This window comes from Ahaetulla prasina, chromosome 12, assembly GCF_028640845.1.
Source record: "Ahaetulla prasina isolate Xishuangbanna chromosome 12, ASM2864084v1, whole genome shotgun sequence".
Lineage (NCBI taxonomy): Eukaryota > Metazoa > Chordata > Lepidosauria > Squamata > Colubridae > Ahaetulla > Ahaetulla prasina.
Window position 1 is genome coordinate 20780994 of NC_080550.1, and position 72089 is coordinate 20853082.

General features: G+C 41.5%; 1 protein-coding gene across 2 annotated transcripts; it reads left to right on the top strand.

The window, feature by feature from the left end:
- Window positions 1-11241: 11241 nt before the first annotated feature.
- Window positions 11242-38207, top strand: DYNLRB2 (dynein light chain roadblock-type 2). Of its 2 annotated transcripts, none has more exons than XM_058155591.1 (4): window positions 11242-11368; window positions 32973-33048; window positions 36170-36337; window positions 37933-38207. In XM_058155591.1, the coding sequence occupies exons 1-4, from the start codon at window positions 11258-11260 to the stop codon at window positions 37974-37976; spliced, it is 399 nt and encodes a 132-aa protein (XP_058011574.1). In that variant the 5' UTR covers window positions 11242-11257; the 3' UTR covers window positions 37977-38207. The 2 variants fall into 2 exon arrangements, with proteins under 2 accessions (XP_058011574.1, XP_058011575.1); XM_058155592.1 differs by lacking the exon at window positions 11242-11368 and adding an exon at window positions 29268-29350.
- The last annotated feature ends 33882 nt before the right edge of the window (window positions 38208-72089 follow it).

A 72089-nucleotide genomic window follows, 5' to 3' on the forward strand; every position in this document is an offset into this window, starting at 1 on the left:
TTATAGTTAAGAAAATTAGGTATGTTTAGCCTAACAAAGAGAAGGATTAGGGGGTGGAATGATTGCCGTCTTCCAAAGCAAAGCTGGCTGAGGAACTCTGGGAGTTGAAGTCCACAAGTCTTAAAGGGACCAAGGTTGGAGACCCCTGCCTTAAGGTGCTGCCACAAAGGAGAAGGGGTCAATTTATTCTCTCAAGCACTTGAGGCCAAGACAAGAAGCAATGGATGGAAGCTTGTTAGAAAGAGATGCAGCCTAGAATTAAGGAGAAATTTCCTGATGGTGAGAACAATTCATCAGAAGAACGGCTTGACTCCTAGAGTTGTAAGTGCTCCATCGCTGGAGGTTTCCAAGCATAGACTGGACAGGCATTTGTCAGGATGATATAAAGTCTCATGGCTTGAACGTCCAGGAGGCTGACTTTTTAAATTCATATTATTGTACTTTCCTTGTTTATTTTTATTGTTTCATTGCTTTGCTAGTCTTACGTTTACATTTTTATTATTATTTCCCTTTCACTGTAAAATAAATTTAAGAAATAATAATAGAAGATCTCCAAGATTCCTTCCAGCCCTGTTGTGCCTCGCCCGCCCTCCTCTCCGCAGCCGGGCCCCTCCCATCTCCTGCTATCTGAGTCAGAGTCTGATAATGAAGAGGAACGGCCTGGCATGCCTCCAGCCCCCAGCCCTGGCACCATGCCTGGACAGAATGTCAGGAATGAGCAAACAAATCTCCCTTCTACAGTGTGTGAGCATGAAGCCAGACACGTGCTAGAATTGCCGGCAGCAAATCAGGAGGACGGAAAGTCACAGTGGATGGATCCCCGCTTCCGGAGAATGGAGAGGCGACGTCAGCAAAAGGAAGGGAGGGGCAGGCCTGGATAAGTGCTGAGTCATGGAGCCACACCCCATGGCCTACATAAAAGACCAGCTTGAGTCAAGCAATTTGAGTCAAGCAAAGTCTCATCTGGGTTGCTGAAGTCACACCTTGGATTCCTGCCTGCCCTGAGAACTCTGATAGGAATTTGGCAAAGCTGCAGAGGCTTCGTGGCCACGCTTGATACAGACTTCCCAGACCCGGCCGTCGGAGGGGGAGGGGGACATGACAAGCCCTATGGTTCTACGCAGAGGTGGAATTCATTTATTTTCCCTACCGCTTCGTAAATGTGAGCACACTCGCCACCTTCTGTGCATGCTCAGCCTTCCACGCATGCTCAGCCTTCTGTGCATGCTCGACCTTCTGTGCATGCTCGACCTTCTGTGCATGCTCTTTGCTCGTGCACATACCTCCCATGCATGCGCACAACCTCCAAAACATGGCTAAATAGGATGGCATTATGTCTGGGCAGTGGGCGGGGCCTACCGCACTCGGCGCTACCGGTTCGTCCGAACTGGACAGAACCGGTTGAATCCCACCACTGGTTCTTTCTTTCTTTTTTTAAGAAATAATTTTTAAGAATATGTATCTATGTCCCACCAGTGGTTCTATTATTCTATAATCTTAAGTGGAACTGGAAGGAGCAGAGCATTCATTTCACATTTTAATGCACAACTGATTATTTGCATTTCCTGAATTCACAAGATAAATCAAATTGCAAATTCACATATAGTACCTATGCATTTTGTCAAACCAGTCTTCCTTCAAAACAATATGCATCTTTGGAGCCAAGAGATGTAAAGATCTAATATAGACAACTCAATACATACTTTTAAATAGTAGATCTCAACCTTTTTTTAATCCTTATGTCCAATCAATCCCTTGGTGAAAATATTTAGTCCAAGTTAGAAACAAACATTTGCCAAAGGTATTTTACATGCTTGCACGCATTCAGTTATTATATTTATGGGTTAGCCTACATTTTAAGTACTTAAATATTGTAATGATATGGTTGACAATATTTTTACTGCTATAACTGTAAAATGAAAACAAATAATGTTGTCAGCAAGAAAGATGTGACCAGAATTCACATTTACTGGTAAGAAATCCATGGCTGCATTTCAGCCAAAAGCATTAGCATTTCAGTCAAAAGAAAAATCAAATCTTGCTTTATGTTGGAGTTAAACAGTGCAATCACTATACAACTCTGCCTTAACTTTACATGTTCCTTGAGAAATATGATGATATAAAAATAATGTTAAAAAATAAAAATAGCCTAAATAGCATTATAACTTATAATGCTATTTTGGATATTTTGGATATGATGAGTATTATAGCCAGTAGTACCGCTACATAACAGGGGTGGGTTTCAGCGGGTTCTGACCAGTTTTGGAGAACCGGTAGTGGAAATTTTGAGTAGTTCAGAGAACCGGTAATAGAAATTCTGACTGGCCCCGCCCACATCTGTTCTCTGCCTCCCAATTCCCAGCTGATCGGGAGGAAATGGGGATTTTGCAGTATCTTCCCCTGGAGTGGGGTAGGAATGGAGATTTTACAGTATCCTTCCCCTGCCACGCCCACCAAGCCATGCCACACCCACCAAGCCACATCCACAGAACCGGTGGTAAAAAAATTTGAAACCTACTACTGCTACATAAATGTGGTTATTGGCCATTGTCTTCAGCACCCACCAAGAAGGCACCATAAGGATGCGCTTTTCTCCATTACTAAAATGCTAAACTCAATTAATAAGTTATTTTGTCTGGGTGGGCTCCTGGGGGTTCGGCGGGGTTCGGGTGATCCTCTAGCCAAGATTGCCGGGGTTTGGCAACCCCCCAAATGCCACCCCTGGCTGCCACACCCACCATGGCTATGCCCACCCAGGCAGCAAACCCATTGCTAAAGGATCTGAAGCCCACCCCTGCTGAGCACACTCAAGTCAGGAACCCCTCTTCTGCTCTTCTCTTGCTCAGTGCCATCCATGAATCCCACCCAACATCCTTCTAGGGCAGTGATGGCAAACCTTTGACATTCCCTCATGCCGGCCTGCGTGCCAGAAGTGGCACGCAAAACCATCCCATGAAGTACGCATGGCCCCGCTGGCCTTGGCGCCCACTGGAGCGCTGATACCTGGAAGAGCGGCAGTCCATTATGCATGCATGAGCCGGCACCCAAACACTTGGATACCAGCATGGAAGTGTGTCCGACAAGCAGCTGGCCATCGCGTATGTGTGCAACATCAACCCGGAAGGTCAGGTGCCGGCTGCTCTTCCGGGTTCCGCTGCTCCCACGCATGCGACAGCCAGCTGACCGACACACGTGTGATCACAGGAACATGGAATAGGAGAGCCAGTGAGGCCGGGCATTCTTTGTGGGATGGTTTTGCATGCCGCTACCAGCACGTGTGCCATAGGTTCACTGACACTGTTCTAGGGACATGTGTATCTTCAATGAAGAAGTGTTATGCTGGGGAAACTTTTTTGCCAGAAGGGCCAGCCACATGGTGGAAGTGCACCTGCAGAAGCGGGAGGAGGAATACTTTTTTGGCAACCAAAGTTTTCCCAGAAAGAAATCCAGATTAAGAGATTTACACAATTTTGAGCTGGATGAGAAAGTAGAGAAGAGTTTCAGGGTAGCCACACTCCAGAATCTCTCAGGATATATCTAGTAGGTTAGAACAGAGATCCACAACTCCTGGTCCCTGGACTGGCACCAGGCCATGGCATGCCAGAAACCATGCTTCGCAAACAAGCGAAGCCCCATTCATGGGATGCAGGCAGTGTGCAAAACCACTCTGCCTCCGGTCCACGGAAAAAAACTTTCTACACAGAACTGGTCCCTGATGCCCAAGGTTGGAGGCCGCTGGATTAGAAGGTTATATCTTTAGTTTGGCAAGATTCTGTCCTTTAAAAGTAAAGGTTCCCCTCACATATATGTGCTAGTCGTTCCCAACTCTAGGGGGCGGTGCTCATCTCCGTTTCAAAGCCGAAGAGCCAGCGTTGTCCAAAGACGTCTCTGTGGTCATGTGGCCAGCATGACTCAACGCCAAAGGCGCACAGAACGCTGTAACCTTCCCACCAAGGTGGTCCTTATTTTTCTACTTGCATTTTTACCTGCTTTCAAACTGCTAGGTTGGCAGAAGCTGGGACAAGTAACAGGAGCTCACCCCATTAGGCAGCACTAAGGATTCGAACCGCTGAACTGCCGACCTTTCAATCGACAAGCTTAGCCACTGAGTCATCATGTCCATAGCTCTGTCCTTTAGGGATAAGCGAATAAAAGATTGAGCCTGATTGAATCTCACTGTCTGGTCTACAGCCTTCAGCATGGGTTCCATTCTGAGTAATAAGAGTAATAAGACTTCTGTCTTGAGCAGGCGGTTGGACTAGAAGACCTCTGAGGTCCCTTGTAGCCCTATGAGCCTATAATTCTAAAAGCATGAGTTTATGGGAATTGGGGGGGGAATGTTGTGACTCGTCCTCCCTCCTCTCCTCAGCCGGGCCCCTCCCGTCTCCAACCAGGCCTTTTATCAGACTCCGAGTCTGATAATGAAGATGAATGGCCTGTCATGACTCCAGCCCCCGGTCCTGGCCCCATGCCCGGAGAGGATTCAAGGACTGAAAGGAGAAGTCCGATAAACCTCACTCATACAGCGTGTGTTCCTTTGGCTCAGCCTTCAGAGCAGGAAGCCAGCCAGGTGGTGGAATTACCCGGGCCTATTCCCTCTGACCCCTCCCTTTCCCAGATGCTGACAGCAGATCCAGCTGAAGACAATTCAGTGTAGGAGGACCCTCGCTTCCGGAGATCTGAGAGGCGATGCCAGCAGAAGGAGGGGTGGGGCAGGCCTGAATAAATGCTGAGTCATGGAGCCACACCCCACAGCCTATATAAAGGACCTGCTTTTGGCATTCCAATCTTGAGTCAAGCAAAGTCTTATCTAGTTTGCTGATATCGGACCCTATCGCTGAAGTCACAACTTGGACTTCTGCCTGCCCTGATAAACCTCGAAGGAGCTTGGCAAACTGCAGAGGCTTCGTTGCCAAGTTTTTTACAGACTTCCTTGACTCGTTTGTCGGAGTGGGGGTGGGACACGATAGGGAGTGTCCCAAGCTTATTGTCATCTTCCCTCTCTTCTTTCCACAGTGAGTCACACAAACATCCAGTGAAAGAACAACATGGACCAGAGAAGTCAGTGCAATGCAATACAGATGGTACTTGACATATAACCACAACTGAGTCCAGAATTTCCACTGAAAAGTAAGTAGGTTGTTAAGTGAGTTTTGCTCCCAATTACCACCTTTTTTCTGCCACGGTTGTTCAGAAATTCATTGAAGTTGTTAAGCAACCCACATAATTATTAAGCAAACGTGGCTTCCCCCATTGACTTTGTTTGTCAGAAACCAGCAGGGATGATAACCAATGGTTTATCACATGATGCCCAATCAGTGGTGAAATGTAAAATTTGTTACTACCCGTTCTGTGGGTGTGGCTTGTGGGGGGCGGGTCATGTGACTGGGTGGGCATGGCCAACTTTTTTTTTTTTTACTTTTAAAAGCATTTTTTCTACAACCTCTTCGGCCAAAGAGGTTGTAGAAAAAATGCTTTTAAAAGGATCCTCTGACGATCCCAGCTGAGTTGCCTGATCGTTAGAGGCTTTTGTTTTCTTTTAAAAGCATTTTTTTTTTTTGCCTTTAAAAGAAAAAAAAGCCTCTCATTATCAGGCAACTCAGCTGGGATCGTCAGAACCTTTTAAAAGCATTTTTTTACAACCTCTTCGGCCAAAGAGGTTATAGAAAAAATGCTTTTAGAAGCCTCTGATGATCCCAGCTGAGCCGCGTGATCATCAGAGGCTTTTTTTTTTTTACTTTTAAAAGCATTTTTTCGGCTGAATGAGTTGGGGAGGGGGGGCAGGGATTTTTGCTACCGGTTCTCCAAACCACCCACTGCCATAGCTACCGGATCAGGCGATCCGGTCCAAACCGGAAGCATTTCACCCCTGCCCCCAATGATGCTGCATCCATCATAAATACATGCTGATCGTCAAGCACTAAACTTTGATCAGAGGACCATGGGGATACTGCAACAGCCATGAGTGCGAGGATCAATTGTAAGTCACTTTTTTCAATACTGTTGTAACTTGAAATGGTCGCAAAATTAATGGTTTTAAGGCAAGGACTACCTGTATCAGCCTCAAGGAGCAACCAGGGCTTCCATCTTCAGTCATACAATACCTCTGAGGAAGACAAACTGCCAAGAGGAACCAAGTTGACAGTGCAAGATCTGCTACAACTGAGCAAGTAGGAACACCATCTACATGTCCATTGTGCAGACAATCTAGTTCTACCTCCTTCTTAAAAAAATGTTACCGATGAACTACAGCCTAGCTGCCATTTTGCAAATGAGTAAGGTAGATACAGAAAGTTTTATATGCATACCAAGGTCTAATTAACATCATAGATCTGAAATACCTGCTATTATGGGGCCATCATCATCGTCTTTTAACAACCCCATAATCCCTTGCGGGATGGAGTCTGGGCAGCTGAACAGAGCCAGCAGAGTATTTTAATGGCCAGATGCCCTTCCTGCCGCCAATGCGGAGTTTTGTTCAGCAGATATATTCTCAGTGTGCCCAGAGAGAGAAATATCTGCCTCTACCTAGGATCGAACTCACAGCCTCCTGATTCTGAGGTGAGAGCTCCACCTCTAGGCCACTGTACCACTCAGTTTATTATGAGGCTATCATGACTACAGATAATCAGGATGAGCTGTATATGAAACAGAAGCACAAACAAAACACAGGTAAAACATATTAGGAACGCATTAAGAGAAATATCCATCCAGCACAAATTCACAAGCAAATATTCTTAAAAATGCAAGTTGATGCAAATTAATGCAAAACGTGCAAAATTGATTTTGTTTTCTTGGGGGGAAATGAGGAATGCAAAGAAGATAACAAAGTTAATAAATTAATAAAGCTAATAAATTAGTTAATAAATTAGAATTATTCTTCTCCCCAACCCACCTGCAACAAATTTCTTAAAATCTTCGAGATGCAAAGACCCAGTTCTAATGAACAGGTCAGGTTGATTTCCAAGCAACATTAGAAGAGCTAAATCAGCCCATATCGACAGCTTTACAACAGAAGGCACTCTTTAATAAAAGGAGGGAAAACTCATTTAATGCAAACTATGAAAAAAAAAAGAGGAATATGTTAGCCTCTAGAGTTCAAAGATAGAAGAAAAACTGGTACGAGAGAAGAGGCAAATGGGATGGAAGGTATGAAGATGTGTTTGATTTCTCTTAGACCGGTGCAAAAACAAGCTATAGAGATGGATGCAAATGAATTCTTCACAGTTGCTTCTTCAAAACCAAGGGGCAATCATGCGAGCCCCTGCGAGATCCAGGATGTGCCAATTTACATTTCAGAAAATGTGGCAAAAACATACAGCAAAGAAAGCCACATTGCATAAATCCTTCCACAGAAAACAAACTGACAGTTTGGACTAGTTCCTCTTCACGGTCAGGCCAGCATAAATCAAAGGCAACAGGCAATGAAATTATTAGAAGCTGTAAGGCAACAAAAGGAGAGAGAGAGAGAGAGAGTTCAAAATGAAGGATGTTGAAGAGTAAAGAGAGACGTTTCCATGAAGTAAATAACCTGTAGGAATAGGGGATTCTTAGCGTTTTCATAAAAGGGACACGGTGGCTCAGGGGCTAGGACGTTGAGCTTGTCGATTGAAAGGTCGGCAGCTCAGCGGTTCGAATCCCTAGTGCTGCCGTGTAACGGGGTTACTTGTCCCAGCTTCTGCCAACCTAGCAGTTTCAAAAGCACGTAAAAATGCAAGTAGAAAAAATAGGGACCACCTTTGATGGGAAGGTAACAGCGTTCCGTGCGCCTTTGGCATTGAGTCATGCCGACCACATGACCACGGAGACATCTTTGGACAGCGCTGGCTCTTCGGCTTTGAAACGGAGATGAGCACCGCCCCCTAGAGTCGGCAACGACTAGTACATATGTGCGAGGGGAACCTTTATCTTTACTAGTGTTTTCATTCAGCAAGCAAACTTCATCAGGGAGCAGCTGGAAGTGGGAATAGATGCTTTTGGTTTAGCAATAGCAACAGCACTTACACTTATATACTGCTTTACAGTGCTTTACAAGCCCCTCTAAGCGGTTTACAGAGTCAGCAAATTGCCCCCAACAATATGGGTCCTCATTTTACCGAACTTGGAAGGACGGAAGGCTGAGTCAACCTTGAGCCTGGTGAGATTCGAACTGCCAAATTACTGCACTCTAACCACTGCGCCACCCTGGCTCATAAGAACAGTTATAAAGGATTTTCATAAGAAGCAGATGCTTTCCTGAACGGTGGGATCACGCATCTAATTATGTGGATGCCAACCAGGGGTGAAATTATCCCGGTTCGGACCGGATCGCCCGATCCGGTAGTGATGGCGGCGGGTGGTTCAGAGAACCAGTAGCAAAAATCCCTGCCCCCACTCCGCCGCACATGCCCAGCTGAGCCGTGTGATCATTAGAGAGTTGGGTTTTTTTTTTACTTTTAAAAGCATTTTTTCTTTGGCTAAAAAAATGCTTTTAAAAGTAAAAAAAAAGCCTCCAATGATCGCGCAGTTCAGCTGGGATCATCAGAATCCTTTCAAAGTATTTTTTCTACAACCTCTTCAGCTGAAGAGGTTGCAGAAAAAATGCTTTTAAAAGGTTCTGACAATCAGGCAACTCAGCTGGGATCGTCAGAAACCTTTAAAAGCATTTTTTCTACAACCTCCTCGGCCAAAGAGGTTATAGAAAAAATGCTTTTAAAAGTTAAAAAAAAGTTGGCCACACCCACAGAACCGGTAGTAACAAATTTTACATTTCACCACTGATGCCAACCATACATGAAAGTCCTCTCCACCTCAAAAGTGGATGAATGTGATTCATTCTGAATGGGAGACAACAGTATTTTTTCATCATGCAGGAGAAATTTTGATATTCTCCTAAACAGAAAAGGCAGCAAAAAGCATTTTTGTGTTGCTCTCAAAGAGCTACATTTACGTGTTCACTTACTCTTCCTCAACGCAAATTTATCAATACATTGTTAGGCCATTTGAACAGATTTTTAAAAAATCTATTTTCTAACTGGTATAAAAATATGAAATATTTTGAACAATCGGGGAAAAAAAAACCCACTATGTGAAGAACGCGGAGACTCAGCTTCAGCTAAGAAAGCTCATTGGATGATTTTAAGTCAATCATTTAGCCCAGGGGTCTACAAACTTGGCTCTTTTAAGACTTGTGGACTTCAACTCCCAGAGTCCCTCAGCCAGCAAAGCTGGCTGAGGAACTCTGGGAGTTGATGTCCACAAGTCTTAAAAGACCCAAGTTTGCAGACCTCTGATTTAGCCAGTCACTGAACACTTTTGAACTCTTCCCCAAAAGCTGATTTCAAAGCTATTATAATTATAATTTATTATTTTTGTAGGGCTAATACAGTAATCTCTCTTATGCGTTTGCACGGCCATTTTAATTTAGAGACTGTATTCTGAAACTAGAACTATCATCCTACAACTGTCTTAATTGGGGGGGGGGGAATACAATATCCAGACATTAACATTGTCAGATGATGTTTTTGAAGCATCGACATCTCCAGAAGATCTTAACCAAGCACCTAGAATAGTGGTTCTCAGCCAGTGGGTCGCGACCCCATTGGGGGTCGAATGACGATTTGCCAGGGGTCGCCTAAGACCATTGGAAATATGGGAAGTTTAAATAATAATAAATAAGTATACTTGCAAGTTGAAGAATCGCGCTCCAATGGTTGACTCCACAAGCCAGCTGCAGGCTCTTCAAATCGCTAGCCGAATTCGGCTTCAGGCGCGATGAATTAAAAAAGAGAGAAATCTTTGCTCTGATGTCTCCCTCTCAAGCCAGCTGCAATCACTCCCAATCGCTAGCCTAATCTGGCTTCAGGCGCGATAAACTTAATAGGGGAGGAGTCTCTGCTTTAATGCCTCCGTCCTCAAGGCAATCGCAAGCAGTTCAGATCGCTAGCCAATACGGCTTCAGGCGCGATAAATTAAAAAAAAACAGTTTGCTGCTTTTTCCCCCCTTCTGTGGCTGCTGAGGCGCACTTGGTTGGGGTCGCCACATCGTGGGGAATTGTATTAAAGGGGTCACAGCACTATAAAGGTTGAGAACTACTGACCTAGAAGGAGGACTTTCTCTGCGTTACACCCAGACTACAGAATGCGATCCTTTGCAACTCATGTTTGTCCCCGTCTCTTTTCTCCTGGAGGGGAACTTTTCATGCAAATCTCTCTAGCCAAATTTTGACATTTTAATAATTTCAGTTTGCATCTCCACGTTCTTTTTAAATCTGGTATTCCTGTACTTGCAGTGTTGTTTCTATTCATCATCAGAGTCCAGTTGAAGAATAATATAAAGTATAGTGAATAAATAGTAACTCCTCTTTAAGGAGTTGTCCATAGGCACAACATTGACACTCCTGCATTCTCTGAAACACCTTTATCCCTTTCATTTAGATGTCAGTCTCCATCTCTGTCTCCTCCTCCTCCTCTTCCTCTTCCTCCTCCTCCTCTTCTTCCTCCTCTTCCTCCTCCTCCTCTTCCTCTTCCTCCTCCTCTTCCTTCTCCTCTTCCTCCCCTCCTCTTTGTCTGCTTCCTCCTCCTCTTCCTCCTCCTCTTCCTCCTCCTCCTCTTCATCTGCTTCCTCTTCCACAAGGGTGAGCACACACAAAGGAAAATTCTACCGCCTTGAATATAAAATGAATTAATAAGCGCTCCCTCCCTGCTCCTTTTCTAATTATCCAGTCCCAATTTAAGTAACCAAAAATTCAAAGATATACAGAATTAAGAGAAGGAATAAATATACGCTGAAGTTAACAGCCTTCTGTAATCAGAACTGTTTAGAGCAGCTTTGTTTAGTACTAAATAAATTCATTAAAGTGCAGTTACTAGTATAATAAATGTAGAACTCACTAATTACAACACTCCATTTTAAATGCAACTCAAGGGTCTCAAGCGGCCTTTAAAATGGTATAAAACCCCAGCCAATTCAAATTTAATTAAAACTATCCATGTAATTTAGTTTAAGTTTACCACCAAAGCAGGGGGACCAAGGCACAAAGTAACACTCCACTAACTCTGGTTCAAATCATTTATTACGATGACAGCCTTAAAACATTTTGTTCTTTGCAAACGGGCTGTGTTACATGTCAACCTAAAAGAGGTGCCTGCTGGAGCAAACAAAAACTCCTCTTAAAGTTGTGTCCTTTCTCCCACAGGGCCAGCTAGGTGTGAAGCGTTCTAGGAGAACCTGGAGGCATTGACTGTTCTTCTGCTGTTGCTCCCAAATAGAACGAGGATGCAATTCCTGGAGTCTCAAACTGTAATGGAACGTTGTCTGGATTCCCAGGAGGGAGGGGCTCTATTCCAGAGGATCGAGAGACATCAGAGCTTGTGTGGGAGAAAGAAGGTGAGGACAGCTCCTCCCTAATCATTCCCGGGGTATGTTTTACGGTGCAAGGAATCTGCCTTAGTTTGCCAAGATTTCTGTCTATAGGTAAGAACCAATAAAGGAAACTGCTTTGAACTGAGTTTGAATTGACAGTCAGTTTGGTCTACTGCAGGAGTCAGCAACCTGTGGCTCTGGAGCCGCATGTGGCTCTGGAGCCGCATGTGGCTCTTTCACCTCTCTGCTGTGGCTCCCTGTCACTCAAAATATGCGTCACAACCGCCAATGTGCGACACACGCCAGCATGCAATTTGTTGAGCTTTCTAACCAACCATGGATAAATCTAAGAAAAGAAAAGCTTCAGAAGAATATAGAACATTTAATTCAACTACATATGCTAGTTTTGTGGCCGCTTAAGAAATAGTCAGGCACGGGAAGGGTTTTGTGGCTCCCGGTGGCTTTTTTTTCTGTGGGAAACAAGTCCAAATGGCTCTTTGAATGTTTAAGGTTGTAGACCCCTGGTCTAGTGGTTAAGGCACCGGGCTGGAAAGCAAGAGACTATGAGTTCAAGTCTTAGTTTAGCCATATGAAAAGTCAGTGGATTGATTTTTGGCCAACATCAGGAGACTGCGAGTACTAATACCACCTTAGCCATGAAAGGCCAGTGGATGACGGGCTAGTGTTTCACTCTAACTACACAAACACACAAAATCTCACAAAGCTGTATGTAGCATTTTGTGTGTGTGTGTGTGTGTCAGTTGTGTTGTGTGTATATAAAGTGTGAAAGTTGGTTTTTGGGCTTTTTGTGGCTGTGTGAGGTTCCTGCTTGTTGCAGGGGCCATTTTGGTTGAGGTGCAGCTGCTTTTACATTGTGTGTGAGTCAGTTGTGTTGTGTTGTGTTGTGTGTGTGTAAAGTGTGAAAGTTGGTTTTGGGGCTTATTGTGGCTGTGTGAGGTTCCTGCTTGTTGCAGGGACCATTTTGGGTGAGGTGCAGCTGCTTTTACATTGTGTGTGAGTCAGTTGTGTTGTGTTGTGTTGTGTGTGTGTAAGTTGGGTTTTGGTACCTCTTATCGTTTTGTGTATTTTGTTTATTATTTTTATTATTTATTGTTATTGGCCACGCCCATCCGGTCACCTGACCACCAAGCCATGCCCACCAATTAAGCCACTCCCACAGAACCGCTAGGGAAAACTTTTAGATTTCACCCCTGGACCAGTCCCCCAATCTCTCAGCTCAACTCACCTGATAGAGTGGTTGTCATGGGGAAAATAGGAGGAGGAAGGTGTGTTGGATACGTTAACTGCCTTGAGTTATTTATAAAAATAAAAGCGGCATACAAATAAATTAATTTTAAAAATAAACTCAATGTGCCCTTCTTGGTTTTTGGAGCCTGGCCCAGACTTTCTCAAAAAAAAATGACCAATATACTGTAATTTTAATATTGAACATAACCGAAAGGGAAATCATAGATGGGGAGCAACCACGTGAACTCTACCAGATTAATTTATATAAATGATATGGTTTGGATCGTGACTTGCAAATCTTTTGGCGTGTTGCTACTCGTATCCAACTCCATGCAAGAAGGGAGGAGAGAAAATGGAAGTGCGTCTGCTTTGCTTGCAAAAGACCTCAAGTTGCATCTGCGACATTTCCAGGCAGATTTGGAAAACCTTGGAAAGCTTCAGCAAAATGGTTTTATATTCCTTAATCAAGAGCTCAGATCCAAAAGTTCTGAGAAGGAGCTTAATTAGATGAAGCTAAGAATGGGCCTCTGGTGGCTCAGCAGACTAAGTCTGTCTGTTATTAACACAGCTGCTTGCAATTACTGCAAGTTCAAGTCCCACCAGGCCCAAGGTTGACTCAGCCTTCCATCCTTTATAAGGTAGGTAAAATGAGGACCCAGATTGTTGGGGGCAATAAGTTGACTTTATATATAATATACAAATGGATGAAGACTATTGCTTAACACATTGTAAGCCGCCCTGAATCTTCGGAGAAGGGCGGGGTATAAATTAAAAAAAAAAAATCATCAGAGTCTTTTTTTTTTCCCCATTGAGGCCAACTAGACACCTTTAGGAAATAATCATACCTAAAAAACAATTTCCCACATTTTTCTTAACTAGGCACCCCATGCTTACTAGAAACTAAACTATATAGTTAATTCAAAATCAAGTGAGGTACTTAAACCACTCTATAAAGCTTCAGTAAGACCACACTTAGAATTCTGCATCCAGTTTTGGTCACCACACTATAAAAAAAGATGTTGAGACTCTAGAAAGAGTGCAGAGAAGAGCAACCAAGATGATTAGGGGACTAGAGGCTAAAACATACGATGAACGGTTACAGGAACTGGGTATGTGTAGTGTAATGAAAAGAAGGACCAGGGGAGACATGATAGCAGTGTTCCAATACTTGAGGGGCTGCCACAGAGAGGAGGGGGGTCAACCTGTTTTCCAAAGCACCTGAAGGCCAGACAAGGAATAATGGATGGAAATTGACCAAGGAGAGAGTCAACCTGGAAATAAGGAGGAATTTTCTGACAGGGAGAACAATCAACCGATGGAAAAGAAGTTGCCTTCGGAAGTTGTGAGAGCTTCATCCCTGGAAGCTTTCAAGAAGATACTGGACTGCCATCTGTCAGAAATGGTGTAGGGTTTCCTGCTTGGGCGAGGTGGGGGGACTAGATGATCTACAAGGTCCCTTCCAACTCTGTTAATCTGCAATCTCTGGAATCCTCACTAACATGTAATTTCTTTCTGATGCCTAAACTAAAGAAGTTTGGGGATGAGGGTGAGTAAAGAAAGAAGGTTGAATACCAATGTTGAATAACACAACATGCCAAACCAAACCAACCCCTTTGCGAGTCCATTCAGGGGACTTTTTTTCCCTTTTTTATAAATTTTATTCATAAATTCTTTTTTGAAAAACAGTGCATTGTCAGGGTGTACCATTTATAAATTTAAAAAGATCAAAAAAGAAGAGTGGTTTTAAACATTGACATACAAGTTAATAACAATAATATTGATATAATAACAATAGTAATAATATAACCAAAAAGTTTTTAGCTAAGTTTCTTCTTACAATATTAAAATACTGTAATTATTTACCTTCTTTTTTTATAATTATTTATAATGCAGAAGTGAACCACAGAAAAGGCTCCATAGAACGCTTGGGCAGACAAGACAAAATAAAAAGTTTGCAGATATAAAGGGGTCTCCAAGTTGACTAGGGTGGTCTACAAGGAACCAACCATCATATCTCAGCTTCTTCACTTTAGCCATTTTAGTGCCTGCACCAGAAAAAAAAACCCAGTATACTGTCAAGTAAAACTTGTAGCAAAGCTATTTTTGCACGTGCGAATGGATATATACACATGCAAAATGATTGCCACAAATAGAAGCACTCTCCATAGTTAGTTACCCAAATGGGATAACAGTTTTGATGTCAAATTGTCTTCAACTTTTATGTTGCTATTTTTCCTTTCACAACAGCTGCTGGTAGGAAGATGATGGTAGAAAGAAAAAGAAAGGCGCGTTTTGCTTTTGCGCTCATGTAGATGAGGTGAGAACAGATGATTCCTAAATGAAGGGCTTAAAATTATAAGAAGAGAGTCTGTTGGCAATAATCAGAATAATTCATCTTGGCATAATAACGATAACAGTGCAGCTGGCTGGAAACATAATAAAACAAAAACGAACAGAATCAGAAACATTTGGAACAAAATAAAAATAAAGCTAGCACTTTCCTGATGTTACCTTGGGGAAAAAAAAAAACCAAAAACCGAACCACTTAATTCAATCCTCAAGTTTTATACAAGATCGGGATTTATGGACTAATTCAACTGAGGACAAATTCTGAAAGAGGAGGATAGAGGAACTTGGAGAAATAGCAATAGCACTTAGACTTCTACACCGCTTCACAGGGCTTTACAGCCCTTTCTAAGCAGTTTACAGAGTCAGTGTATTGCCCCCCAGCAATCTGGGTCCTCATTTTACCCACCTCGGAAGGATGGAAGGCTGAGTCAACCTTGAGCCTGGTGAGATTCGATTTGCCAAACTGCTGGCAGCCGGTGATCAGCAGAAGTAGCCTGCAGTACTGCACTCTAACCACTGCACCACGGCAACTCAGAAATGAGGGATCCTTGCTGATCTCAGAGTCTGGCTGTTTTCTTGAAGACCTTTCATTCCCCAAACTAGGTAACATCATCAGGGCTTGCTTTATTTTGTTCCAAATTCTTCTAATTCTGTTCTTCTGTTCAACTAGAAGAGAGCACCAAGGATCCTTCATTTCAATCCTGAGCTACAAATATTCTTGGAGAAAATTCTTGGATTTGAAATTTAGTTATAGTATGCCTATTAAGAGCTACAGCTTCAGGTAGGAACAAGCAATTCTAGGTTTTAGAAGACTCCTAGGCAGGATACTAAAATTGGACTGAAATGTGTCCTCCGATTTTCAGCAGGGACCAATCAACTCCAGTTTGTTCAATAGATTACAGATAAGGAGGTTTACCTACCACGTGAACCAACATTTGTCTTCCTAACTACCCCATAAGACTATAGAAAGGATGAAGGGATTCTGTGATAGAAGGGATTCTGTGATATTTTGGGAGTCAACACAGAGTCAACACGTGCAGGACTAGCCTAACTGCATTTTAATTATAGTTTTTAAATTTTATTTATTTATTTATTTATTTATTTATTGTTTATATTTATATACCGCCCTATCTCCCAAAGGACTCAGGGCGGTTTACAGGCATTTAAAAAGACAAAAAATACAATAAATACAATTCTAAAAACAATTAAAAAACTTATTCAAAAGCCTTAATTAAAAATATAAAAATTAAAACCCAAGATAAAACCCACAAACTAAAATTGTTGTGTCTTGCCCGCCCTCAGAGCAGCCGGGGCCTTCTTACCTGCTCCCGCACACTGAGGAATGTATGCCTCCCGGTCCCAGTCCTGGCTCCATGCCCACACAAACTGCAGAAGGAGAATCTCCCTGCCCCAGCCCTGACTCCATGCCCAGGCAAACGGAGCAGCTAGACCCCTCCCCCTCCTCCACAGCAGGTGAGCCTGAGGAGGGTTTACTCCCAAGAACAGCTGATTGGTGTGACCCTCGCATCAGAAGATTGGAGAGGCGGAGGCTACAGAGGGAAGGGAGGGGCAGGCCTTAATGAGTGCTGAGTCATGGTGCCACACCCCATGGCCTATATAAAGGAGCTACTTTCTGGCAGTCTCTGAGTCAGGCAAAAAGTCAAACTTATCTTGCTGAAGTCACTTACTGGTCTCCTGCCTGCTCTGAGGACTTTGCTAGGACTTTGGGCAGAGCTGCAGAGGCACGCCTGATTCGGATTTCCCGGACCCAGCCGTCAGCGGAGGAGTGGGACACGACAAAAATCTAACTCAGTCCTGCGCAGTTAAATAGATATGTTTTAAGCTCGCGGCGGAAGGTCCGAAGGTCCGAAAGCTGACGAAGTCCTGGGGGCAGTTCATTCCAGAGGGTGGGAGCCCCCACAGAGAAGGCCCTTCCCCTGGGCGTCGCCAGACGACATTGCCTCGCTGACGGCACCCTGAGGAGTCCCTCTCTGTGAGAGCGCACGGGTCGGTGAGAGGTATTCGGTAGCAGCAGGCGGTCCCGTAGATAACCCGGCCCTATGCCATGGAGCGCTTTAAAGGTGGTCACCAAAACCTTGAAGCGCACCCGGAAGGCCACAGGCAGCCAGTGCAGTCTGCGGAGGATGGGTGTTATACGGGAGCCACGAGGGGCTCCATCTATCACCCGCGCAGCGGCATTCTGGAGTAACTGGAGCCTCCGGATGCCCTTCAAGGAGCCCCATGTAGAGCATTGCAGTAATCCAGGCGAGGCGTCACGAGTGCGTGGGTGACCGTGCATAGGGCATCCCGGTCCAGAAAGGCGCAACTGGCGTACCAGGCGAACCTGGTAGAACGCTCTCCTGGAGACGGCCGTCAAATGATCTTCTAGAGACAGCCGTTCATCCAGGAGGACGCCTAAGTTGCGAACCCTCTCCATCGGGGCCACTGACTCGCCACCGATGGTCAGCCGCGGATTTAGCTGACTGTACCGGGATGCCGGCATCCACAGCCACTCTGTCTTGGCGGGATTGAGCTTGAGCCTGTTTCTCCCCATCCAGACCCGTACGGCCTCCAGACACCGGGACAGCACTTCGATAGCTTCGTTGGGGTGGTCCGGTGTAGAAAAGTACAGCTGGGTGTCATCCGCATACAGCTGGTACTTCACACCGAAACCACTGATGATCTCACCCAGCGGCTTCATGTAGATGTTAAACATCTACATGTTTAACATGTAAATTTACATGTAAACATGTAAACCCTTTAAATTTTAAAGGGTTTTATGTCGGTCTTGAGTAAATTGGCCAATTAAATATTCGTTTTAAATGTGTTTTAAATTTGTTATTTATATTATGTGTACGCTTATGTTTTTAATACGGCTGTAAACCGCCCTGAGTCCTTCGGGAGAAGGGCGGTATAGAAATTGGATTATAAAAAATAAAATAAAATAAACACTCCCAGAATTCCCCTCTGCTTTCTAGTCTCAAAACTTCTAAAAGGTACCAGTTGAAGGAAACTCGTGAGAAATAGAAAGATCAGAACAAAAGTATGGAGAAAGCTCCTCGCACAGTTATACCAAAGTAATGTCCATGCATGTAAGCATAAAGAAGCAAGTTTCCACTTACACTTTTGGCTGTTAAAGAGTTAAATTAGGTAATGTAAGCCAAGAAGCATACTGCTGGGTAATACCCACACCAAATCTTCTAGGAGCTCCATCACCTTTAACATTCAGGACTCAGGAAGAGCAACTGCTGTGTGTGCATTATGGATCACCAAGTTATTGACAATTGTACCCAGGAATCCATTTGAAATTCCACAAGGAAACTCATGAATCATGCTCAAGAAGAGAGTTTGGGAAAACAGGCACCCTTATTTACATTTCCGTTACTTAGGCTCCTACAAGCAATGAACATTTCCTCGGCTTTTATTTACACCCAGGCCTAATGAAAGCATCTCACCAGCTCTGAAGCTAGCAGGAGCAGTTGTTGCGGGGGGGTTTTTTTTATTTCCCCTCCCCTGTTCCTCCCACCAAAAAGCAACAGAGCAGTAGGGTTCCCCGTTCTTCTCAGATGTCAAAACTAGTATGTTATTTATTAACTTGCTTTTCCTGAGCAGCACTCTTGGAGTGGCAGATCCATCAAAGGAATGTTATTCTGACATTGTGTCCAGAGATTTCTGCGTAGATTTAGCACCGTCTGTCCTTTGCAGCCTCTGGGCTGCTGAGAGATTGAACTGAATAATGCATTTGGTTAGCAAGCTGTCAGAGAGGCAGAGAAGGTAACTAAAGCATTTAGAGGTTCACTAAGTTACAATGCCACATGAAGGAGAAATTCGACTGGTGAGGCTAGGCTGGGTCGCTTAATGCATTGCTCCATTCAGCGCAGCAGTCGTCAAATTTTTTATTTATTTTGCAGAGGAACAAAACTTCTGAGGACCTGTAAGACATATTTGTCAGCACAGAACTATTTCACACTGAACAAGTAGCTTTATGAAATGAACATCCTACATCAGGAGTGTCCAAACTTGGCAACTTTAAGACTTTGCTGGCTGAGGAATTCTGGGAGTTGAAGTCCACAAGTCTTAAAGTTGCCAAGTTTGGACACCCCTGCTCTACATAGAAGAGACTAGCTCGGAGTAGAATTGTAGGATCCTGTCGTGTCCCACTCCTCCTCTGACGGCCGAGTCGGGGAAGTCCGTATCAAGCGTGCCTCTGCAGCTCTGCCAAACTCCTATCAGAGTCCTCAGGGCAGGCAGGAATCCAAGGTGTGACTTCAGCAATCCAGATTAGACTTTGCCTGACTCAGAGAATGCCAGAAAGCAGATCCTTTATATAGGCCATGGGGTGTGGCTCCATGACTCAGCACTTATCCAGGCCAGCCCCTCCCTTCCTTTTGCTGACGTCGCCTCTCCCTTCTCCGGAAGCGTGGATCTATCCATTGCATCGTTTCGTCTCCAGCTGTTGGTAATCCCAGCTCGTGGCTGGCTTCAGGCACACATGCTATCGGAGGGAGGTTTGTTTGTTAGGTTTGTCCGGGCATGGTGCCAGGGCTGGGGGCTGGAGGCATGCCAGGACATTCTTCTGTACTATCAGCGTCCGGCAGGAGATAAGAGAGGCCTGGCTGCGGCGGGGGGAGCGAGCGAGGCACAACAGATCCCTAGTGTTCTGTGAGCTTGGTTGTGTTCTTGCAACATTTCATTATCCAAATAGATAACATCATCAGCGCACTGTGCCTAGCTGGGCAATGAAACATCTGAATTACTCCTTAATTATGTGGAAATGCAATGTCATTTTTGAAACCACGACGTTATAATCCAGAATTACAAAATTAGTTCACTTGATTCTGTAATATTTATTTAGCCCACTTTAATAAACTGTGGTATGGTGGGCATATAGTTTCGGCAAGACATACATTATGGATTAATGTGATTTATTCAATAAACCATGGTTTAAATAATAAACTTTGTAGGAACCTTTGGTCCTAGCATGAGTAAGATACTTAAAATGTTTGTTTAAAATGACTAAGAAAACTGTATTATTGCTTATATCTCTATAGTGTCTCTTGACAAACTTCTTACCAATTCTATTATATCAGTAAACAACAACAAAACTTGCTGTTCAGATTACAAAAACCAAGAAAACACATTGGATTGCTTCAAAGCATATCTCTTTATTGTTTCTCACCTAGAGACAGAAATCTTGCCAAACTAAAATAAACTAAAGGAGCCCTGGTGGCGCAGTAGTTAGAATGCAGTATTGCAGGCAAACTCTGCCTATAGTCTGGAGTTTGATCCTGACTGGCTCCAGGTTGACTCAGCCTTCCATTCTTCCAAAGATGATAAAATGAGGACCCAGATTGTTGGGGGCAAGATGCTGACTGTAAACCGCTTAGACAGGGCTGTAAAGCACTGTGAAGTGATATATAAGTCTAAATGCTATTGCAACTGCTAAGGCTAAACTACTCTGAAAACTTCTATGGAGAACTGAGAATTTCTATGGAGGAGTTGCCTTAACTTCTCTTCCTCCCAACCAAACTATCTAAACATTTCTGTCTCTAGCTCCTCTGGTATGCAACCCAGCCTTCCTGGGAATCCAGATTACATTTGCCTAATTGCCTCTTGGTCCAAAAAAACCCCCAAAACCCAGAAGGTATGCCTGTACTTGAACACTGGAAATCCTCTTTGATTTTGCACCTGGTCCCTCCTTTTCCTAAAGTCTCTGACTTATCCCAGCTGTGCACCAGATGCCACTAATTCAAGAATCTGTATAAGCCAACAGCATTAGAACAGCTTAGCTCAGGGGATGGATGCATCATGTGCAGGCCACGCCCACCCCAGCTCCACGAATGGGGAAAATGTCACGAAACGTCACGTGACGGCAACATGATACCGCAAGTTTGGCACCAGTGGCTTAGCTCATATAGAATAGAATAGAGCTGGAAGGGACCTTGGAGGTCTTCTAGTCCAGCCCACTGCTCAAGATTGTATAGGACAACCTATACAATCTCAGACAAGTGACTGTCCAGTCTCTTCTTAAAAACCTCCAGTGATGGAGTTCCCATGATTTCTGGAGGCAAGCTGTTCCACTGGTTAATTGTCCTCACTGTTAGGAAGTTTCTCCTTAATTCCAGGTTGCTTCTCTCTTTAGTTAGTTTCCAACCATTATTTCTTGTCCTGCCTTCTGGAGAATAATTTGCTTTGGAGAATAATTTGATTCTCTCTTCTTTGTGGCAGCCCCTCAAATACTGGAATGCTGCTCTCATGTCTCTCTTGGTCCTTCTCTTTACTGGACTAGCCATGCCCAGTTCCTGTAACCATTCATCATATGGTTTAGTTCCCAGGACTTTGATCACCTTAGTCGCCCTTCTCTGATTTTTTTTTCCAAAGAAAAAAGTTTTATCTAGACCTATCTTCTGTATCTTTTTTCATCATCTCTTCAATAAATGTTTGCTTATTAGCGGACAGATCTAATCCACTCCTCTAATCACAACAAAATACCTTATGCCACCAGACTTGAAATCCTGGGTTTAGAAAATTTAGAATTTAGGCCTTTGACAAGATCTGAGCTTAACTCATAGAATCATCTGTTACAACGTCCTTCCTGTTGAAGACTACTTCAGCTTCAATCACAATACATGAGCACACAATAGATTTAAGCTTAATGTGAACCGCTCCAACCTTGACTGCAGAAAATATGACTTCAGAAACAGAGTTGTTAATGCCTGGAATGCAGTACCAGACTCTGTGGTCTCTTCCCAAAATCCCTAAAGCTTTAACCAGAAACTATCTAACTATTGACCTCACCCCATTCCTAAGAGGTCTGTAAGGGGCGTGCATAAGAGCACCAGCGTGCCTATCGTTCCTGTCCTAATGTTCCCTTTGATTGTATCCAATTTCATATAGTTATTACATACTTATGATTATATATATGCTTATATATCGTATAGTTATTTCATGCTTATGCTTATATATAATGTTGTGACAATTAAAAATAAATTTAAAATAAAATAAAGATCAACTGATATGAATTTCTTGCATCTCTTTGAATGTTTTCCATCTAGTTATTACATCATCAGAGCAATAAGAAGCTACTGAAAGCACAAAAGTGTGTGTGTGTGTGTGTGTGTTTGTATGTAGGTCTTTGGTTATTCGGGTTTTCTCCCACGTAAAATTGGAAGTGTCTTGGCAATGTTTCGACGAAGTCTCATTCATCATCTTCAGGCTGGTGTTATCAGCTTCGTGCTTCTGGGAGCAATATATATATATATATTTCTGCCTGAGGTGAATGGAGCTTGGCATCTTACTATCAGGCAACTTAGTATTCCCAAGTCATGGAGGATTATCTACTCCAGTGTTGCAATATAGCCATACGGATTCCATCTGAGAGATCGCCTATGTGCTAGATTAGCGTGGGATTCTCCCAGCTAGTTGAATCACATAGATAGAAACTTCTTTGATGTTAAAGTCACATCAGAGGAGCAGGATATTTACCTCTATGGTGTGAAGATGCATTTACAGTTTTACATCCCTTTTCCTTTACTTGATAAGATCTTCCTCACAAAGATCTAAGGAATCCCTTTATGTGAAGATCAATTGGTATGCAAGGTTAGGATGTCACAGGATGTATTGCTATGTTTTGCTACATGATCGATATACAAGATTTTGTTTGATGTATTGCTTTCTGATAGACTCTCTTTGATGTATGTGCCTTCTGATGTTATTGTCTTCTATGCAAATGCTTTCCTGTAAGAATCCTAATAAAAGGAGAGGCTTAGATTTTGTTCTGCGCTCTCATCCCAACGAAAACTTTGCTTCTGGCTCATTTGCTTCATGAGAGACCACCGCACTCCAGGAATGGTGTGGAGAAGTTTCCTAACTTTGTTCATAAAGCATGTCTAATGGTCAGTCTCTAGACTACTGTTCCTTCGAAAGATGGGTGCTCTTCAGCTTCCTCACTGGGGAATCCTGGAAATTGTAGTTCCCCCGCCTTTCTGTTGCCTCAGTTAAGAAAAACTGTTCTAAAGGAAAGCCATATCCTACTTAATGCATTATATGGACTATTGGGGGCAAATGCCAGAGATCATCATAGTGGTTCAAAATTGGGAAAGGAGTCCGGCAAGGTTATATACTATCGCCCTGCCTATTTAAAATATATGCAGAGTACATCATGAGAAAGGCGGGGCTAGATGAATCAAAAATTGGAATTAAGATTGCCGGGAGAAATATCAACAATCTCAGATATGCAGATGATACCACTCTAATGGCAGAAAGTGAAGAGGAACTAAAGTGCCTTCTGATGCAGGTGAAGGAGGAGAGTGCAAAAGTTGGCTTGAAACTTAACATTAAGAAAACTAAGATCATGGCATCCAGCCCTCTCAATTCTTGGCAGATAGATGGGGAAGAAATGGAGGCAGTGACAGATTTTATTTTCCCGGGCTCCAAAATCACCACAGATGGGGACTGCAGCCAAGAAATTAAAAGTTTGCTCCTGGAGAGGAAAGCTGTGACAAATCTAGACAGCATACTAAAAAGCAGAGACATCACCCTGCCAACAAAAGTGTGTATAGTCAAGACCATGGTTTTCCCAGTTGCAATGTATGGCTGTGAAAGTTGGACCATAAGGAAGGCTGAGCCCAAAGAATTGAGGCTTTTGAACTCCGGTGCTGGAGAAGACTCCTGCGAGTTCCTTGGACTGCAAGGCGATCCAACCGGTCAATCCTAGAGGAGATCAACCCTGACTGCTCTTTAGAAGGCCAGATCCTGAAGAGGAAACTCAAATACTTTGGCCACCTAATGAGAAGGAAGGACTCACTGGAGAAGAGCATAATGCTGGGAAAGATTGAGGGCAAAAGAAGAAGGGGACGACAGAAAACGAGGTGGCTGGATGGAGTCACTGAAGTAGTCGGTGTGAGCTTAAATGGATTCCGGGGGATGGTAGAGGACAGGAAGGGCTGGAGGAACTTTGTCCATGGGGTCGCGATGGGTTGGACACGACTTCACAACTAACAACCACAAATCCCTTGCAGGGTAGAGTCTGGGCAACTGAATGGAGCCGAGTGTTTACTGGCTGGGCCTAGATGCCCTTCCTGTCCCCAATGTAGAGTAATCTCATCATGCCTACATAGAGAAATATCTGCCTCTACCTAGGGTCGAATGTGCCTCCTGATTGTGAGGCAAAACCCACCTTCAGAGATAACTCCAGGATATTCTACCTTTAAAATATGTGTTCTACTACCAAGCTACAAGTCTCTCCCTACAGTTGAGGCAAAAAAATGGTTTCAAAGCCCCTGTATATTGGGGGGGGGGGCAGAGAGGAGTCGATCTTAGATGAGAAACTGTTGTATTCAAACTTTCCTTAAACTGAGACTGAAAAGTTAGCAGAATATGAAATATTTATTTCCTGCAAACTGCTCCGTAAGCTTATTGCTCTGATGGAATGAAAAGAAGGCTGTGCCATTTCCAAGCAAGCTGAAGTTATTATCAATTTGCCCCCGATATAAAGGAGTGATTTCCAGAGACTTACATCTGCTCTCTATAGAAAAAGAAAACGGTAAAATTCCTGGAGGCACTCGCAGCCTGCATTTAATCAAAACCCCCAGCTATGGCTTGAATCGTCTTAGCCGGACTTGAGTGGCCTGCAGAAGGTGTGTTTGAGGAAGTCATCCAGGATCCAACAAAGAATTGGACTGGACTAACATTTATCGTCAAAGTAAATCCATCCTTGTGCAAAGCATAATTATTTTTTAAGCCTTATTGCTAATTAACTCTACAAGCTCTATTTCATCTTGGTCAACTGTGATTGTGAACCCAAGCTATATTCGAAAGCATGTTAGTTTTCTTGCACCAGGATCCAAGGGGAACATGGAATCAAGTTACTCTTTCAAGCAAAAAAAAAAAAAAATGTGTTTAGCTCCATATAACATAATGGTAGCACCATCTAGAGGATGGTTGCAATCCTGCAACTCAAAGCAATCTCTTTAACGGGGCATTTTTTAATTAAGGAAACAAGCCTCGAAATTTTGTTTCCATCTTTTTGTTGTTTGATGTTATCTTCTGGAGCCAATTGGAAATGAGCAACATAATGACATAGCAAATGGATAACTAGTATTGTTATTGAGAACAACGTAGCATTCTTGCAAAAGAAAACTACAAACTCAGTAAAATCTTGTTGTTTGTTTTGAGGGCGAGGAGCTTCAATTTTGGACCTGATGGTTACCGACAGAAAATAATTCTCTCTGCAAAGTGGGATTCCAGCTCAAAGCTTCCTCCATCCCTGTTCCTGCTATAAATCAGGAGAACCTGGAGGACTATAAGTTCCTGATTCATTTGTTTGATCTGATTGCTCACCAAGAGCGACATGTTTCCTTTTTCTGCTGTAAATGTAAATGGCACAAGCCCAGTCAATCAGAATAGAGTAGGAAGGGACCTTGGGGTTTTTTTTAGTCCAACCCCATGTTCAAGCAGGAGACCCTATATCAGGGGTCTGCAAACTTGGCTCTTTTAAGACTTGTGGACTTCAACTCCCAGAGTTCCTCAGCCAGCTTTGCTCAAGTCTTAGTCTTAAGCGAAGACTAAGACTCCACAAGTCTTAAAGACTAAGACTTAGTCTTAGTCTTTAAGACTTGTGTACTTTGCTCAAGTCCACAAGTCTTAAAAGAGCCAAGTTTGCAGACCCCTGCCCTATACCATTTCAGACTGTCCAGTCTCTTAAAAACTTCCAATGATGGAGCATCCGTAACTTCTGCAGGCAAGCTGTTCCACTGGTTCATTGTTCTCACCATTAGGAAGTTTCTCCTTAATTCCAGGTTGCTTCTCTCCCTGATTAGTTTCATAACATAGCATAGCATAGCATAGCATAGCATAGCATAGCATAGCATAGCATAGCATAGCATAGCATAGCATAGCATAGCATAGCATAGCATAGCATAGCATAGCATAGCATAGCATAACATAACATAACATAACATAACACAATAACAGAGTTGGAAGGGACCTTGGAGGTCTTCTAGTCCAACCCCCTGCCCAGGCAGGAAACCCTACAACATCTCAGTCAGATGGCTATCCAACATTTTCTTAAAAATTTCCAATGTTGGAGCATTCACAACTTCTGCAGGCAAATTGTTCCACTTATTGATTGTTCTAACTGTCAGGAAATTTCTCCTTAGTTCTAAGTTGCTTCTCTCCTTGATTAGTTTCCACCCATTGCTTCTTGTTCTATCCTCAGGTGCTTTGGAGAATAGTTTGACTCCCTCTTCTTTGTGGCAACCCCTGAGATATTGGAACACTGCTATCATGTCTCCCCTAGTCCTTCTTTTCATTAAACTAGACAGACCCAGTTCCTGCAACCGTTCTTTATATGTTTTAGCCTCCAGTCCCCTAATCATCTTTGTTGCTCTTCTCTGCACTCTTACTAGAGTCTCAACATCTTTTTTACATCGTGGCAACCAAAACTGAATGCAATATTCCAAGTGTGGCTTTACCAAGGCATTATAAAGTGGTATTAACACTTCACGTGATCTTGATTCTAACCCTCTGTTTATGCAGCCCAGAACTGTGTTGGCTTTTTTGGCAGCTGCTGCACACTGCTGGCTCATATCTAAATGGTTGTCCACTAGTTTCCATCCATTATTTCTTGTCCTGCCCTCTGGTGCTTTAGAAAATAAATTGACTCCCTCTTCGTGGCAGCCCCTAAAATACTGTAATACTGCTATCATGTTGTTCTGGCCTAGGCTTCCCCAACAGCACGAAGCTGAGTCCTTGTCCCCATAAACCCCTTTTATTTAATTTACAGTGAATTCCTCTCCAGCAAAGTCTTTCCTCTCCATAGTCTTTCAAGATAGTTCACAATTATCGACCTTTTATCAGGCTTGGAGAGTGGCCAGGCCGATATCTTTCAGATGCCGCAATACTTGGCAAGAATGCAGGAATGAACTAATTGTCTCCTGCAAACTCCACTCCCCTTTCGCTCCTCTTTTATTCCCTATGGGAGGGGCCATTCATCATCCACCTGTGGCCTTACTCCCAAGTTGACCCTTGTTCGTTAGCTGTTCCTGTCGTCTGGCAACTCTGTGCATGCGCACACTGGGAACAGGCTCCAGCTTAATGGTGACTAGAATATATGGCGACTATAATCATTGAGAAACCCTCAGATTAAATACAGGTCTGAGTTATATAAATATAACTTTGCTGCTTTAAATAATGAAATGGGCAGTATAAATTTAATAAGTAATAAACAATACAATGTCAGTCTTCAATTCATGCTATATAAACAACATTGCAAGAAAACAATGTAATATATTAAGATTTACAGCAGAATAAAAATATTTTAAAACTTTATTATTATTCTGCCTAATGATAAGGCCAGGTCTTACGAAGTCTATAACAGCAGCTCCTTTGCTAAACAGAAGGGAGCTGGCCAACTTTTTCCATCCTCCTGACCTGAACTGCTGAAAATCTTTTAATATTTCAGGTGAACCCAGCATGATCTACAAGCTTCCTGCTGTGGGATTCCCCACCCCTCCCCAAAAAAAGTCACAGCATAAGGCGCAACCAGGTAACGTTATAACATCCTGACTTAATAATTCATGCAATACTGGCTTGCCAAGGGATTGCCATTCTCGTTTGCTTGCTGCTTGGGCCTCTTGTGGCTCAACAGGCTAATGCAGTCTGTTATTAACACAGCTGCCTGCAATTACAATTACTGCAGGTTCAAGCCCCACCAGGCCCAAGGTTGACTCAGCCTTCCATCCTTTATAAGGTAGGTAAAATGAGGACCCAGATTGTTGGGGGCAATAAGTTGACTTTGTATATAATATACAAATGGATGAGACTATTGCCTTACACAATGTAAGCCGCCCTGAGTCTTCGGAGAAGGGCGGGATATAAATTCAAATTTTAAAAAAAACAGTTCTCCTTTTAATTTCCTGAACTTCTACTGCTAAAGGCATTTTAAATAATTTTAGTTGTGATATTTTTTCAGAAGGCAGAAGGGGTGGGATGGAGTATCTATGTTCCATGGTTTTTCATGGGGGCGGTGGGTTTATTTTTATTTTATTTATTTATTTTGTCAATCATATATAAGATAACAGATAAAAGCATAAACATAATTTGGATACATGAAAAGAGTTAAGTAAAAAGATATATTAGGACAGGGACGGTAGGCATGCAGGTGCACTTATACACGCCCCTTACAGACCTCTTAGGAAGGGGGTGAGGTCAACAGTAGACAGTTTAAACTTAAAGTTTTGGGGGTTTGGGGAAGAAACTACAGAGTCAGGTAGTGCATTCCAGGCATTGACCATTCTGTTACTGAAGTCATATTTTCTGCAGTCGAGTTTGGAGCGGTTTACCTTGAGTTTGTATCTATTATTTGCTCGTGTATTGTTGTGGTTGAAGCTGAAGTAGTCATTGACAGGTAGGACATTGTGGTAAATAATTTTATGTACTTTGCTTAGGTCAGACTGAAGTCGGCGTAATTCTAAGCCCAAAATTCTGGTGGCATTAAGGTATTTTATTGTGGGTAGAAGAGTGGAGGACTCTTCTCATGTCTCATATCTCTTCTCAATAGCTGGGAATTCTGGGAGGTTTTTTGTTTGTTTGTTTGTTTGTTTGTTTGTTTGTTTGTTGGAGTACATATTAGATAATAATATAAGCATGAATTGAATACATAAAATGAATACAATTAAAAGGGAACATTAGGACAGGGACGGTAGACACGCGGGTGCACTTATGGTCTTTTAAGGTATTTTATTGCCGGTAGAGGAGTGGAGGATACTTCTCCTGACATATCTGGGAATTCTGGGAGGTTTTTTTTTAATTTATTTTAGTTTATTTAGTTTGCCAAATACCTACGAGAAAACAGGTAAACAGTATAAACACAGACACGAACATAGGAAAAAGTTCTTAAAAGATTGAAAGATGGCGCTCTTAATTTGATGGGGAGGTGGTCTCTCCTCTCATTTTAACCCCCCAGAATAACCACCCTGAAGAAACGGGAACTTTGAATAGGGACCCGACCCAACCTTCTGCCAAGCATTTAAACCAGGGGTCTCCAACCTTGGCAACTTTAAGCCTGAAGGACTTCAACTCCCAGAATTCCCTAGCCAGCAAAATCTGCCTGGGGAATTCTGGGAGTTGAAGTCCGCCAGGCTTAAAGTTACCAAGGTTGGAGACCCCTGATTTAAACCAATTTCCTATCCTGGTTCTAGCTAGAACTCTCCCCACAACTCCTTCATTGCAGCTTGGCTAAGACAGCCAGACGCCGGTGGCCACGTGACCGAGGAGCGCAAAAAAAAAAAACCCGACGCGCCACTCCACCTAAGCCCCGCCTCTTCTCGCAATCACACTTCCGCTTCCGGTCGGAGCTCCATAGCAACCGAGGCCTAGCCTGTGGACGCCGCTCGATTGGGAGTCATGGTAAAACGGAGGGACGGGGTTTGGTGGGGTTTGGGAACGGTGGGGCAGGGGAGTCTTGTGAGCGAGTCCGGCTGGAACCCCGGTGGGTGGGAGAGAAAGGAGGACGAGAGCCATGGCGGGCCGGGCGTGGGTGGGAGAAATATTATCCTGCCCAGCTTGGACTGGCTGGGAATTCTGGGTGGGGTAGTCCGGCGAGGTCCCCCCATGGATAGAGCCGTAGGTGGCTTTCAAGGTTAATTGAAGTGGCTTAGAAGAGGGGTTTCCAACCTTGGCAACTTTAAAAAACCCTAAGAAAATCCGGTTGCCTTTTGAAAAAAAGCACCTTCTAAGCCAGGGGTCCCCAACCTTGGCAACTTTAAGCCTGGAGGACTTCAACTCCCAGAATCCCCCAGCCAGCAAAGCTGCTGGGGGATTCTGGGAGTTGAAGTCCACCAGGCTTAAAGTTGCCAAGGTTGGGGACCCCTGGCTTAGAAGGTGCTTTTTTTCAAAAGGCAACCGGATTTTCTTAGGGTTTTTTTTTTCCTTGAAGATGTTTCACTTCTCACCCAAGAGGCTTCTTTGGTTCTGACTGAATGAATGGTGGGGAATGGCAGGATTTGTATTCTTGGCAGTCTGAATTAGCACACTGAAGGTGTGAGGAACCAGATGACTGCAAAGAATATAAAATGCTTCCATTCCCCCCACCAGTCATTCAGTCAGAACCGAGGAAGCTTCTTGGGTGAAAATAGAATAGAATTTTTTTTTATTGGCCAAGTGTGATTGGACACACAAGGAATTTGTCTTTGGTGCATACGGTCTCAGTGTACATAAAAGAAACAATACCTTCATCAAGGAATAGAATAGAATAGAATAGAATAGAATAGAATAGAATAGAATAGAATAGAATAGAATAGAATAGAATTCTTTATTGGCCAGGTGTGATTGGACACACAAGGAATTTGTCTTTGGTGCATACGGTCTCAGTGTACATAAAAGAAACGATACCTTCATCAAGGAATAGAATAGAATAGAATAGAATAGAATAGAATAGAATAGAATAGAATAGAATAGAATTCTTTATTGGCCAGGTGTGATTGGACACACAAGGAATTTGTCTTAGGTGCATATGCTCTCAGTGTACATAAAAGAAATGATAACATTCATCAGGTATGGGATAGAATAGAATAGAATAGAATAATATGTAGACTAGACTAGACTAGACTAGACTAGACTAGACTAGACTAGACTAGAATAGAATAGAATAGAATAGAATAGAATAGAATAGAATTTTTTATTGGCCAAGTATGATTGGACACACAAGGAATTTGTCTTAGGTGCATATGCTCTCAGTGTACATAAAAGAAAAGATACGTTCATCAAGAATTCTAAGGTACAACACTCAATGATAGTCATAGGCTACAAATAAGCAATCAGGAAACATTATCAATATAAATCGTAAGGATACAAGCAACAAAGTTACAGTCATACAGTCATAAGTGGGAGGAGATGGGTGATGGGAACGATGAGAAGATTAATAGTAGTGTAGATTTAGTGAATAGTTTGACAGTGTTGAGGGAATTATTTGTTTAGCAGAGTGATGGCATTCAAGAAAAAACTGTCCTTGTGTCTAGTTGTTCTGGTGTGCAGTGCTCTATAGCATTGTTTTGAGGGTTGGAATTGAAACAGTTTATGTCCAGGATGTGAGGGCTCTTTAGATATTTTCACAGCCCTCTTTTTGACTTTTGCAGCATAAAAGTCCTCAATGGAATGCAGGTTGGTAGCCATTGTTTTTTGTAAGAAAAGGTGGAGTGGAAAAAGGGTCGCAGGAATCTCCTTAGGTTTTAGGTAAAGTGAAAGTAAGGAAGGGGAAAGATCCTGTTCCTATAATATTACATGCCAAGAAAATATTATAGGACATCAAAGGAGTTTCCAAGCCTTTCAAGAGCAAGTGTGCAGAGAAGGGAAAGACCATGCAATTCAAGAGCAAGAGTTATTATCTAACAACTAAAGCTACGGATCTTCTGCCCATGTAAACCCCATTGATCTCAGCTGAATTAACTTTATTTTTTTTAAAAAAGCATTTAGAGGTTATTTGCCACACTTATGAAGATGCTTTACATACTCCAGAACAAAGATAAAGTAATGAGTCTATTGAGATACAGGTAAACGGAGAAGTTGCTAAATGGCATTATGATAGAATGCTCAGATCATATTAAGATGCAGATCCTGGACTTGTCTGGACTTGACAGTATGGATTCAAAAGGTTGAGGGCTTTAACAAAGTATTTTGCTGGTTTTTACATAGTATTTTCTCCCATAATGTAATGGGAGAAATGGGAAAACCAGGAAGAGTATGTAAACAAACAAGCCAAAATACTTGCACTGTCATTAAGGAATTCCCTCTGAAAGCAACCGTCAGGTTCCTTCTCTATCCATCTTTAAATGAGTTCCAGAACTCTTTTCTATACCATAAAGTTCTGTTTTTAATGACTTGCTGATTTTAATGTTTTTGTTCTTTGATTTTGGACATTACTTAGTAAAATAAATATATAACATTTTTAAAAGAAGGAAAGGGGGCACCTTCCAGTTTTAGCCATAGAACATGTAAAGGTTTTACATTTATTAGCCCTGGATAATATTAGCCCTGAATGCTCCAACACTGGAAATTTTTAAGAAAATGTTTGATAGCCGTTTGTCTGAAATGGTGTAGTTTCCTGCCTGGGCAGGGGGTTGGACTAGAAAACCTCCAAAGTCCCTTCCAATTCTGTTATTATTTACGTTACGTTATGTTACGTTATGGATTTGTTTGATATATATCATTTGGTATTCATTTTTACATAAAATTATACATTCAGAGAAGCCGGCCCTTCTGTGGCCCTATGTCAGGGGTCTCTAACCGTGGCAACTTTAAGCCTGGCGGACTTCAACTCCTAGAATTCCCCAGCCAGGAATTCTGGGAGTTGAAGTCCGCCAGGCTTAAAGTTGCCGACGTTGGAGATCCCTGCCCCATGTTGAATAGTTTGAAATAAGTTGAATTATTTGTTTGCAGTCTCTTATAACATGTGTCTATGTGCAGTGTAGATTTTTACAGCTAGCTGTTCATGAAACAGTCTGGGTATAAAGGAAGCTGTTTTAGCTCAGATAAAACAGAGCAGTAGTTTAATTGGATTTTGAGGAACTGGATCACTGGTAGTTTAACTGTGACCACTGCTTCCTTTGAAAGGGAAGCGTCAAAAGAAAGAGCCGGTTGCCGGCAGGAAAACCACAGAGGATAATGCAGTAGGCAATTCATCTCGTTTTTTTTACAACATGGAGAGAAGTCACTAACAGACTCCAGCCAACCATGACTGCTCAGCATGTGGCCTTTAACATGGCACAACTCTCCCTCTTGCTTCCGAGTTGGTTCATTCATGAAGAAGAGCACCTCTTCTTCAAAATGCTGTGATTGTGCAGGTGTTCGTCCATAATGGAACCAAAATGGAAACCATTTGCTCACCGGGATTTCTTTGCTAGTGCTCTGTGACTGCCTATATTGTGGAGATAAGAGTCCAAAGTCAGACAAGAGGTAGTATGTTAAAAAATGTATTAGCTGAGGCCTTACAGCCTAGTTTTCAGGTTTCATACTTATGTTTGTTTCTTTACAGGCAGAGGTAGAGGAAACGCTGAAAAGGATTCAGGCCCACAAAGGAGTTATTGGAACTATCGTCGTAAATGCAGAAGGTAAATATCTACCGTACATGCACACACACTATTGTTATTTTTGTGAAAAACATAATGGAACCATACTAAGCTAAACTAGCATGTGCTGATTGTGGCTCAAGTGGATGCAGTTAACCATGGGTTACCGCTTTTGATAATTAGCCTGCATTTATACAGCATAGATCAAGAGTGGACAGCTATTTTTAGACCGAAGCCCTTGTTTAGTCTTGCAGAAGCCGCCTTCTGAAAAGTTGGTAAGAACTAAGCAACGCATCCTCTATTGAAATTAATCAGCACAGCAGGCATACAATTGACTTGGTTCCCCACAATGATTTTCTTTTCCTCACCAATAGCAGTTATTGAACTAATTAACTTAAGACCCTACCTAATGAATGTAGATTTCTCCATAGGTTAAGTTGGTAACCAGTAAAGCACATCAAAAGCATTGTTATTTTAAGCTAAAAGAACACACACGATTACGAGAACATTTGCATTCATACTATAGTGAGGAGATGGCAGATGGCCTTGAATTTATTGTGTTGCTTTTAATGATTGCAGAACATTTTACAATTTTGTTCTGTTGGATCTGCCAGTAATGGTCAATCCTCGTTCAAAAATGGTTAGATGGAAATATGACTAGACTTTCCCAAAAGTTTTCTTGTGGGCAAAGGTCAAATTGGCTTAATATTTGTGTTATAATCTTCTTTTTCAAATGCACAAAAAGCCTACCTCCTTCCAATAAAAAAAATTACAAAGCAGGGTTTTTGTAATGTAGCCCATCATTGTTGCCTGCCTTCAAATAATGTTACTCTATTACAGGGATCTCCAACCTTGGCAACTTTAAGCCTAGAGGACTTCAACTTCCAGAATTCCCCAGCCAGCAAAGCTTAAAGTTGCCAGGCTTAAAGTTGCCAAGGTTGGAGATCACTGCTCTATTATTTCTTCCAAAGTTCTGAAACCCCAAAATATTTTGCTAGAGAATCCCTCCGTAGCATAGACTGGCTCAAAGCTTTGGAGAGTAGTCATGCACAGGAAATGGAGAATATATAGACCCCCATAGCAGCCGGTGACTTCACTCCTCAACCAGGTCTTCTTGATTTGCAGTTATTGTATCCACTCATTCACCTTTCCGCAAACATTTAATGGTAATCCCTTAAAAAAATACCTTGAAAAGTAAAACAAATCCCCAAGGAAATCAGTTAACAAGTGGGATCTTAGACTGAAGGTATATCAGGTTAATTGTAGCAAGGATGTGGTCTGTTGTATCTGGCATATGTGCATGTTTAAATTGACACCTTGCCCAGACCGATGCTGCCTTTCACACTGCCACAAAACTAAGAGGTTTTCCTTCCTTGCATCTGATATTAAACAAACCTGGGGCAGAAGTTCATGAACTTTTTTCCTTTAACCTTAATAGGCTGGTGGTAATTTGGTGCCAAAATTGTCAAGCTTCTTGCATCAAATCCAAGATCATAAAGGAGGGCACTAGATATAATTCCCTCCTTCCAACAGAAGTATCAACACTCCCATTCATTTGGCAAAGCTGGGCTTTCACTCCGATTAACATCCCAGGGCGATAGCCAAAGCTTCTGTCCTTTTCAGGACTGCCTCTGGCATAAAACAGAGATTGTAAGGAAGATTCCTCCCCTACCGCAGCAATTAGTTTCATCTGCTCCTGGCAATGTATCGGAAAGATAAGCTCCCAAGTCATGACCTGCTTGACAGGGTAATTCTATAAAAATAAACTTATGGATGTCAGTGTTGCTCAACCTTTTAAATATGTAGAGATTGAATTGCACCTTAATTTCATTAATATCACATGGAATTTAATAAGTGACTTCAAACACCTGATTTTTTTAAATTTCTTGATGTGCAGTAATTGCCAACCTGTCTTATGGAATCTTGTCTATTGAAAAGCCATCTCAGTATTTGTCGTATATTGCCTTGGCGAGACCACACTCACAATACTGTGCCCAGATTTAGTCACCATTATGCAAAAAAGATATTGAGATTCTAGAAAGAGTGCAAAGAAGAGCTGAGAAAATGAAGGGAACTGGAGCTAAAGCATACGATGATCAGTTGGAGGAATTGGAAATGTCTAGTCTAACAAAAGAAAGAAAGGGATGTGGTGGCTCAGTGGCTGAGATGCTGAGCTTGTCGATCGAAAGTTCAGCGGTTCGAATCCCTAGTGCCGCATAACGGGGTGAGCTCCCATTACTTGTCTCAGCTTCTGCCAACCTAGCAGTTCGAAAGCAGGTAAAAAAGGCAAGTAAAAAAATAGGGACCACCTTTGGTGGGAAGGTAACAGTGTTCCGTGCGCCTTTGGCGTTTAGTCATACTGGCCACATGACCACGGAGACGTCTTCGGACAGCACTGGCTCTTAGGCTTTGAAACGTAGATGAGCATCGCCCCCTAGAGTCAGGAATGAGTAGCACATACGTATGAGGGGAACCTTTAGTCTAACAAAGTGAGGGACTAGAGTGACGCAGCCATCTTTCAATATTTGAGGGCTACCACAGATCCTCTCCTGAGGATCCACCTATTCTCCAAAGCACCCGAGAGCAGAACCATTAATTTCACTGGAGATTTTTAAAAAGAGATTAGACAGCCATTTGTCCAGAATTATAAATGGTCTTCTGCTTCATCAGGGGGGTTGGACTAGAACAGGAGTCTCCCAATGTTGGCAACTTTAAGCCTGGAGGACTTCAACTCCCAGAATTCAGCAGCTAGCTGTTGCCAACATTGGAGACCCCTGGACTAAAAGACCTTCAAGGTCCCTTCCAACTATAGTATTCTCTATGACTCCAGAAGCTGTCAAATGTTTCAGACCCAGAAATTTGTGCTGTCAACCTCTAATTTAGTATTTATTGGAATCCTCTCTGCATACCAGAGGATGGGCTGTTCTCAGTGTAGGCATAGCTGGATTTTTTTTTCCACCCAGAGCAGCGGTCTGCAAACTTGGCTCTTTTAAGACTTGTGGACTTCAACTCCCAGTTTCAATTTCAATTTCCCAGTTGAAATCCACAAGTCTTAAAAGAGCCAAGTTTGCAGACTCCTGACCCAGGGTACTGATAACATTGAAAAGTTTGGTTTTATGGCTCCAAATCATTTGAAAGCCATTTCTAACATTCCTTTTCTCAGGGATCCCAATCCGAACAACGCTCGACAACTCCACCACAGTTCAGTATGCTGGCCTTCTTCATCAGCTAACCATGAAAGCAAAGAGCACAGTCCGAGACATTGATCCCCAGAACGATCTCACCTTTCTCAGGATTAGATCAAAGAAACATGAAATTATGGTTGCCCCAGGTAATAACTTTTGTCTTTTGCCTGCCGTTGCTTTGATGGCTGGTAATGTTCTTTAAATTTCTGGAGGCCTGCCACAAAATGTCTGTTTCATCATACATTATTTAAGGGGGGATCGCTTTAAGGATAAGCTGCCTGATGCCTGGGCTTTCAAGTGTTGACATATCAAGGCAGGAAAGTCTTATTTTATCTGTCAGGATTGTGGCAGCATCTGAATCCAGCTGGTACGCTATACTGAACGAGAGGAAGAACTGATCTAAGGCAGCTTCTCATGTAATGGGAATAATTGTTCCAAAATGGATTTGCCCATTTAACAGACAGTTGCAATAATTGACCATTATTGCAACAGTTTACATTTGGAAGATAGTTTAACACAGTGATGGTTAACCTTTTTGTCGTTGCGTGCCGAAAGCACATGCATACACGACAGCGCATGTATGTGCGTGCCGGCACCCATAATGCAATGCGTGCATGATGCTCTCACACCCCCGCATATGTGCGATCGACCCCCCCATGCTCCCGCGCCCCTGTGCATGCGTAGGAGACCCTCCTCTGCTCCCCTGCCCCCATGCATTTGCACACGACCCTCCCATGCCCCTGTTCTGTCCTCCCTCGCCTCCGTCCAAATGATGGCTTAATTAGCCATCACTATCAGCTCTGGCAGAAGAATAGCCAGCGTCTGCCAAGAGCCTCCGTTATCTTCCACGACGCTGGTGAGTCACCTAGAAACAAACTTCAGCTCTTAATCAGTGGATTTGCCTGTTACAAAGAGACACAGCAGCTCTGGCTGCCTTTTATATCCTGTGGGATGTGACTCCATGACTCAGCACTTCCTAGGCCTGCCCCACCCTTGCTTCTGTTGTTCCCTGCTCTCCTGCCTACGAAACCAAGCCTGATTGCCGTCAGCTGGGTCTGCAGGTGTGGCCTGGTGGGGGGAAGAGTCAGGGGATGGAGGTCTCGTTATCTCTTTCACCTGGTCTGTTTCTGGCTCCTGGAGCTGAGCCAGGCAAGCCGGTGCTCCTGAGGTAAGTCCTGACGGCCCTTTCCCCTCACTGTCCAAGTCACTTTCTGGCAGCAGGGCTGGCTCGGGGAGCGCAGACACAACAGCCCCGTTTTGGGCCCAGCAGCCTCCTGGGACCAAAAATGGGCCATGTGGGGCACCGCAACCTCCCATGCCCTGTTTTGTGCATAGCAGGCCTCCCTTCATGTGCGGCGGAAACCCGAAAATCAGCTGGCCGGTGGGAAGTGTGCACACATGCACAGTGGAGCTGAGCTAGGTCAGTGGCTCCCATGCCTGCCGAGAGGGCTCTGTGTGCCATCTGTGGCACACGTGCCATAAGTTTGCCATCACGTGTTTAACATGTTAAGCAGATTTTTTTTTCTTGGGCTTCTTTGGTTTATACATCATAATGGTATTGAACTATTACAATTATGTTACTGTATTGAAAATTGAAGTTTTACTTCCCGTGGTGGGGAAACTGGAATAAGCAGTGGCCTTGTTTGTGTCAACCATAATAAATTATGAAAAGGAATATTAGAAATCAAATGTGGAATAAAAATGGCTGTATTTCATCATTTTATATTTCCTCCTCCCACAGATAAGGAGTATCTTCTTATTGTTATCCAGAATCCATGTGAATAGATCTACTACATCAGTCTAAGGGAGCAATGCTACAATTTTTGAAGTGTCCAGTCTAGCCTCTACTAAATTAATGTCATAACATTCCACTAAGAAATTTGTCTCAAATGTTAAACTGTGGAATCAGGAAAGGTCTTTGTCTCATTGTACGATCTCATTGTATTTGCCTTTTGATTATGAAAATGTATTCCTAACTCCTTAAAAAAATAAATAAACCCAAATGTTTAAAACGTGTTAATTTGAATGTGTCTATGTGCAATATTCAAAACACACATCTAAAACTAGAACTATCACTCAAAAATAATAAGGAAGTTAGAATTAAGGAATGGTGGCAATTCATCGGAAGATAAAATACATTTAAATATCTTTCAGTTTAACAAATATTCAGGTCCAAATGAAATGTATTTAGAATAAGTGATTTCAGTAGCATATTAGGCTCCATTGAGGGGAAAAAAGAACATTTTAGTTTTTTCTGATTGAACTCATTAAAAGCTACATTTGGCAGCCGCTAAAACTAATGTTGCCATTTTTTTTATTCAATTTGCTTAAAGCATATTTATATGACTGTAAACATAGTAACTCAGAGTAACTTCTAAACAATTCTTAAACATATGGAAAAGGAATTGTGAAAGAATGGGGGAAATCTAGCTGAAAGTAACTTCAGTTATTTTTTGTTCACTGAACTGTTTCATGTGTCAGTGTTAAATACGGTACTTAATGGATGATACTGAAATATTGATATTCCATAATGAAATCTCATTGGAACTAGCAAACCTGACCATAATCCCATTACACTGGATTTAGGGAAGTAGTCGTCTAGTTGTAGACAACAACATTCAGGTTGTATACTCTCTGAGGTTGATGAGAATGCAGAATATTAATTTTTGAGATACTGAAATAGGAAGCACTAAAACTGGGCATAATAAAAGTTTGAGTGACAGAACGTGATCACATACTCAGTAGCAATGATATAATGAGGAAACAGCTGATTAGCTTGTGCTGTCAAGAATTCTTTGTATAGGATAATTCTAAAATTTAAAGTTAAACTAAGTATTGACATAGAGGCCCTCTGTTTAATTGAATGAATGAAATTATTGCTTCAGTGCATGGTAACCTGTATGATAAACTCAATTCAATATAACAAAGTGTTCATGTTCAGTTTCTAGCATATTCTTCCATTTGAACAAAACAAGTATTGCTATCAAGAACTTTGGATTAGATACTAAGATGATGTTTTTGACTACACAAGAATTTCAAAACTGCCTGGAACTGTAAAATAGCTGCATCCTCCAGTATCAGACTGCCCTCTGCAGCTTCTGTCCAATCCCAGGAAAGACCCTACTGCTTTGAAGAGTTTCTAATTCAGGGGTGTCAAACTCAAGGCCCGGGGACCAGATCCAGCCTGCGGGTGCTTGGATCTGGCCTGCAGGGCCACCCTGGAAACTAAAGGACTGGCCCGCAGTGCCCCTGCCAGCAAAAATGATTTTGCTGGCAGAGGGTTGCAGGCAAAACTGGAGCTTAGAAAACGGAGTTCAGGAGCCTGGTTTCGCTGGCAGCGCACTCGAGCCACCATAAGTGCCTCCGACACAAGTGACGTTGAGCTGGCCATGCCCCCCCCCCCCCGGCCCCGAGGTCAAACACAATCCTGATGCTGCCCTCTATGAAATCGAGTTTGACACCCCTGTTCTAATTCATGCCCTGAAGCATCTTCCCATAATCAAATCTGAAGTGCAGCACGGGACTAACACTTTACGAACACTCAAGCTAGAAGTTGTATATTGAAAGATAAGATTAAATAGGCAGACAATTGAACTGGAACTTATCAAATCTACCCATTAGCCCTTTATCAGGAAGGCGCTAAATTCATTTTCTAGCTGCCTTTCTAGAACAGTTGATTTGGGACCCAATTTTGTAGAGATAAAAGTGGTATGATATAGTGCCAGGGAGACTTGCATAACATTCGGCTACAAAACTCTTACTATTGACATATTTAAGACTAGCACATGAAGGATTAGCTTATCATCTAATTACCTAAAGCCTTAAATGCAACACCAGTGACAGAAAATAGTGGCTGGAAGGATTCAATTAAAATAGCATAATTGAATATAAAGTTGATAGGTTATAAGGTTGATGTTTCTGTTCCAATTTGAAGACACGCAACAGCACATTGACCATAAACTATTTGTACACCAATGGAAATAGAATGTGCATGAACCTAGAGCATTTGGGAAATAGTCCGAGAGATACCCTTCTCTTGGGTTCCAAATGTCCCTCAAAACATGGCTCTTATTATTTTGAACATAATAGATTAGTGGGATTCAACCAAAAATATGTCTAATCCAAAAAACCTTTTCTGACAATGGTCAAGCAAATAAGAAGCTGATGAATTTTGCAACACTGCTATAGAACATACCATCCATGTTCCTTTCCTAAAAAAGCTCTACAGAGAATCATTAAAATTGCCCACAATACTATCGGGCTCCAGCTACCAGCCCTGGACGACATCTTCGCATCTCACTGTTTGAGGAAGTCGCATAACGTTCTCAGAGACTCTTCCCTTCCTGTCAATGACTTCTTCAGTTTCAATAACAATAACACAAGAGCTACCAACAGATTTAAACTCAATGTCAACCACTCCAGTTTAGATTGCAGAAAACACGATTTCTGTAACAGAATTATATATGCTTGGAATGCATTACCTGACTCTGTGGTCTCTTCTCATAACCCCAAAAGCTTTACTCAAAATCTATCCACGGTTGACCTCACCACATTCCTAAGAGGACTCTAAGGGGCGTGCATAAGAGCACAAACGTGCCTACCGTTCCTGTCCTATTGTTTCTTCCCCTATATATATATATATGTTTATATTACCTTGTTTCTCCTCATATATATGTTTATATATTATATAATCCTTTATGTAATGCTTGTGTATATTGTTACAACAAATAAATAAATAAATAAAAATAAAAATAAATAAATAAATAAATAAAATAAAATAAAATAAAATAAAATAAATAAATCCTGCTTACAATCTTTTTGGACCGTTGCCTTCTGGCAGAAGATACAGAACAATTAAAACTCAGACCACACGTTTTCTGAAGAGTTTTTATCCCAGAGCTACAATTGCACTCAACCATGAACTAAAGGGCCACCATCAGTGAGCTGTTGGACAGCATTACTTGGTCTGTTGTGTGGATGTTTGGGTGGTTTTAGGGGTGGGGAACTTGTGGTGGGTTGGGGAGGTGTTTGGGGTTTGTTACGTGTGTTGGACCTGGTCTTTGGGTGTTAAGTGAATTTATTTGTATGGGTATACTGTGTATATACGTACAATGATAATAAAGTTATTAAATTATTAAATTGACTGGTAAAAAGGTACTATTTCTTCCAATGATAAGCTTATTTTTGCATTTTAAGGACACTACATCATCTTGTGTTAATAAAAAAGTGCAAGATTCATAGCAAAGTTCAGAGAAATACAAGCAGACAACAGATGAGGTAGACTCGTGGAATCAGCTAAATTACTGAACTGTCTTTGGAAGAGGAACACCTATGAATTGATGTTGGAGCTAGGTTAAAATGGCAAGTATTTGCATGTAGTCACCTGGATCTAAGCCCAACAGAGTGGCACTTTCCAACTCATTAATTAAGCCTGAATGCACTTGTGAAGATGTAGGAGGACAAAAACATTATCTCTGTCTACAACACACTACAATAAGAATCACTCAATGAAGTTCACTTCCCTATGTAAGGTATAAGGTGATGGAGTACCAGTATGTATTATGTGCTTTACATCAGCTGCCCCCAACCCTTCTGACGCCAGGAACCAGGGAGTAGGAGGCAGGCGCAACCTAAATTCCCACATATGTTCAGTTTACAGTAGGGTTTGCTTGCCCAACTCCAGCTGTGCAGCCAGGTTCCTAATAGGGCATGGACTGGTATTGGTACACACCCCAGGGGTTGGAGAGCCCTGCTTCATAGGAAGGAAAATTACAAAACCGGTTGTCAGTTAATAATGTTAAACCTGAGTAGTTGACTTCAGTATATGATAAACCTAAAATCTTGATTTAAGTAATATGCTATTTCCCAACAACCACAAAGTGGTTAACATCTTAAAATAATGTTTGTGCTACAAAGACACAGTGAAACACAAGCTACCCTGTCCCAAGCTGGTTTCATTTAGCATATTGTGTAAATCCGATAATACGTCCAGAAACATTTATCTGTTGGACAAAAAGTATTCCCAATTGCTCTATTTTCCAGATTCCACATCCTAATCTCACAATTTAATTGGTCTCTCTGCCAGTTAATCAGAGAAACTGAAAAAACTTTTTAGGAGTAAAGGCAGAAACACTGCTCAATGCATACAAATACACACCACTGCTTAAGTCCAGATACTTTGGAGAAACATTTCTAAAATAATGCAAATTATTTGAAATAATCAGAAAATCAACCAGTTTCTTTTTTCACACTTGCAAGCTGATACCGAAACAATCACTTTTCTTGCAGCTTCACTGGGATTTGTTTACTATTTAAAATGGATTTGCAAACATTACAGCAGGAATCTCATCACACTTCTAAATTGGAATGGGATGGTGAGATGTCCAAGTTTCATGAAGACCTTTGGTTTTGTTATTGTTATTATTACTTTATTGTTAGACTGTTTGGGAAACTTACCCCACAGTTGAGGTGCTTTCTCCAACTCTGCCACTAAAATACAATTACTGTCCGCAGTCTATGAACCATAGAGTGAATTTAAGCAGATTTTACCCAATATGTACTGAACTGATGCTGGTGGCAAAAGTTTAGTATACTGAAAAGTAAGGTCTGCCTGAAAGTTGCGTACCCCACCATCCCTTTCCACTTACTTAGAAAACTGGAGACTCCCATCTTACTCAACAGCCTGCCAGCCCCCAATACAGATGGGAAAAAACAAAACAATTACCTGCTCCAAGTTACAGTACATCAGGCAACCGAAGCTCAATATGGCTTAACGTGACGTGCTTGAATGAGTCATGGAAACCACCATGTTCCTTTCTCCAGAATCTGTTGCACTACCCAGTCAAGTAAAGCCTGGTGAAGCTGGGTTCTGGAAACATTAAAAAGAAAAATAGCCAAGTAACTCATTCAAATCTAAGAACTTTTAGCCACAAACATTCTCTGGAATGCATCCTCCCAAAATTTGTCAGATAATCTGAAGAAATTAGTGGTTTAATTCTGACAATTTCAGCACTAGACGCAACTAGTTTGAACAGCGTTTGCACAAATGTGTTCAAGATCAAGCAAATGCACTTCTACAACTTACCTACTACAGTTTGTATTAAACTTGGTTAAGGGTTTTTTTTTCCCCTTTGTGGTTCAACTTTTTGTGCGATCCCAACTTGTTGGGTTAGTTCAGGGTATTCTGAAAACCCAGGGAATGAGTTAATAAACAATAAATAGGTCAATATTTTGATTGATTGTAGGCAAGATGTGTTCTGCCTTCAGCTTAAAAAGGTAAAGGTAAAGGTTCCCCTCGCACATACGTGCTAGTCGTTCCCGACTCTAGGGGGCGGTGCTCATCTCCGTTACAAAGCCGAAGAGCCAGCGCTGTCAGAAGACGTCTCTGTGGTCATGTGGCCGGCATGACTCAACGCCAAAGGTGCACAGAACGCTGTTACCTTCCCACCAAAGGTGGTCCCTATTTTTCTACTTGCATTTTTTACGTGCTTTCGAAACTGCTAGGTTGGCAGAAGCTGGGACAAGTAACGGGAGCTCACCCCATTGCACGGCAGCACTAGGGATTCGAACCTCTGAGCTGCCGACCTTTCGATCAACAAGCTCAACGTCCTAGCCCCTGAGCCACCTTAATAAGCTTAATATACCTTTAAAAAAAGAATTAAGCCCCCAAATCTGTATATATTTTTTTGTTAAATCCTTTTTGCCCTAATCACCCACAAAAATTGTTTTAAAAAACCTTATAGTACTAATAAAGATCACTAGCACTAGCATTACCACTAACACTGATGATGTTATCTAGTTTGGGAATGAAATGCCTGCAAGAAAACAACCCAGCTCAGAGAGCACCAAGGGCCTCCCTTAAATCATGGTTTCTTTCAACTATGCTACACAGTTTGTCTGAATTAGAATCTAGCTATTGCTATAGCCAAAGCGGTGATTCACCGATGTTGCAATCAAAATAAGCACAAAGCCCAGTTTTGAATAGCACATTCTCATATGCAATGCTGTATGCAATACACAACAAACTTGTAGTCAACTCCCATACCCATTCCTGAATAGAGATGTTTAAATATTGCCTTTCTAAACAATTATTTGGGCTGCTTTGAGGAATTTCTCCCTTTTCCCAGCGCTCTTTCAGGAAATGCATATTAATGTGCTTCACTTCATTAATAACATTAATAGAGGGGAGACAGTTTTTTGTACGATTCCTCAGAGACAAGCTTGGGATATGTAAAATGACCAAAAAAGGCTGAATCAGCAAATGCACAAAAGCGAACGCCATCTAATAAATAAAAGACTTGTGTTGTTGTTAAATATAGGGGAAAAGGACAAATATGAATCCCAAGTGAAAGAAATTGTTAATATTCTAGCATGCAGGAAATCCAAGCGAATAGCTAGGGATGCATTATGCATGAGATAAAAGTCCTTGAACGGTGATTCAGAGTTCCCATGACTACAATATAATGCTAACTAATGCCTGGAGTCTGAGAACATCGCCAAGGGCTCCCTCTGAGGTCTTTGAAGCCCTCTCATAAGAGAAGAACCGCACAAAGATGTCACTACAGGGTGTAAAACAAGTACCAGTGGGGCGCATAATTCAACTGTAGGGGCCCACTTTGCTACCCAAGATACGTTATCTCCCCAAGTCGTGCCCAAGGATACTGCAAAGTACCAAACTTCAAGCAGGCGAGTTATTATTCACCAGCAATCTTTGTTGATATGTTGCAAAGAATGGTTGGGATCATGCCAGGGGTGGGCTTCAAAAATTTTAGCAAGGGGTTCTCTGCCTGGTTGCTGGGTGGGCGTGGCCTAGATGGCCTCCTGCACCATGGCAGGGGGGTGTTCTTGCCCTCCCCAGAGACTTCCCTTGAGCCTCCGGGAAGGTAAAAACAGCCTCCCCAGGCTCCGGAGGCCCTCTGGGGGCCCGCTTCCGGTCTTCCCAAATTCTGGTAGGCCCATTTTTCGCCCTCCACGAGCCTCCAACATGCCCTGCACTTACCTGCATCCAAAACGGGCCTCGTGGGGACTTCTGGGAGGGGAGGGATGGGGTGGGATTTGCGATTTTCCAAACTGCACAGAATCTTAGCTAGAGGTTCTCCCGAATCCCTGCAGACCCCTAATAGCCCATCCCTGGATCATGCAGTGCAACAGAGGTGCACAATATTTTCCTGTCTTGAGGATCATGCTTAGCTTTAAAGCCATGGCTAGCTTTCCCCAAAATGGCACGTGGAGTAAATCACTTTGACTTGATTTGCTACTAACTCTACTTTAAGTATCAAATTCAGTGGTGGGTTGCTACCAGTTCACTCTTGGTCGGTCGAACTGATAGCAGCGGCAGCAAGAGGCTCTGCCCACCTGCCTGCGCATGCACAGAAGCGTTGCACGCGCCCACGAGCGAACCAGTAGCGGCCAAAATTGAAACCCACTACTGATCAAATTGAATGAATGGAGCTGCTGTCCTGTTAATTCAATCTCTTTCCATTTTTATCAGGAGATGGGAGACTGTGGGTGAGTTCACATCCCACTGTAGCCTTATGAAAGCCAGCTGGTTGACTTTGGACCAGTCACTCTTTCACAGCCCAACCCATCAGGCAAGGCTGTTGTTGTGGGAAAAATAGGAAGAGGAAGGTGTGTTGGGTATGTTCACTGACTTATTTGTAAAAATAATAAAAAGGATAGAAATTTTTAAAAGTCACAATATTAATAAATAGTGACAATCTGACTTTTCTTAAGGCTATTTTAAGAATTTTGAGGGCATGAGAAACATTTGGTCTTCAGATCACACATCACCCAGTAACAGGAAACTGAAGTTTTAAATCATTCACCATACTTTTCATAAAAAGAAAGACCATACCAACTTCAGTAAATAATCCCATCTTGAAGGATTAGAAAGAAATGGTCCTCAATTCTAAAATGTTCTTACTTCAGAAGTAAAATGCTACTCCTGAAAGAGACTTCTACTTATCAGCCACCATCTTACCCTATCTTATATCCTGACTAGGTGGCTCAATGGTTAAGAGACTGAGCTTGTCAATCAGAAAAGTCAGCTGTTCGAATCCCTAGTACATGTCTCCTGAGTGAGCAGGGGGTTGGACTAGATGACCTCCAAGGTCTCTTCCAATTGTTACTGTTATATCTGATGAATTTCAGAAGATGATTTCTATCAGGAAAATTGCTCCGCTAATTTTTTTCCCAATGGCTTGGAATATCTGTAGTTGATCACGGACTATATTCTAACTAAGTTATAAGTCAGACAAGGCCTTTGAGTCATAGTAGGGAGAAAGGAAATGAAATTCTTGATAATGTCATCTCACAGCCATTTCATGTTTATAGCCTGAATCAATAACACAAGACTTGAAAAAAGAAAAGAAAATGAATAGAAAACCCTATCGAAAAGCACATTCCTCCAAATTTTATTATATGTGGGAATTAATTTTATTTTAAGCAATAAAGGAACAAAAATCAGATGTGGCAGCGAGCTGACAGACCAAGCAATCTACTGAATAAAAATCATCTCTAAATTTTAAAAATGCAGATTTCTCAATGGAATATTTTAACTGTTCTCCCTAGATTTTAGTTTTCTACAGAGAGTTTTAGGGAGGGAGAGATCAATTTACAAATCACATTGAGACATGCTTTGGCTAACCATTGTTGACTAAATTAGATGAGTTCACATAAAATGCCAAACCCTAAACACTGATACGAAGCCGCAAGTATTAATTCACACATGGTAAGCCACAAGTAAACTGTGTGAACCCACTCTGATCTTCAGCAGTTGTTCTAAAGAAACACCAATTCTTGAATATCCTTTCCAGCTGTTTAACAAAGGGATAAAAACTGCTGAAAAAAAATTCATGGTTGTTTAAAAAGACACAACTACAGTAGTGGAATTGTGGAAACCTTTTGGGAAAAGTGTATTTTTGAGGTTTGATGGCTAATAACACCACTTTTTTTTGGAGTTTCAAGATAATCATATTCCACTGCTGGAATGGCCTGGGAATAGTTCAGACCTTAACTCAATTGAAAATCTATGAAGCCGACTAAAGAAACTTGTTAGTCAGAAGTGACCCAGCAATAAAACCCAGTTAATAGAAGCAATCCTTCAATCTTGGCTTCACATTATAAGAGCTGCAGAACTGAAAGACTTGGTTCACTCCATGGGAAGATGTTGTAAGGCCGTAATTCATGCTAAAGGTTAACTGACGTGATAATTTTTGTATATCTCATTTTTTCTACGTGTTTCACTTTTCTTCTTTATACTGAATTCATAAAAGTTATTGCATTAAATTCTTGATTAAATTATCTTTCCACTGATATATAATTTTATAGTACTACTCCAAAAAAAAGTGGTTTTAGAAAATACACTTTTCTAGGTTTCCACAACTTTGGCCACTACTGTATATTGTCAGGATGTCTTAATTAGCTTATTTGCTTTTCCCCAATTTGATATCTTCTATAAATCATAGGTTGCAACTGGCATAATAATACTCAGCCAACATAGACTTGTGCTAAGTTTGGAACATACTGTCTACTGTATCTGGAGCAAATGAGAAGATTGTGTCCTGTTTAAGCTGAATCCATTGTTATAACTCTTTCAAACTCTTAATACCTGATCCTATTGATGCCAAGATGTTAATCCTGACCTTACTTTGAAAAGCAACTGCTTAAGCAATTACTTCTTCAGCATTCTGCTCCTTTTGCTTATTCTTTCTATTCTATTCAGCAAACTTTCCCCCATGGAAAGCAGCATAGTTGCCTACCTCTGACTCACACAAGAGTTTGGAAACAGACAGTGTAAATTGACCCTAATCCTATGTTATGTTCTTGCGGTATATTGTTAGGCCAAAAATATGCAGTATTAAGCAAAGTCAGCACAATTCCGGCTTGAGGAAAAATAGCAAACCTTGGCCTGTTCAACAGTCCTTTTGAAATGGACATTGTTCCACCTGGATGTGGAAATTGCTGCACAATTCATCATTTAGCAACGTAATCCATTTACAACTACTTAAAATAAACAGATGTAATACAGTAAATCATTTTTCTCTCTATGCATATATAAACGCTCACCCAAATATATTTACAGAGCAGGTGCAATTATGTGCATTACGGTAGACACAACTGGAGATGTTTAGACATGTCTGCGCCCATTGATGTGGGTGTATATACACACATCTCCGTATATATTAATTTTCACGATGCCGATCTTTATATTATCAAATAACAGTGTCTACCTTCGAGACAAAAATATCCAACCTGCACCTGTGCTCAGGGTCATTTCGAGATGGGCAGCCCTGTTAAATAAATACATAAAATAAAATCACTTTCCCCACTTTATCGCTTACATATTGTTTAGAGGTTCCCATTTATAAATGCACAGGAGCAGGGGTGGGCTTCAAAAATTTTAGCAAGAGGGCGTGGCCATGGTGGACGTGGCCTAGTTGGCCTCCTGCACCACGGTGGGGGGGGGGTTGCCTCCGGGAGGGCGAAAACAGCCTCCCCAGGCTCCGGAGACCCTCTGGAGGCCGGAAACAGGCCTGTTTCCGGGCTTCCCGAACTTCTGGTAGGCCCATTTTTCATCCTCTCTGAGCCTCCATGTGTGCCCTGCACTTACCTGCATCCAAAACGGGCCACATGGGAACTCCTGGCAGGAATGGGGTAGACCGAGTGTCGGTCTGACATAATTAAGGGGGGAGGGGAGATTAATGCTTTGAATTCAACAGGAATGTTTGAGCGCGAACTCTCAACGGACATTGCATTCCTGATTTGATTGACAGCAAGAGACCTGCGGAAGAAGATTACCACGGGGCCCCGAGAAGGAGCTGGCATTGGACCAGACCTGATGACCTCTTGGGAAGAGGAGGGAGTAACAGCGGGGGTTTGGAATGTTAGCCATATTTTGTCTCAGATTCAACTTTATACTGCTGCAATCAAGATGTATCTAGTAAAAGTACTTTTCTTTATTTGCAAATGAAGTCAAGGTGTATTCTTTCCTAGATATAATCAGAGGCAGCCTGACAGCCAGTCAGGAATGGAATTTTGGAGTTCTCTGAACTGCACAGAAACTTAGCTAGAGGTTCTCCCCCGAACCCCTGTGAACCCCCAGCAGCCAACCACTGTACAAAAGTCCAGACGACTCCATGTGGCACATACAATCAATCAATCAATCAGAGTAGAGCTGAAAGTCTTCTATTCAACCCTCTACTCAAGCAGACTTTTTTTTTTTGCATTTATATCCCGCCCTTCTCCGAAGACTCAGAGCAGCTTACACTATGTTAGCAATAGTCTTCATTCTATTTGTATATTTATATACAAAGTCAACTTATTGCCCCCAACAATCTGGGTCCTCAATTTTACCTACCTTATAAAGGATGGAAGGCTGAGTCAACCTTGGGCCTGCCTGCAATTACTTGGGCAGTAATTGCAGGCAGCTGCTGTTAATAACAGACTGCATTAGCAGTCTGAGCCACAGAGGCCCGTGGCTTGAACTACACATCAGTAGTTCTTGAATGTTTTACACTGAGCATCAAGGTCTGGTGAAGCTGGAGCTGCATTTAGGAAAATCTTTGTATTGCTCTGCCCCCAGCTCGGCAGGGTTAGGTCACTCTTTTGAATTTGGAAGCAATAGAAGGATTTAAGGCTTTAGTCCAAGCTGTTCTACTTGAGACAGAAATTAAAGACTATTCGAAGACCCTGAATACATCATAGCTTCAAACAGCAAAGAATTAATTGTCAATTATTTCATTTTCAAATGATGCACTGATTACAAATATCAATCTTTTATAAATCTTGCCTCTGTTCTTTTTGGAAAGAAGGCAGTTGATAAAGAAAAAAAAAAGTGTGCCAAAGTTTTCATTTATTCAAATGACAACGTAAAAGTTGGAGCTGATTCTTATCAACCACAAAGATTTTCTGCAAGATAATCTATCTTAACCCAATCCTTCAGATCCTCCAACTATGGACTCTTTGCTGTAACTGAATTTGCCTGCCTTGATGCTAATCTTCTCCTTCTTGTCTTTCTTTCCACCTAAACCTCTCTGGTGTTCGTCTGCGGAGATTCTCCGTCACCAGGGTCATTATTGCCTCAAAAGTGCTTTTTCAAGAGGCAACTGGGCTTTCTTTGTTTTTACTTGAAGACGTTTCCTTTGGTGTTCCTTTAGCAATTTTTTTGCTCAGTTGTGCTAGCAAAGTTTCTTCTGTCTAAAATGGCTGCTTCCATAGAGTGTGCTGGAAAGTTAAAATGCTGTGATATTATCTTGTCCTTGAGTCAAAATTGCATCCGATAACTCTTTGGTGCAAAGTTTAGCCTGTATGTCCCATAGAGTCCAGTGGCGCATTATTGGCAGATGGTAGCCATGTATCAACATTAGAGAAAATATCTGTGTGAAGGTGCCTTCAATTCACTAATTCACAGTTTTTGGAATCTGTAATGGTTCTGTTAATTAATGTCAATTAATCTTAGGAGCGTAGGGGTCAGGTAAAGGTTGGGCATCAGAAGGTAAATGTTCAGAAAGCATTTCTGGCTCAGTCATGAAGATGTTGACATATTGTGGAGCCATACACGTAGACACACCTTCGTAGCAAGGTATACTGTATTGACATAAGTAATGATTTCTTGATGGCTTAGAATCCACCTTTGGAAGTGGAAGGTTGGTATTAGTGTATAATACCCCAGTAAATAAAATGGTATGGTTAGGGAGATTGACTATGGATTTTAATCTTTTTATGGAGTGGGTTGTGTTTTTTTTTTATGAGAGTGAGAGTGGCATATAATTTGAGTACAGCATCCATAAAATCTGGTAATCCAGCTCTAATGGTTCCAGTGCTTCAGACAATTTGCCTTCTTTGTGTATTTAAGGAAGTAGAAATTGCCTATTTGATGCCCACTTTGTTTCCATGTAGATAGCCTTATTGTCTTCAGGAAATTATCTCATCAGTCTATGTTGACTTTCCTGGCACCTTTTGTTGGATTGAAAGAAAGAAGTATTGCTAACTAGGGCATACAAAACCTTTGCCAGCCCAATTCTCGAATACAGCTCATCTGCCTGGAATCCACACTATATATCGGATATTAATACGATTGAGCGAGTCCAGTGGTATTTCATGAGAAGAGTAGTCCATTCCTCTACTCACAATAGAATTCCCTATGCCGTCAGACTTGAAATTTTGGGCTTGGACAATCTGGAATTGAGCCACCTGCGGTATGGTCTAAGCACAGTACACAAAATTATCTGCTACAATGACTTACCTGTCAATGACTTCTTCAGCTTCAACTTCAATAATACACGGGCAAACAATTGTACAAACTCAAGGTAAATCGCTCCAAACTCGATTGCAGAAAATACGACTTCAGCGACAGAGTGGTCAAGGCCTGGAATGCTCTACCTGAGTCTGTTGTTACATCTTCAAACCTCCACAGCTTCAACATTAAACTGTCTACCGTGGGCCTCACCCCATTCCTAAGAGGTTCGTAAAGTGTGCGTGTGTAAGCGCACAGCGTGCCTACTGATCCTGTCTTACTGTCCCCATTTATTTGTATTCATTTATTTTGTTCATATCCATGTTTACATTTATATCTGCTATCTTGTACATGTTTGACAAACTAATTAGAAAGCATTTTACCAAGGCACAGGGTGAAATCTACTTACCTTCCGTACCAGTCCAGAAGTGCACATGCTCACTTCGCTCACTTGCACACATCACATGCGCACACAGACCTGTGCATGCGCAAAACCTTCTGCACATGCGCAAAATTTTCTGTGCATGCACAGAAAGTAAAAAACACATTACTTCCTGGTTAAAACCAGGAAGTAATGATACCTGGGCGGGTTAAAACCAGGAAGTAATGATACCTGGGCGGGTGGGCAGAGCTTTGCTCCGCCATCACTACCGGATCGCCGAACTATGGGCCACAATTGCTACCAGATCGTGCGATCCGATCCGGGAGTATTTCACCCCTGCCAAGGCAGCCTTCAGCAGCGCCATCTTGGATAAGTGTTTGACAAACTAATAAATACAAAGACAAAGACAAAGTTGGAATGAAGAATTGGAAAGAAGACTTCTCAGCTTTCTTGACATAAGCAACATTCGTAATGACAAAAAATCTTCTTTGCCCGATTGATTGTGATGGCGTTGCTCCTCTTGAGGTCTTGGATCACATTTCACTCTGTGATCCAAGATCAAGGTAACAGAATACAAACACCAAGACTTTGTACTAACAAATCACTTCAAGAACAACCTCCAAAGAAATACTAAAGGCACCTAGAGCTCTCTAAAAGCAAGCAGGACAACAAAAGTTTTTTTTTTACTCTTAAAAGAGAAATATCAGAATTGTATTTAACAAATTTTGTAAAGCTGGTGACAACTTAGAAGTTTGCCGCCTTCGACATGACCTGAGTTTAACTCATAAAATCATCTGTTACAATGTCCTTCCTGTTGAAGACTACTTCAGCAGTCTTCGTGTATTGTTGTGTATCACAACAATACACGAGCACACAATAGATTTAAGCTTAATGTGAACCACTCCAATCTTGATTGCAGAAAATATGACTTCAGTAACAGAGTTGTTAATACTTGGAACACACTACCTGACTCTGTGGTCTCTTCCCAAAATCCCCAAAGCTTTAACCAAAAACTGTCTACTATTGACCTCACCCTGTTTCTAAGAGGTCTGTAAGGGGCGTGCATAAGAGCACAAGCATGCCTACCGTTCCTGTCCTATTGTTTCCTTTCATTATATCCAATTAATATAGTTATTACATACTCATGCTTATATATATGCTTATATATTGTATACTTATTTCATGCTTATGCTTATATATACTGTGTGACAAAATAAATAAATAAAATAAATAAATAAATAAATAACTTAAACCCACTTTCTTTCTTGTTAAGCCTGAGCAACTCCCTGAATAGTAATAGCCTATAGCTGATAGCACATTTGGACATAATTTAAATTCAGACGCCACAAAGCAGCACTTAATATGTTCCACAAGGTCACTCTGATCCTTGTTCTTTGACCAAAAGGGCAGATTTCACAATTGCTCTTTGTACTCAAGACAAAAACAATTACCTCAGCCATATTAATGAAACCACCAGAGGCAAAGTAAACCAACCACAGTATATTTAGCTAATCAGTTAAAGAGTTTCTAATTTCAGGGGAGGATTTTCAGCTTTTGTTCCAATTATTATATTTACATGTAGAAAAGTTTTATCCCAAGGGTAGTGAGCCAGTTTCTGATGCTTTGGATAATCCAACATTTATTTATTTATTTATTTGTTTTGCTCTTCAGATGATTATGTCACTTCAAGTGATGGAGACATTTCCCTCATGGAGAAATCCACTTCTATTGACTTATTCTAGCACATATTTGAAAAGGATTCCTTCTCCGTGAAATAATCTATTGCAGGGGTCTCCAACCTTGGTCCCTTTAAGACTTGTGGACTTCAACTCCCAGAGTCCCTCAGCCAGCAAAGCTGGCTGAGGAACTCTGGGAGTTGAAGTCCGCAAGTCTTAAAGGACCAAGGTTGGAGACCCCGATCTATTGAGAAAGGCAGTATAGAATGCAGAGATTGCCATTTTTGGAATAAGAGCAAGCTGCAGAGTAAAATGCAAAAAGTAAGAGAATTAAACTTTTCTTTCTTTGTTTGACTACTAAAGATAGATATGTTTTGTATATGGGGAGGAGCAAGGATTTTTCTTTCAAAACAGTCAGTTTCTAGGTTAAATGCCATGGAGTTTCCCCAGTTAGGACTCAGAAAATCAGTGGAACAGAATGAGTTTTTGGGGGAAAAAATGCTTCATGTACAGGTTGAGTTTAATCAGCAGTCTAGATTACAATGTGATTGACTTGTTTCTGGCTTAAGTGTGGTGCATGGAATTGTGGTTAGCTTATGGGTTCTTTGTGTCACAACATGTACCTTGTGACATTTCAGTCAATCCCATGGATTGGCAGGTTGTAAAACCAGTTTGTGAAGACTAAGCCAAGCAGGTAAATTTCTGCACTTTTTCTGCTCGCGGTCCTCAACGCTTCAGAAGTAGCCCACAGTTACCTTTACTCAGTGGTGGGATTCAACCAGTTCGCACCACCTCGGGAGAACCGGTTGTTAACTTTCTGAGCAGTTTGGCAAACTGGTTGTTGGAAGAAATCATTAGGGCAGAGAACTGGTTGTTAAATTACTTGAATTCCACCACTGCCTTTACTACTGCCAGCTCTGGGATCAAGGAGTGAAAGTCACTGCCCCACCTCAATCTGCACCAGTTCCTATGGCAACAAAAATCTACTGACCCTTCACCCCTTATAAAAGAAAGAAGACAGCCAAGCAACTCCATTGTTTGTATATGCTGTTTCTCTTGCCAAAGAGAAGAAATGTCAATTTCAATCCTATTAGCTTTGCCTACACTTATACGGAAGAATTGCAAAAGCAAGTCAACGTTCTTTTTTCAACATTCACAGAGCAGCTGAAGCTCAAAATTCACAGAAAGGCTAAAGCAAGCATTCCATCCAATAGTTGACCTTCAAACTTTGTACAGCTCAAGTGTTTAAGACAGTGGTGAAATCCAACATTTTTCCCTACAAGTTCCGTGGGCGTGGCTTGGTGGGTGTGGCTTGGTGGCAATGGTGAAATTCAATTTTTTTTACTACTGGTTCTGTGGGCGTGGCTTGGTGGGCGTGGTAGGGGAAGGATACTGCAAAATCCCCATTCCCTCCCCACTCCTGGGGGAAGGATATTGCAAAATCTCCATTCCTACCCCAGTCAGTCTGAGGCCAGCCAGTCAAAATTTCCACTACCAGTTCTCTGAACTACTCAAAATTTCTGCTACCAATCCTCCAGAACCTGTCAGAACCTGCTGGATTTCACCCCTGGTTTAAGGTTGAAACCAGATCCTCTTGCAGTGTTGATGAGGAGGCCAAAGTAAATTATCTCTCAACTGCCCATGTGGGATCTCAAGAATTGATTCAGAACCAGCAGCACAGAAATGTCCAGAGGCATAACTTTGAGTCTACTTGATCAAATATCGTGAAGACCTGTAATGTCTCATCAGTGCTTTGGGAAGATTGCCTTGGCAAAAAATCAGAGAGGTTTAGCAAATCCATTTTGCCAGAATGGGCACACAATCCTCTCTTTAGGTTAACAAGGAAGAACAGTATTCTGTAAAATCAATCTACTACAACTTGGACATTTCAAATATATTGAGCAGGGAGTTGGATTAGAAGACCTCCAAGGTCTCTTCTGTTAGTCTGTTATTTTGGGACAGAATTTCTCATAATTCCTAACTACTATCTGAACCTATCTGAAAGATTTTATGTCAGAAGACACTGCTATGAAGCTTTGTATTGGACTGAAAAAGTTGGATGGAGATTTTACCAAAGAAATAAAGGTTCCGTGGACAAATGTATGGGAAAAAAATAATACTTGGAGCAGATCATGAGTGCAGTAAACCAATCTTGCATTCTGAATTCCTGTTCAGTCCTTTCCCAGGGCAAAGTTTCCTCTTAGTTACCCCAAGCAGAGACAATGCATACAAAAGAGAGGAAGTGAAAAAATTTCAGTGATAGAACAAGAGAAAAAGTTTCATTTCTCCCTGGAAGCCAGAATAGGAAAAACAGGTTCAGTTTTTCCCCATTTTTCCAGTCTATTTTTATTCTGGTTTGAGAATATGATTATATCTGAACTTGACGTAGCCTTCAGAATTTGACCAACCCACCTCTTTAACCTCTCCGTCTGCTATTCCTGAGTAAGCACAAGGAGGAAGCAGCCCAACCTTTCTGTTAAACCAGGGGTCTGCAAACTTGGCTCTTTTAAGACTTGTGGACTTCAACTCCCAGAGCTTTGCTGGCTGAGGAACTCTGGGAGTTGAAGTCCACAAGTCTTAAAAGAGCCAAGTTTGCAGACCCCTGTGTTGAACAAATACAGTCACAGAGATTGCATTGAAAAAAGAATCATAAGATTGGAAGGAATCTTGGAGGTTTTCTACTCCAACCCCTTGCTCAAGGCAGGAGACCTCGCACCATCTAGATTGAATTATTACAAAGAATAATGCTATCAGTGGTGAAATCTGAGCCGGTTTACTACCGGTTCGCTGGCTGCGCATGCACAAGGCGCACCATGCACCAAATGCAAGGTGTGCACACGCATGCGCAGTGCACACCAAAAAGAGGCATGGGGTAAGTAGAACAGTACGTGGGGGGTGTGTGATCAGCTGTGGTGCGCGATCTTTTTTTTTACTTTTAAAAGCATTTTTTACAACCTATTCGGCCGAATAGGTTTTTTTTAAAAAATGCTTTTAAAAGTTAAAAAAAAAGGCTCTGACGATCAGGCAGCTCAGCTGTGATTATCAGAACCTTTTTTTTTTTTACTTTTAAAAGCATTTTTTAAAAGTGGCAAGCGGGAAAGCAGGCGACTAGGCATTGGGTGGGCATGGGCGGGGAGGGCAGGGATTTTTGCTACCGGTTCGCTGAACCACCCGCTGCAATCGCTACCAGATCTACTAAACCGGTCCGAATCGGGAGCATTTCACCCCTGCTTGGTATCAGTTGGATAGTTCCCTTGATCTTTAGAAAAAAATGTTTTTTATCCACACTCTTGTAGGGAGGCAATAGTTATATGTCTCCTTCCTTCATAGACCTGTAGGGGTCAATATCCATCAGGGGAATATCAAGACAAAGGTTTTAATCGCCCTATCCCCAGGCCTGAGTCTCAGTATGGATCAGGTCACCAACGTCCTGTTAATCTGGAATAAAGTAACCAATATTTCAAGGTATAACTGAACTGCAGAAAAAATAATTGCTACCAACCTGCCTTCCATTGAGGACCTGTATACTGCACGAATCAAGAAAAGGACCGTGAAAATATTTACAGATCCCTCACATCCAGGATATAAACTGTTTCAACTCCTACCCTCAAAACGACGCTATAGAGCACTGCACACCAGCCCAACTAGACACAAAAACAGTTTTTCCCGAAGGCCATCACTCTGCTAAACAAATAATTCCCTCAACACTGTCAAACTACTTACTAAATCTGCACTACTATTAATCTTCTCATAGTTCCCATCACCAATCTCTTTCTACTTATGACTGTATGACTGTAACTTTGTTGCTGGCAATCCTTATGATTTATATTGATATATTGACCATCAATTGTGTTGTAAATGTTGTACCTTGGTGAACGTATCTTTTCTTTCATGTACACTGAGAGCATATGCACCAAGACAAATTCCTTGTGTGTCCAATCACACTTGGCCAATAAAAATTCTATTCTATTCTATTCTATTCTATTCTATTCTATTCTATTCTATTCTATTCTATTCTATTCTAAATGTATGGAGTCGTCCCCAGGGCTGCTCAACAGTTATATTAAAAGTGTGCAAGTATAGTGTAAGTACAGGTATAGTTCAGACCTCAAATAAGCATAGTACTTTTTTGTTCCTCATTAAAACAATGATATATTTTCAGCCTTCTCTCTCTGAAAAAAAAGCTTCATCTTAACTAGTGAGCAAATCCTTTATAGCACTGGCAACTTTTTTCGGACTTATCCAAAGTCTAAAAACTGCTTAAATAAAAAACAAGGTCGAAAGTACATTTTCCAAACCATTTTCAAGGCATTCTCTTCTCTAAAATCTAAGCAGAACCAGGACAAGCTTCGTGAAACCAAGTACAAACTAAATTTGACCGAACTGAAATTAAGCTCAGTGGCTAAGACGCTGAGCTTGTCGATCGAAAGGTCAGCAGTTCAGTGGTTCAAATCCCTAGAGCTGCATAATGGGGTGAGCTCCCGTTACTTGTCTCAGCTTCTGCCAACCTAGCAGTTTGAAAGCACGTAAAAAATGCAAGTAGAAAAATAGGGACCACCTTTGGTGGGAAGGTAACAGCATTCCGTGTGCCTTTGGCGTTTAGTCATGCCAGCCACATGACCACGGAGGTGTCTTCGGACAGCGCTGGCTCTTTGGTTTTGAAACAGAGATGAGCACCATCCCCTAAAGTCAGGAACGACTAGCACATACATGCAAGAGGAACCTTTACCTTTACCTTAATTCAGTTATGTATGTATAAAGGATACATTGAAATAAGGAAGAAAAAAATGGACAAGTAAGAAATGATTAACCATTGCAAAATTGTTGGAAAGAAACTATTGTTTAAAGATTCTTTTTTGTTTTTTTGAAAAATGTTTAATAAAAATTATTTTTTTAAAAAAGAAAACACACAACCCAACACTGCAAAATCACAGCACTGATTTTGTACTAGTGTATTACACTTCAACATGTTATCAGGGCTTAAATCCCATTCTTGCATTGTGCCCAAACAGGATAATCAACAATAGCCTTTGAGTTTATTTATTGATCGGTCAAGAAAAAGTAAGTCCTCTGGAATTTCACTTGAGGTACATCAACTGAGAGATACTCAACTTTTGTAACAGAGTTGTTAACGCTTGGAACTCACTACCTGACTCTATAGTCTCTACTCAAAACCCCAAAATCTTCAACCAAAAACTGTCTACTATTGACCTCACCCATTCCTAAAAGGACTATAAGGGGCGTGCATAAGAGCACAAAAGTGCCTACCGTTCCTGTCCTATTGTTCTCTTCATTATAGTATTATATGCATACTTTTACTTATACTTTTACTTATATATACTTTTTCTCTCATGATGAATTATTGTTTATGTTGATGATTGTATATACTGTTGTGACAAAATAAAAAATAAAAAAAAACTTTAGGTGGGTACTACTTAGACGGTGCACAAAGAAAACAGGAATCCCAGAAGCCATGCAATTCAGAATACCAAGAACTGATTTTTTCCCCTCTAGAATCAAACTGTATTTTCAAAATAAAATCAGAGAAAGCCATCCAAGAACACACTTGGCAGTTGTTTATTATTGTATCCCGGGAATGGCAAGCTTGCCAATGTCTCAGGTGAATTGTGAGCACAGCTGCAAAGTAGTAATTGATCATTAATCATCTTCTATGTAGACAATAATGATGTACCACCAACTTGCACCCCTATCCACAAACACTCTGGGGGACTCAGCTACCTCAGAATAACAGAATAATAAGAGTTGAAAGGGACCTTGGAGGTCTTCTAGTCCAATCCCTGCTCAAGCAGGAAACTCTATGTCATTTTAGATAGATGATAGTCCAATCTCTTCTTAGAAACCTCCAGTGATGGACCATCTACAACTTCTGAAGGCAAGCCATTCCACTGATTAATTGTTCTCAGGAAATTTGTCCTTAGTCCTAGGTTGCTTCTTCTCTCCTTGATCAATTTCCATCCATTTCTTCTTGTCCTGACTTCAGGTGCTTTGGAGAATAGGTGACTCTTCTTTGTGACAGTCCCTCAAATATTGGAAGACTGCTATCATGTCACCTCAATGGAGTCTTCTTAAAATGAAGAGGTACCACTTCTGATTGGGTTGATGGCCACATAGGATTTTGCAAAGCACACTCTGCACTACAAAAATGTGCTGGATTGTGCATTTTTATTTTTATTTTTGTATTCTGTTTTAAATATTATTAGCTGCCTTCAGGGCTGCACAAAGCAGAGATCAAGGCATAAATCCTATAAATTAAGAAACTGAGGCCAGAAGCTTCATCTAGGAGTGACTGCAGAACTAAAAGACTATAGACTCTATAGTCTAGAGAATTTCCTCATCCTGCAATGTGAGTATTAGATCAAAATCTTCAGAACCAGGTTAAAGTCTCTAGCCATGAAACTCTGTAGTTGGATTCACACAGGATAATTCATGTTTCAATAAACCTACAAAGCCTAGGGATAATTGCAAGAAATAAAGATCCCATTTCTGCCACAAAATGATTGAGTCAATTTATTTAGTCCCTGCGGGCAGGATAAGAAGCAATGGATGGAAACTAATCAAGGAGACAAGCAACCTAGAACTAAGGAGAAATTTCCTGACAGTTAAAACAATTAACCAGTTGCCTTCAGAAATCGTGAGTACTCCATCACTGGAGGTTTTTAAGAAGACATTAGACAACCATTTGTCAGAAAGGGTTCAGAGTTTCTTGCTTGGGTTGGGGGGGGGTTGGATTGGAGGACCCCCAGGGTCCCTTCCAACTCTACTATTCTGTCTTCTTATTCTGTTATTCTTTCTATGATCATTTGTATCCATGCCATCAAGCCCAAAGAAAATCCAGAATGGTAAAGGATCTCCTGCCATGGGCAGACTAGAAGACCTCCAAGGTTCCTATTATTCTATGTTCTACAGTGTTAAGTTACAATCAAAATGCCTAGCTATGATACCTTGCTTTCGGGAGTGGAGATTGGAGAAAATACTAAATACTAAACTATAACCTCATACTAAACTATGGTTGAACTGTGGTTTTAATATTTGGCATTCTAAGCTTCGTTTTATAAACTTCATTACTTAAGTTCAATAGGGACACGGTGGCTCAGTGGCTAAGACGCTGAGCTTGTTGATCGAAAGGTCGGCAGCTCAGCGGTTCGAATCCCTAGTGAATTTTTAATCAGTGACCATGACGATACCGCAAGTGTGAAAAACAGTCCGAAGTCACTTTTTTCAGCGCTGTTGCAACTTTGAACGGTCACTAAATGAACTGTTATAAGTCAAGGACTACCTGTAACACCCACCAAACAGCCCAAATATACCCACCAGACCGTCAATAAAGGCAGAAGAAGATGGTTGTGAGTTTGACTCCTGCCTCAGGTATGAACGCCAGCTGGGTAAACCTTAGGCCAGTCTCCCTCTCTCTCTTTTTATTTATTTATTTATTTATAGTTTAATTTCTATACCGCCCTTCTCCCAAAGGACTCAAGGCGGTTTACAGCCTTATTAAAAACACAAATAATACATAATATAAATAACAAATTTAAAACAAATTTAAAACAAATATTAAATTATTAATATTTCTCTCTCTCTCTCTCTCTCTCTCTCTCTCTCTCTCTCTCTCTGCCCAACTCACCTCACAGGGTCGTTGTCAGTGGTGGGATTCAGCCAGTTCGCACCACTTCGGGAGAACCGGTTGTTAACTTTCTGAGCAGCTTGGCAAACTGGTTGCTTGAAGAAATCATTAGGGCAGAGAACCGGTTGTTAAATTACTTGAATCCCACCACTGGTCATTGTTGTTGTTGTTGTTGCTGTTGTTGTTGTTGTGAGGCAAATAAGAAGAGGAAGGTGCACTGGATATGTCTGCTGCTTGAGTTATTTGTAAAACTAATAGAAGGCAGGATACAAAGAAACAAAGTAAAAAAGAAATTCGTCAGAAACCTGGTTAAAATGCATAGCCAACTTCATGGCATTCTGAAACTGATGCCTATTTGGTTCTATAGCCCCACCCAAATCCAGCTGCCACTCATTAGTAATTAAGAGACCAGAAAGGCAACTCAGCCACACAGCCTTCCTCCCAAGTAAACCACTTACTCTCAAGGAGTTCTTCATCCTTGCTTCTTGGGATCAGAAGGCCTCCAAGGTATCCTTCCAACCCCAGTAATTGGTAGTCCTCAACTTACAACATTTCGTTCAGCGTCCAGTCGAAGTTACAACGGCGCCGAATATCTCCTCTCTGAATATTTTATCTCGTTCCAAATATCGTAAAAAAATATATATAAAAGATTTGTGTGGTTCTATTTAAATCAGAGCCATTATTTTTGAATTGGCCTCTTTGTCCATAAATCCCCATGGACATTGTTTACCCTTTCGCTCATTGTGTTTTAATTTGAAGATGAATTTCCTTTTCCCCCCCCCTCCTTTCTTGACTGGCTAGGTGGCTCAGTGGCTAAGACGCTGAGCTTGTCAATCAGAAAGGTCGGCGGTTCGAATCCCTAGTATAGGTCTACTGAGTGAGCAGGGGGTTGGACTAGATGACCTCCAAGGTCCCTTCCAACTCTGTTACTGTTACTTACTTTTTTTTAGTTGAGTAATATCTAAGTGGCCATCTTAAATAAAAGCCAATCCTACTTAACGATTAATTTAGTGTCTGTTTATGCATGTATGTGTGTTGTACACAGTGATCAGGGAAATATAAATTGCACATGCCCAGCAGTGCTCTCTAATGTCTGTCTCACTTCCGTCCCTTTTTCTTGCAAGACAAAAACTGACTTATGACCGTTCTTCACACTTACGACCCTTGTGGCAGCTCCCTGGTCACCTTATTTTATTTTATTTTTTATTTTTTATTTTTTATTTGCATTTATATCCCGCCCTTCTCCGAAGACTCAGGGCGGCTTACACTATGTCAAGCAATAGTCTTCATCCATTTGTATAATATATACAAAGTCAACTTATTGCCCCCAACAATCTGGGTCCTCATTTTACCTACCTTATAAAGGATGGAAGGCTGAGTCAACCTTGGGCCTAGTGGGGCTTGAACCTGCAGTAATTGCAAGCAGCTGCTGTTAATAACAGACTGTCTTACCAGTCTGAGCCACAGAGACCTGAGCAAAATTCAGGCGCTTAGCAACAGGCTCATATTTATGATGGTTGAAGGTCATGTGATCCACTTTTGCGACCTACTGACAAGTCAATGGGGGAAGTCAGACCAGGTTACTTACTTAACAACTGTGGTGATTCACTTAACAACCACTGTGGCAAGAAAGTTTGTAAAATGGGGTAAAATGTCTCACTTTGCAACAATACTGTTGGGCTCAATCGGGTTGTAAGTTGAGGACTATCTGTATTCTATGTTCTGTTCTATGTTCTGCTCCTCATGTTTAGCACCTCTCTAGCTTGCTAATTTTGCCCTTATGTACATTTCTTGACTTTGCTGGATCTGTATTTTCTATCTTAGAATAGAATAGAATAACAGAGTTGGAAGGGACCTTGGAAATCTTCTAGTCCAGGGGTCTCCAATCTTGGCAACTTTAAGATTTGTGGACTTCAACTCCCAGAGCTTTGCTGGCGGAGGAACTCTGGGAGTTGAATTACACAAGTCTTCAAGTTGCCAAGGTTGGAGACCCCTGTTCTAGTCCAACCCCCTGCTTAGGCAGGAAACCCTACACCACTTCAGACAAATGGTTATCCAACATCTTCTTAAAAATTTCCAGTGTTGGAGCATTCACAACCTCTGGAGGCAAGTTGTTCCACTGATGAATTGTTCTAACTGTCAGAAAATTTCTCCTCTTCAGGATCATAGCTGGGTGTCCTGTTCCTTGGCTCCTTCAAATGTGATCCAAAGATGGATCTAAACTATTGGGCTCCGAAGATTTGGATTAACCATAGATTGGCTGAAGAAATCCAAAAGGACATTAAATATCAGCAAAGAAATACAGAAAATGTTTTGCAGTCCAGATCTATTTTATGGTCATAGGAGGATTTGTTTATTTACTTTTTTGTTTATATTCCATCTAACAGATTAACAGAGTTGGAAGGGACCTTGTAGGTCATCTAGGCCAAACCCACCCCCACCTCCCCGCCCAAGCAGGAGACCCTACACCATTTCTGACAAATGGCAGTCCAATCTGTTCTTGAAACATCTCCAGTGATGAAGCTCCCACAACAGGCAAGCTGTTCCATTGGTTGATTGTTCTCACTGTCAGAAAATTTCTCCTTATTTCTAGGTTGAATCTCTCCTTGATCAGTTTCCATCCATTATTCCTTGCCTGGCCTTCGGGTGCTTTGGGAAATAGTTTGATCCCATCTTCTCTGTGGCAGTCCCTCAATATTGGAAGACTGCTATTATGTCTCCCCTGGTCCTTCTCTTCACTAGACTAGCCATGCCCAGTTATTGTAACCGTTCTTCATATGTTGTAGTCTCGGGCCCCCTAATTATTCTGGTTGCTCTTCTCTGCACTTTTTCTAGAATCTCAACATCTCACAAACTACTCAAGTCAGCAAACCTATCCAACACACCTTCCTCCTCCTATTTTCTCCACAATGACAACCTGTGAAGTGACATGATTGGCCCCCAGGTCGCCCAACTGGTTTTCATGGCTAAGGCTGCACTTGAACTCAGAGTCTCTTGCTTTCTAGCCTGGTATTTAACCTCAAAATCAATGTAAGTTGTGTTTGTAGCATCTTCACAGTCACTTGATCAAACTTCAGGGGCTTGGCAACCAGCCTTATCTCCAATGGTTATGGTGTCCCGGCGTCATGTGATTGCCATTTGCATCCTTCCTAGGGAGCTTCTGACAAAGTAAAGTCAAGCTACATTCACTTAACAACCTCATGATTCACATAACAATTGCAGTGCTTCACTTTTTTTAATAAACTTTTTATTTTATTTTAATGCAAACATTTCATCTTTCATTAAACAGTGTGACGTCTGGGTACAAATATTTTCTGCAATAACAATTAAAATTTACAACCATATTTAATATTTTGCCTATTCCTAACTTAATACTAATACCTAACATACCTACTACTGTGTTTCCCCGAAAATAAGACCCTGTCTTATATTTTTTTGAACCCTGAAATAAGCGCTTGGCCTTATTGCCATGTGCTCAAAAGCCCTGTTGGGCTTATTATCAGGGGATGTCTTATTTTGGGGGGAACGGTATTATAACAATCCTCTTCTTAGCTTATTTAACTTTATTAAAACACTTTCCATATTTCACTTCTCTGCTTTTCTTTCTAATTTTCATATTTGTTCTCTGACCATTGATAGAATAACTCCCATACACTATAATAATCAGAATCTTCCTTTTCTTTAATTGCAAGTGTTAACCTATTCATTTCTGCACATTCTAATATTTTCTTAATAACATTCTCATCCGTAGGGATCTCTTCACTTTTCCAGTTTTGCGCAAATACAATTCTAGCTGCAGTTATTACATGAATAATGTAATAACATTTTCTTTACTATATACATTTTCTTTACTATAAATTGCAGTGCTTCCCTTAACAACTGACTCAATTAACAACTGTCTTGCTTAACAATATAAATGTTGAGTTCAGTGGTGGTCATAAGGATGCACAAGGACTACTTCTACTTTGATAGACACACCTTGGTCATCCCATCACTAAATCAGTGTGAGAACAACATAGGGCAATCTTACTGACATTCTCTTCTCCTTTTAACAGAGGCATTGAAAGAAAATTCTTTTACATATAACAGAATGAGAACAGGTGGGGGGGAGGAAACGCAGTGGCTTCTTGAGCAGAATACCTAGCCAAATTCCCTAGCATCTCACAGTCCTAAAATCCATCTATTTATTTATTTATTTATTTATTAAACTTCTATACCGCACCATCTCCCGCAGGACTCAGGGCGGTTCACAGCCATATTAAAATACAACAATACCAATATAATAATGTAAAACAATAATGTTTTAGCTTAGGACCCGGGTACTTACGAGACCGCCTGCTGTTACCCTTTGCCTCCCACCGACCCGTACGCTCGCACAGAGAGGGTCTCCTCAGGGTGCCGTCCGCCAAACAGTGTCGGCTGGCGGCCCCCAGGAGTAGGGCCTTCTCTGTGGGGGCAGTGACGCTCTGGAACGAACTTCCCCCCGGCCTGCGTCAAGTGCCTGATCTTCGGACCTTCCGTCGTGAGCTCAAAACATATTTATTCATTAAAGCGGGACTGGCATAATTAGTGATGTATTTTAATTGGGTTTTTTAATATTTTTAACTTCTTAATTTAAATTTTAATAATCAGCCTTTAAAATTTGCTCTTTTTAATTGTTGTTTTAAATTGTATACATCTTTGTTTTTATTTTGGCTGTACACCGCCCTGAGTCCTTCGGGAGAAGGGCGGTATAAAAATTTAATAAATAAATAAAAAATAAATAAAATAAATGTAAATAATGTAAAAATGTAAAAACAATTAAAACCAAATATTTGATGGCCAAATTACTAAAACGGTAAAAATCGATTTAAAACCCATTTAAAATTTCACTAAAATATTTCTTAGGCTAGTCCAGCTCGATGGAATAATAAGGTCTTCAGTTCACGTTTGAAGGCCCAGAGATCGGGGAGTTGTCGTAACCCCAGAGGTAGCTCGTTCCACAGGGCCGGTGCTGCCACAGAGAAGGCCCTCCCCCTGGGGGTCGCCAACCTATATTGTTTGGTTGATGGCACCCTGAGGAGGCCCGCTCTGTGGGAGCGCATAGGTCGTTGGGAGGCAATCGGCGGCAGAAGGCGGTCTCGTAGATATCCCGGTCCTAAGCCATGGAGCGCTTTAAAGGTGGCAACCAACACCTTGAATTGCACCCGGAAGGCCACCGGCAGCCAGTGTAGGCCGCGCAGGATAGGTGTTATGTGGGAGCAACGCGGTGCTCCCTCTATCACCCGCGCGGCTGTATCTGTGATACAGCTGAGCGAAGCATTTGCACATGCCCCAACTAGCTCTGACTAAAAACAGAATAAAAAAGGCTTACAACAGTGTGAATAATCTGCCAAGATTCTTGCTGCTGTTTTTGCTCCTTAATGAGAAACAGCTTCACGACGGAATAGCAATCTTATGCCAACATTTGGAGAAACAGAAAAAGTATTAATATCAGCTCTTATTAGCATTTTTTTCAATACATGCAAATTAATGCATAAATATATCCTTGAAAACATTATTTATTTACTTGTTTGTTTGTTTGTTTGTTTGTTTATTGGTTTGTTTATTTATTTATTTTTTCAAAATCCACAATGTATTTCTTTTCTTATGGTGGGCAACTGATGGAATAACCTTAATCAAATAAATGTAATTATGTGAATTAGTATTCATGTTGCTTATGATGAAATTCATAATCAGGAAGGAGTCTAATCTCAATGAATTTCAGTGGCAAGACATTTCAGAAAAACCTGTAAAATAATCAGGGCTAGTAGTTCAAAATATTAACTTTATGGATTACCATTTGTGGGCACTTGCAGGGGATGGGGGAGGTTGAAGATGGGAATGAGCAAGGACAAATGATTAAACATGAATTACGATGCTGTGATTTAAATCAGGGGTCTCCAACCTTGGCAACTTTAAGCCTGGTAGACTTCAACTCCCAGAATCCCCCAGCCAGCTTTGATGATGACAGCTTTGCTGTCTGGGGATTCTGGGAGTTGAAACAGTTTATGTCCAGGATGCGAGGGATCTGCAAATATTTTCACGGCCCTCTTCTTGATTCGTGCAGTATACAGGTCCTCAATGGAAGGCAGGTTGGTAGCAATTGTTTTTTCTGCAGTTCTAATTATCCTCTGAAGTCTGTGTTTTTCTTGTTGGGTTGCAGAACCGAACCAGACAGTTATAGAGGTGCAAATGACAGACTCAATAATTCCTCTGTAGAATTGGATCAGCAGCTCCTTGGGCAGTTTGAGCTTACTGAGTTGGCGCAGAAAGAACAGTCTTTGTTGTCCTTTTTTAATGATGTTAAATACAACAATACCAATATAATAATGTAAAACAATAATGTAAATAATGTAAAAATGTAAAAACAATTAAAACCAAATATTTGATGGCCAAATTACTAAAACGGTAAAAACCGATTTAAAACCCATTTAAAATTTCACTAAAATATTTCTTAGGCTAGTCCAGCTCGATGGAATAATAAGGTCTTCAGTTCACGTTTGAAGGCCCAGAGATCGGGGAGTTGTCGTAACCCCAGAGGTAGCTCGTTCCATAGGGCCGGTGCTGCCACAGAGAAGGCCCTCCCCCTGGGGGTCGCCAACCTATATTGTTTGGTCGATGGCACCCTGAGGAGGCCCGCTCTGTGGGAGCGCACAGGTCGTTGGGAGGCAATCGGCGGCAGAAGGCGGTCTCGTAGATATCCCGGTCCTAAGCCATGGAGCGCTTTAAAGGTGGCAACCAACACCTTGAATTGCACCCGGAAGGCCACCGGCAGCCAGTGTAGGCCGCGCATGTGTTATGTGGGAGCAACGCGGTGCTCCCTCTATCACCTGCGCGGCTGTATCTGTGATACAGCCGAGCGAAGCATTTGCACATGCCCCAACTAGCTCTGACTAAAAACAGAATAAAAAAGGCTTACAACAGTGTGAATAATCTGCCAAGATTCTTGCTGCTGTTTTTGCTCCTTAATGAGAAACAGCTTCACGATGGAATAGCAATCTTATGCCAACATTTGGAGAAACAGAAAAAGTATTAATATCAGCTCTTATTAGCATTTTTTTCAATACATGCAAATTAATGCATAAATATATCATTGAAAACATTATTTATTTACTTGTTTGTTTGTTTGTTTGTTTGTTTATTGGTTTATTTATTTATTTATTTTTTCAAAATCCACAATGTATTTTTTTTCTTATGGTGGGCAACTGATGGAATAACCTTAATCAAATAAATGTAATTATGTGAATTAGTATTCATGTTGCTTATGATGAAATTCATAATCAGGAAGGAGTCTAATCTCAATGAATTTCAGTGGCAAGACATTTCAGAAAAACTTGTAAAATAATCAGGGCTAGTAGTTCAAAATATTAACTTTATGGATTACCATTTGTGGGCACTCGCAGGGGATGGGGGAGGCTGAAGATGGAAATGAGCAAGGACAAATGATTAAACATGAATTACGATGCTGTGATTTAAATCAGGGGTCTCCAACCTTGGCAACTTTAAGCCTGGTAGACTTCAACTCCCAGAATCCCCCAGCCAGCTTTGATGATGACAGCTTTGCTGTCTGGGGGATTCTGGGAGTTGAAATCCACCAGGCTTAAAGTTGCCAAGGTTGGAGACCCCTGACTTAAATGACACATCTAATATACTTATGTCAGGACAAATAAGTGTAATGCCAGCATTTCTATGACAAAACTACACCATAACAGCAGATATTCTGGTATGACCATGCTTTGCTACAGATATAGCTGGAATGTAGCCATTGTCTTGGCCTGGACCAAGTCAAAATAGGAAGCCATCATATGGTTTATTCACTTGGAAGTAGAATATTAATAACTTGCGTTTTCTTAACCCCAGTCTAGGGTATGCTATGTAAATATTACCAATATGATTGTATGCTTTCAATAAATATAGCTTTATAAATGTAACCATGCCTACAAATGAGGACCCAGATTGTTGGGGGGACAATAAGTTGACTTTGTAAATATACAAATAGAATGAGACTATTGCCTTATACACTGTAAGCCACCCTGAGTCTTCGGAGAAGGGCGGGATATAAATGTAAATAAATAAAATAAATAAATAAATAAAATAAATAATAAATAAATAAATATTTAGAATGGATAAATATTTAGTGATGGATGGATGGATGGATGGATGGATGGATGGATGGATTAGATAGACGATAGATAGATGATAGATAGATAGATAGATAGATAGATAGATAGATAGATAGATAGATAGATAGATAGATAGATAGATGATACATAGATGATAGATAGTTATAGATAGATGATAGATAGATAGCTGATAGCTGATAGAGATAGAGATAGAGATAGAGATAGAGATAGAGATAGAGATAGAGATAGAGATAGAGATAGAGATAGAGACAGAGATATGGATGGATGGGTAGGTAGGTAGGTAGCTGTGGATTCTGACACTGATAAAGAGATTAATACATGTTGTAAAACAGTATATGTAGATTCAAGCATTTTTTAAAAATGCAACATTCAGGGCACACTCCTTCCTCCGTAGCATGGCCACCATCTATATCCCAAACTGAAATATAACAAAAATTATAAAAAGGAATCATAGATGGCGCCTTACCAGCACTCTACTCAAAGATACCCATATTATATTGCATAGTTTGGCATCGTTTCAGTTTGCTGACTATGAACCTTTTTTCAATATATCCATTATCACTGCAACCACTGCCGAGTAATGATTTATACACATATATTGGAAGTGGATGGGCCTGGGGACATTCCAGAAGGCCAATTTAATATCTTTCTGTCTTGCTTTTGAGGAGGGAGGGTTTCCATTGAGAGATCAACAGTGACTCTAGCAGCAGCTGGCAAGAAGGAAGGGCTACTAGCAAATAACATTGATGCACATCAATCTCACTCCTTCTTTAAAAAAAAAAAAAGACCTAAAAAGACGCATAGGCCTGGCAAGCCAAATCTAAGCAAGCTTATGTCCTTTGGGACTTGTTGCTGGCAATGACATCATTCAGTGAAACACAAGCTAACCTATCACATTTTTTAGTGTTGGAATAAAAACTCATCTCCAGGTGGTTAGTTTAAGTTTCACCATGTCGCAGAAGCTTAGAAAATTCAATTCAAAACCATGGAAAGGTTAGCGCTCTCTCTCTCGCTCTCTCTCTTTCTCTCTGTCTATCTCTATCTATCTATCTATCTCTCTATCTATCATACATACATATATATATGTATATATGTAAGCCATCGAGATAGAAAAACGCCCACACAGCATGAACAAACGAGATGATACCTCCCGCCTACCAGCCATTTGGAAACCTGCCCTTATTGACAAACGTGTCCCTAACACGAGGAATGACACCAGACCCACACTCACGAGGTCCACACAGGATGTCACCACCACACATCCACCCAGAAAGCACACCCAAACCCACACTGATCAGGAAGCACGACCAAGGACCAGAAGCCAGACCGCAGCTGCAACATTAGCCACTTCAAACCCCTCCAATCCATACATGCAGCAGACTGACACCCACTACGAAAATGTAGCACGACCACGAACACGAAGCCAAACAGCAGCAGTGCAGCTCACCAGCTCAAATCCCCCTGCAGCACAGATTAGACTGAGCACAACCAAGCCCCCACCAACACAGGACACACCCCAGCCAATCAGAGCACAGAAAACCCCATCCAATCAGAGCACAGCCAAGCTCCCACCCAATCAGTTCAAACCCCACTAGCAGTTAAAAGGAAGAAACAGCTGCGATCACACATTGCTCCCAGAAGCACGGCTGAAGCCTGAAGATGACGAATGAGACTTCACGAAACGTCGCCAAGACACTTCCAATTTTACACGGAGAAAACCCGAACAACCAAAGACCATTATACAAACACCCGTGAAAACCTCAGAAAACAAATATATATATATATATATATATATATATATATATATATATATATATATATATATATATATATATATATATATATATATATATATATATTCTCTATATCTCTCTGTCTATCTTTATCTCTATCTATCCAATAACCTATCTCTATCTATTGATCGATCGATCGATCGATCGATCATCTCCAAGTATCTATTTATCTATCTATCTATCTATCTATCTATCTATCTATCTATCTATCTATCTATCTATATCAGCTCTCTATCTATTGATCGATCGATCATCTCCAAGTATCTATTTATCTATCTATCTCTATCTATTGATCGATCGATCATCTCCAAGTATCTATTTATCTATCTATCAGCTCTATCTATCTACCTGTCTGTCTGTCTATCTATCTATATCAGCTCTATCTATCTCTATCTATCTGTAAAAGAAGTAATGTGTGGAAGCTTGAAGGAGGTATTTCCTGACAGTGGGAACAATTGATCAGTGCAATAGCTTGCCTCCTAGAGATGTTGGTGCCCCATCATGAGTTTTTCAAAAATAGACTGGGCATTTCATCGGAATGGTATAAGGTCTCCTGAGCAGGGGTTGGACTAGAAGACCTCTGAAGTCCCTTTCAGCCCTATGATTCTAAGTTCTAGGTTCTATAGCAGGTGTCAAACTCACGGCACGTGACATATCAGGACTTTTCCCCTTCACTAAACCAGGTGTGGGCGTGGCCAGCACATGACACATCCGCCCATGGGCCAGGAGTTTGTCAGCCCTGTTCTATAGTATCAAGCTGATTGGAAACATTTCCAAAAGACAAAAAAGAGAGATTAAGTTGGGGTTGTATAATCTGTGAAAGTATGTTCAAGAGTGATTGTTTTCTGCCTCTAGAAATGTAATACCATGGAGAGCAGTGATTGGGAATTGATTTTGTTAAACTGTGCATTTCCATCCATGTTCAATCCTATTATTTGTAAATAAAGCCACATAATCCAAAACCTCATAGGATTAGAATGGTCCAACTTTTAAAATATACCCACA

Coding starts and splice junctions, on each gene's coding strand:
- DYNLRB2 (XM_058155591.1), top strand. CDS start 11,258: ATGCAATTCCTGGAGTCTCAAACTGTAATGGAACGTTGTCTGGATTCC. Junction 33,049..36,169: donor TATCGTCGTAAATGCAGAAG/GTAAATATCTAC, acceptor TCCTTTTCTCAG/GGATCCCAATCCGAACAACG. Junction 36,338..37,932: donor TGAAATTATGGTTGCCCCAG/GTAATAACTTTT, acceptor CTCCTCCCACAG/ATAAGGAGTATCTTCTTATT.